At 39.4% G+C, this 58,802-nt stretch overlaps 1 protein-coding gene across 1 annotated transcript; it reads right to left on the bottom strand.

The window, feature by feature from the left end:
• Positions 1-15,922: 15,922 nt before the first annotated feature.
• Positions 15,923-43,431, bottom strand: LOC104842076 (chromosome unknown open reading frame, human C14orf39; the record flags this gene model as incomplete). The annotated part of the gene is made up of 15 exons (XM_010584167.1): positions 15,923-16,369; positions 17,617-17,674; positions 19,186-19,321; positions 19,855-20,012; positions 21,698-21,765; positions 22,887-22,951; positions 23,047-23,132; positions 25,229-25,308; positions 25,764-25,903; positions 30,766-30,860; positions 32,077-32,197; positions 32,613-32,655; positions 33,137-33,324; positions 37,825-37,914; positions 43,313-43,431. Coding segments are annotated over 15 exons (1,650 nt in total), but the record flags the coding sequence as incomplete, so codon positions are not given.
• Positions 43,432-58,802: the final 15,371 nt, after the last annotated feature.

The raw sequence follows: 58,802 nt of genomic DNA, 5'->3' as shown, positions 1-58,802 counted from the left end.
GAAGAAGGAGGGGGTGGGGGGAAGGTGTTCTAAGATTTGGTTTTGCTTCTTATTACCCTTCTCTGGTCGATTGGTGATAAATTAAGTTAATTTTCCCCAAGTTGAATCTGGTTTTGCCCATGATAGTAATTAGTGAGTGATCTCTCCCTGTCCTTATCTCGACCCATGAGTCTTTTGTTATATTTTATCTCCCCTGTCCAGCGGGGTGGGGGAGTGACAGAGCAGCTTTGGTGGGCACCTGGCATCCAGCCAGGGTCAACCCACCACATGTGAATATTGAGTATTTGGTATTAGACAATTATTCACTGGATTAAACTGAACATACAGTGAATGTTTAATCATAAGTCATCATCCTTCACCATCAGTTCTGACCTCCCGGCATCCCTCTGCACTTGCAGCATGAATTCCTATGCAAGGAAATTTGAAATACAGTTTCTGGACACAGAGGAACTGGTACAGAGGACACATGCACGGCCTGAGACCAAACACAGGAGTCAGCCCTCAACCAAACAAACTCAGAGAGGGGCTGAAGTACAGCCATGTGAAATGTCGGCATTTATGGTGTCTCTTCACTGTATTCAGCACTGCTTGTATCACAGCAGACAAACAGTTCTGTGAAAGCATCCATGAACCAGAATAAACCAAGTGTTTGCCAGGTGCCTGTGAGGCACTCACTCTCCATTCTTGTAATGTTCAACCACAGACTGAAGAATAAAAGCCTCCAGGTGAGCCTACATCACACACCTCCTGTGTTCAATGGCTTGTACTGACATTGTTTCTTCAGGGACATTTTTTGTTTATATTACAGTGAAAGCCTAACTCATTTATGAAGTATTCAATGTCTTTTAAAGGCTTTTAGAAGCAAGATGTGTGATTTAAGTTAATTCTGTCCTTGGCTCTGTAGTAATCCCAGAAATGAGAACCATTTCCATAGCTATCTACCAGTCATTTCAAGCACTATTTTCGAGTGGACACTGAAGTGACTGAGAAGTCTGTAACACCTGGGTATCCCTTGGTAGATGCAGCATTCAGAGCCCAAAGGATTGACAACCAACCTTTCAACAAAAATCCAAATTTATTTATCTTCGTCAAAGTGATTATTGATTGGCTTAAGGCAAAGCCAGTAACTAACCATATGGGGATGTCTGTTATACGATTGGATTAGTGCTTCCATCTAACTGCACTCCATCTCTATCTTTAGGATCAATAGAAGATGATAAAGAATGATTAGCCTTGCAGCTTCATTGTATGTTGTAATTCTTCAGCCATACAGCAAAAAAATCGAGAAACTAATCAGGAGATTTAGAAAAATGACTATTATCTCTAAAACATGCCATTCCATTGTTTCCTAAACTGAGGGAATATTTAGCAGTAATCAGCAACACAGGAATATGAAATGTAGATTCTTATTTAGTTCAACTTCCTTTTCCAGGAGATGCCTCTACTGCCTAGAATATGCAAAATCTTAAACACTTTGGCTGTAACTTTGCCTGTAAAAATTGTCAGAGAATTAGATCAAAGTAATTTCTTTCTTAAAGGATGGAGATGCATGGATTTCACTCAAAACCACAAATTCACTAAGACATTATGAAGTTTTCTCTCCATTCTTTCAAAAATATACTACCTTCTCTTTATTCTACTTTTAGAATATAGCACAAGGCTTTTCTTTTCTGCTTTGACATGAATGTGGAAAAATAGATTTTAGTACAAAAGAACCCCCTACCTTCTAATATTAGAGACTGCTTGGGTTACTAATCTAGGAGCAGATGCTGATTGTCCTATTAATCAAAGCAAATCATTAGGCATTAATTACACTTAGTAACAGAATAATTGCTTGGTTTACCTAAACTGTGGTAGGAATGTTTTTTTCCTTCTGAGTAGGATAAGCTTATTTAAATTATGTCACGTGCACACTCACAAAACATAATGAAAGTAGATCAAAATCTGGTTTGTTTTGCACATGTATGAGGTGAGCTGATCTTGGAAACGATGTCAACGCATTGGTGTACACAGTCTATGAAAAGATCAGTCTCAGAGATGTTCTGGCAGAAGGGAAGATTGTTGTGGTATAGGAGGAAACAGTCAATAAATCTGGTATCTTAATTGGTGGAAGTACTGGCAACTGAGTTTTTTTCTGCTTCCCCTGGTTGAGGTTTGAATGCTGGGTGATCAGCCCTTCCACTGCACTATAGAAAGGTGAGTCAGTCAAATACACCCTCGGTGTTAGTGGAATACCCTCTCTGATCAAATAAAGCAGTAAATAAAGACACAGAGGTACAATCTAACAGCACATTGTCATACTTAATGTATTCTATATATAAGAGTTTCTTTAATTTTGTTAGGGAGAGAGGGGACACTTTCTGTCAGTCTGGCACTAGAAAGAAAGGCTGATGTGACCAGGATCATACCCGCAGTACACACAGCAGTTCCAAATGCACAGGAGAGGTTAGGGCTCCAGTGTGACTACACACCTTTGGTGAAACATCCAACTGAACAGTGTTGGCTTTTTCTGCCAAGAGCTTTAGAAAGACCATGTCTTTCCCTGCGAAAGAAAGATTATGCTCCTGGTGAATAAAAAACCCCCAAATTTTCTCAACCAAAGCTTAGAATCGCTTTCACCAGGTTTCCACTTGAAGTTCTTGGAGCTAAAAGCTCAGCACAGCTTTGCTGTTTTTTTTCCCAATAAATGTCCTATGAATGTTTGTGATGTTTCAGGTATGGAAAAATCTATCTTTTCAGCCCTGTAACAAGACAGTTACACAACCTAGGTGTAGCAACCCAATACTGGCAATAAGAAGCATTTGTTGTCATAAATAAGTTAAAAATGTCCTACACTGACAGAGATCTGCATTTCCCCAGCCCAGAATAGCTGTTCCTCTGCTACCTCTGCAGCACATACTCAGCCATGGTCAGAGGACACTGTTCCTCTCCTGGAGAGCAAATGAGAGCAGCACCCAGAGCAGACAGCTCAGAGCAAGCTTCATGCTGGCCTAACAGTACATATCCTTCTGACAAATCTCAGTTCCGGTAAGAAATCTAAATATTTCTCAGAATGCTTTGCAGGAAAAGCTGATCAGCAAGATATGAATACAGTCAACATCAGCTGGAGTATTTTGTTTTCCATCAACACTGAAAGGTTTACCAGATCTGGCCAGAGTCACAGAACATAGTTTTCAGATTGTCATTTCAGCTTTTATATTCTGTACACTGTAAAGAAATCTAGTTTTTAAGTACTTGAAATAAAAATGTTTCAACTGACCCCACACATCCATAAATGATTTTCCTCAGAAAACCACTTCTCTCCTGCAACACAGAAAAAAGTAAGTATTTCACAATGTCAAAACCTGTCATAAAACCTTCCGCCTCCTGCACAGCTTTAATCATAGGCTTAGGCGGCAGCACCACAGTCACTGCCCTTGGTGCTCCCCTCCAGTGTTACAACCCCGGACTTTTTCACCTTCAAGTCAGTTTGGACAATCCTTGTAGACAGCACTGCAGCACAGCAGATATTAGTCATGGGTAGAGATGATGTTTTCAGATGAGACCTTGAAAAGAAAAGTGCAGAGGCATTTACAAAGTCCCTCCCTTTTGCTAGACACAGGAATCAGTTTTGCAAATTACATGTTCAGCCTTTATGAAGGAGTGGGAGAAGCTGCCAATGTATGAAAAGAGGGAACAGGAAAAGAAAGAGGCAAAGTCAATGAGACAGGCTGGACGCATTGGTGGAGAAGCAGGGCGGTGGTGTATAGGTCTGTTTTCGCTGGCAATCCTGGGATGAGTCATGCTTATGTATTACTAAGATCATAATTTAGCTTTATCAGAATCATGACTGCATGTTCAGAGACTAAAACCTTTGTGTAAGAGGCACTCGGCTCACTCCCAGGAAGAGATTAATCATGCCCAGTTCAATTTGCAGTCTAACCAACCAAAAGATGCACCATCACAAGTGAAGCTAAGTCAAATGAAGAGTTAGCTGGTTTCTCACTTGTTCAGTCCAATGAAAGACATTATCTCTTCTTAAAGACCTTGTAGCACATAAAAATAACAATGATGATGACAAAGCCATTATTAACATGTTAATTTTTACCCATTGAGAACAGAGATACAGGAAGACTAGTGACTTGCCCAGGGACAGACCCAGCTCTCCAGAGGCTAAATAAAACAAAGAGATTTGGAGCTTGGCCATTGACCTTAATAAAGTAAGACTGGCCCCGTAAATGGTGACATGGCATTTACAGTTGTTCTAATTAGAAATTTATTTAATGGCACTAATACACAAGGATGTTAGTGGCTTTACATTCATTCAGCAGTTAATTTACACTCCACACTACTACCTTACCTTCCTATATCCACATGTGCTTCGGAAATTGAGAGGTTGACAACTGAAGCACATGTGGAACAGGGACTGTGCTGCTATCCGGTGGTGTGCATGCGCCTCTGCTTGCACTTATTCACTTTATGGAGATAATGTTCTTGCTGATCGTGAACATGTGAACAGCCAGACCTGCCAGCCATAGGAGTGTGTGAGTGGTGCTTATACCACGCTCCAAGTACTGGCAAGAGGAACAAAGCTGAAAAGCAACATGCACTTTGTCCTTGCTCTACTTTCCAAGGCTCTGAGAAAGTCTCAGGAATGTAACCACACTCAGTTAACTCTTGGCTTCTTACTAAACAAACTCATCATATGAAACAAATTTATCATCTTGGATAACTCTGCCAACAAACTCATTTGTTGAAATCAGCTGGTACCTCCAGCTGTCACAAGGAGACGGAGAAGAAAGTGAGCTCTGAGTTCAGGGGATCGGCTCCATCCACCACAAAAATCCCACCCCAGTGACACAGGCATCCTCCATCCGTGATGCTCTACGTGTCCTTGCATCCCTGACAGTGTATCCAAGAAGCTGGCCAGACACGAGCCCTGTTCTAGCAGCGTGCAAGCAGCTCAGATGCAGAAATCAACTTTAGCAGAGCCTGTCAGGCTGGAGCAGTGCCTAGATGAAGTACAGCCTACACCACAAATGAAGAATGACGGCTTTGGCCTGTTCAGGTCAACACTGCAGAACAATGAGGCACGTTGTAAGCAAACACCAACTGAAAAGATACTTTGTGCCGTGATCAAACCAGGCCGGTGTGGCAGCACCGAGTGCCAGGGCTGGCACTTCGTACAACAGTGGAGTTACGTAAGTGGAAGCACACAGAGGCTTAGGCATTTCCACAACAGGATTTCCAAATTTCTTTGCTACTATCCATCTCAGCAATGGTTTTACTAGCTATGTCTTTGCTTCAGCATCTCCTCAGATCACTGCCCATCTAAGTTGATGTAATCGGCCATTGAGGTCCTAACAATACGCTACAAAAGTGGCAAGAAAGCAGAGGTCCCTGCCTAGCAGTAGTTGGCCACGTCCTCAGAGCAGTGCCCAGCACTCTCTGGAGCCAAGGCACAGCAGGGAGGAGACACTGAGGAGATAAAGCATTTGGGTCAAAGAAAAGTGACTCAGCTGGAATTAACAGGATCCATTTGGGGATCTATTTTCCCACCCAGTGTTCCTTCTTCACGCTTCATGATTCTGTTCTTTTTCTGATATCCTGCTTCTTGCTTATTTTCCGTTTTCCCACTTGTCGTCCCCTGCTTCAACCTCTGTTTAAATGGCCTCCCTTTCACCGTGTTTCTGTGTCTGTCGTTCTGCTCCAGATCTTACGACACATGCAGTAACTGACTTTGCATTTGGCCAAGTGATACTCTCAGCATCTTGAGAGTTGACCGGCAGTGAGACTGGAGGCAGCATAACTAAGTTGAGTGAATCACATCTACTTCCCCAAAATTTATTTTCTCTCACAGGGGATGGAAAAAATGAAATTGGTGGCCTGAAACAGTGGCCCAAGCCCGCCTGTCTGCAGGTCCACTCTGCCTTCCGTCTCACTGTTGCAGGAGAGCGGGTGAGAGCAGCATATGACCCTGCATTTTTCACAGTATACTGTGCACATCTGTGACGCTCTGTGTATAATATAATACAAACAGAATTGCCAGGGATTAAGGTTTTGTTTCTGCTCCTACTAATAAATGCCAAAATCCCCACTGACTTTGCTGGAATAGAATCGGGCCTTAAATGACCCACCATTGACATTTGTAAGAATCTTCCCAAACATAAGACACCTTTGATGCGATACGCAGTGCCATATGGATGGCCGCCTTTTCACCTCCCACAACAGCTGCCAGAAGCTGTAATGCTGACTGTAGTAATGACAATAAAACAGAGATGATATTTATTACAGGAAAAATAAGGCCAGCTTCACAGGCTACTTACCTGGCATATGGCTGTTGACTGCAGTATCCTTATGCTGACTGACACTGGCCTGCACATGGAGTACTGCTGCACCGCTGTGATATAATGAAACATGCTAAACGCTGGGCAATGTACACCTGTGCTGCAGATCTACCTTACTCTGCCTGAATCCAGCTCTGAAAGCACTGGAGCATGCAGACACTGATTAATGTTACCTCTAGTCTTACTGCAACCTGGGTGTAAGAAGGAATAAATGTGTTGTATCTCTGGCAGTAATTGTCAGTCTGTCTTTTTCTCTGTAACTTATTCCTTCTTGCTATTCGCCTCTCTTTCCCTCATCAGATTTGCTCTTTCATCATCTTTCTAGACTGACATGCACTTGAAAGGATATTCAACACTTTGAAATCTGCTGTTTTTCAGATTTTATAAATTTCTCCCAGCTTAAGTTCTTGATGACAACTCTGCTCAGAGCACGGCTTGTCAGTAACATTGATCTAGTGGAAATGGCCCAGTTTGAATTTGGTGCACGATGCCTTCCCGAGACATCCTAACAGAACCTGGCCAACAAGAGAATTCTGTTTTATTTCCAACTATCACATTTTCCAAATTCCTAGTATTTATTTTAAGGCTTTTTCCTCTCTGTAAATGCTATGAAACTAGTGGGAATTTTTTATTCTTTATTATTTTAGTTGATATTTTCTTTTTAATGAGTCCTACAGGCTTGAGGGAGAAGGCTGACTGGTACTGAGAGGTGCCAAGCAACCTTAACTCCCATTGGCTTCACTGGAAACCAAACGTGCTCAGCACTTGTGGGAAGCACTCAGTATTTATGATCCAGCCCATCATTGTCTGCCCAGCCTTTTTAAATTGTAAAACGTTTAAGGCTTGGACTCTCTCTCATTGTGCATAACACAATGCAATCCTAAATGAAGCTCTACCCTGTGGGCACTCCTGTAATATAAATGATAATTGCTATATAGGTCTCCCAGCTATAACTACAAAGTAATTCAGACAGAGGCTTGCTTTCACTGATGAAGGGAGAATAGGAAGGACTGCTCCCAAATCAATCTTTTGAGTTGTAACAGCAGCAATATTTTCCTAACTAGGAATATTTACACAAAGTTTATCCTGTTCTTACATAAAGTGAACAAGAAAGTCAACCTATTTTTTATTTAGAAGCAGCTGATTGTGTAAAACTCAGTTTTATTAGTTTATTATTACACAGTTCCTGAAATCTCAGCCATATTTATCAAAATGATTTAGCAGTGATTATTGTTTTCTTTTGCCAGTACCATAGTCACACTGGTTATACTTTACAACTCCACATATTTACATTGGAATTACAGCATAATGCAGCTATATGCCTTGATACTTAATCATCATTTAGTCATATGAGTGAAGAGTTAATTATGATGTCAATATTTAAACTTTGCTGTTCTCACTGTTGTTCTTTCTAATATCCTGGTACCTTATTTAAACTGTATTCATATTACAATCCTCAATGACAGAACTTTCTAATTATAAGGACTAGTGCTTCAGCTAGGGAAATGTAACGTATAGTTAAATGTTACCTGTGTAGATCATTAGGTTATAAAGCTAAAATAGCATTAAAGACACTGTACTGTAATACATGACAAAACCAGCTAATAGAAGCACACATTTACTCTAATAATAACTTCCACTCAGGAACTTGCAGAGATCTAATTATTTCCAAAACACTACAAGTTTTCAAGAGACATGGTCAGCATAGTATTTTTATCTTCCCTGCTTTATTACAGAAAAAAAACCCTATTCTCTGAAGTTGTTCTGCACAAGCACCAAGAGTTTTACTAAGTCTGAATATAAGTACATGACAAATAATCCTATGGAATTAACTTTATAAAAGCAGAGAGATGCATTTGCTGCTCCTAACTTCATTTTGTAATTTACAAAGACAATATATAAGAACTGACCACCAACTGTCAGTCCTGATACGATGATAATAACAGATAACTTAACTATTTCTGAAGTTCTGGAAGAAATCACTAACCCAGCAGCACTCCCTTGTCAAAAACATCACCATAACTGACAATGTAAGCCACAAAAGACAGAAAACAGAAATTCAAATCATTATTTTACTTAATGCCAGTACTTGCAAATGATAAAAGCACTCTGCCCAGCCTTTGACAATCTACTTTATTCCAGTAGTGTCAGCTCAGATAAAACTCAACAATGGAAACTGAAATACATACAGTATCCACTGGAGCATCTTTCTTTTTTTTCTTTTTGTGATGTAAAATGTTCTGTGTTAAAATATTGACACTGCAATATGTGAGCTAGCTGCGATAAACATGCAAAGCAGCATATGCTGCTGCCAGCCTTATGCTGCTGTGAATGTGTAATTTACATACTGAAAAAGACATGCCTCAGCCCTTTGCTTTTGCTGTGTATCACAGAGATGCCCAAGGTAACACTAAAGCAATTTTGGCAACACAGGAATTCTTCTGGTTTAGATCATCTGTGCCTTCCTCCTTCTCCAAAATCAGCACAGGGACATGAGCAGATGGTATGTGTGGATCTGCCGTACCCCAGCAAACCCCAGTTATCGTATGACACAGGTAGCACATAGACTTTGAGCCAAACCCACATACAAAGGGAGCTGATCTGTATCTCATCATTCTGATGCAATATGTCTGATTCTTCAGAAAAGAAACTCTCATGGTCCCTCGATGCTAGCAGAAAAAACTCTTCTACCATTAATATTTTTAATTATTTTATGTGAATGTGTAGCTGTTGGAAATATTGACAGCCATGGAGATTAATGTCCTTTACATATATGGTATATACCCATATATGGTCCAGCGGTTCAGGCAGTAGCAACAGTTCCAGAAGATCTGAGCTAATATTCTTGCCTGTGATCCTGCTTGTAGACCTGTGGGAAGTCTACAACAATTCAATGTCCCTCAACAATCTGACCCTAAACTCAGTTCCTCATTATGTTACTGGGGATTGTGAGATGCTCAATGACTGCGATAACGTGGCAATATAATCACCTAAAGCATATCTATAGTTTCAATGCCACAAGTAATCCAAGTGTCCTATTGATAAGCACCAAGAATACCTCAGGACTATTTAAAAGAGCAATCTGGACAATTAATCTCTTTTGTCCATCAAATCATTGGCTTTTTAAAAAATTCTTCAAAAAATTGTCACTACAATTGGTCATTTTGATACAACTCTGTCTACCATGCGTGGCACCACGCACTCAGCAGATTATAATTTTTAGTCACTTCTATACTATATTAATTTGTAATTGGCAAACAAGAATTATAAGCTTATACAGCGACAACATCAACCCCCCCAAACCCCACAGTGCAGAGCCTCTCTCACCGCTCTCAGGTCAGTGAAGTTAGCCTAAAGCAGAAAATTCTATCCAACAGTTATTGCACTGGTTTTGTGATCAGAATGCTTCTCCTGTGCTAGCAAATACCCTGTCTATTTTTTTTGAAACCTGGTAAAAGCACAATGCAAGGTAAAGTGGAGGTTTACATGAAATCATGACCTACTTCAAAGAACCAGCTTCTTTTAAGTGCTCTGGATGGATGGCCAATGTGGGTTTAAAAGCACCTCTGAAGTTCAGTGTTGGTTTCCACATAATCTGTGATTTACATCTTTATCAGAATTCTACTGCTCTCTGGCCTCCGATGATGAGTCACAAGTACTAGTTCAAGATTGGGGAAAAAAATTTAAAAAAAAAATCTAGGAAGGCATGTTCTGCCATCACTCTTCTTACAACAAAACAACAGCAGTGGCAAGCAATGGGTCTGCAATGAGCACAGGTGGTCAGGGCCTTAGTTTAACATCTCGCCTATAAGATCGCATTGGTAATAACTGGCATATTTCTGAGAGCCTCTTCCAACTGTGAGGGAGAAAAAGAAATAAGCAGCTGCATATTATCCTTCAATATATGTAGCACTGAGAAACATGACTCGTCAAGTATTTGGGGCAAGATTCCCATGGCAAAAAATCACCTTGAAGTATGTATTGTATCTGGTGACATTTGCCAGCCCATGTGGCATGATTTGAAATTGTGGTGCACACCAGTCCTGCTTGGGTAAGGGCTAGAGTGCTTCAAAGGCATGGCACCTCCCTGAAATATAATGGAAACATTGCTTACAAAGGACTTTGTGGATAATTGTTAAGAAACATTTTTAATCACTTCTGATACCCACCACTTCTGGACATGAGCCCTTTGCAGCTGTGGCAGTAAGCAACATCACTGATCACAGCATCATGCATTTTCTGGAAATAGTAAAACTAGCCAAACACATGCCTCAAGAAAAAGGAAAAGGCAGCAAGAGGCCACGCTTAGCTCAAGGCAGTCCTGCTCCAGCAGAAGGGAGCAGATAAGAACTGCAAGCTCCAAACTGAGTTTCAGTATGGACTGTCAACTACCAAGCTTCCCACCAGTCATAACAGCTGGTTCCCCACTAGCGAGAACTTTCGTTACTTCGCCCTGTACTTCTTTCCCTGTTTTTCCCCAACCCAAGCCACACAGGATTATGGAGTAAGTCCTGTGCTGTGTGAAATAATTTTGTGGCTGCGTTGTGGATTGTGGTACAATACAGAAAAATCAGTTCCTGTTATTAAAACATTTGACATTATTTCTCCTGGGGAATAACAACAGTCCAAGTGTTTGCCTTTTGCATATGTTTAAACATTCTATTAACATGGAAATGTCCCTGTTTTAATATTTTCTTTTATACACTTTTGGCAGCATCTTTTCATGTGAATGAAACCAAATACAAGCAACATATTATTGCTGAATTCAAGTGATTACTGAAAAGAAGAAAATCTGGGCTGTAGCAAGGGGCGGGGGGGGGGGATTTACCTTTCCAAAGGTAACATGTTGCAAGTGCTAAAAAGAGCATCATCTTCACATCAAATCAAGCAAGGTACAGGATTCAAGAAACAACGTGCCAAGAGGCAATTTCTCAGCAAGATGTTAGCATCAGAACACAAAGTGATGTGTCTGGAAGCAGAACTGCTGAGCTGCAAACAACCTGGGTGTGAGTCAGAGAATATTAGGACAGTGCCTGTCCACCAGGAATATAGACTTGATTGCATGTGACTTGTGTCAACTCTGGAGACATCAAGAGCAGAACATAAAACCAAGGCAACAGAGATATTTCTAAATGAGCCATTCAGCCTCCAAGGCAACAAATCTGGCAATAACTCAAGTTCCGAGAGAAAAAGTCAACATTCCAGGTTTGTGTTCCATAGTCATATCCTTCATTCATTTTTTTCAGGAAAAAGGTCACAGAAACATCATGTTTTAAATCATTAAAAGACAGAATGATCTCCTTTTAAACTAGCCCATAACTTTGAAACCAGAATCCAATTGCCTGTTCAGGCTCATTAGTGTCTTTGGATCCTAATGACCCACTCAGTCGCAGTAAATGAAAAACTAATCCTTGTTTTATGCCATTGGCCAAAAAGGATTAGCCAACTCTTGCTACCCATGCAATCAGCCTTGCACTGGGGAGATTACTACCATCTAATACTGTAAGTCTACACATTCCAATCTGTTACAATAAGTAGCACTTAAAGCTTATTTCCTTGAAATGCTTAAGCGTATTAATGCTATAGTGTAAGATTGTTTTCTTACGATGCAATGATTCTTCTACCCCTGCCACCAAAGTTTGCATTTACCCACATACATGCAGTGATGCCCCTTTACTTCGAACATTAAGTTTTAATTATGTTCATAGTCTTGAAATGAAAAATGAAATAGAAATTTTTTCTTTGTGTAGGGCCCAAACCTGGCAGGCAAACACGTACAGAATTTCAATGGGGTTCAGTGCAGTAATTTTCTTGAATTGTGGGGAAAGACTGCAACTCAGACTGTAAACAGATGCAACTGAAACCAGGGTTTTAATTAATAGTTTGATGTTTAAAGATCCAGGTGACATTTTTTGCACCCTACTATTAATCTTAACAGGTAGCTAGAAAGAGAGCCACTACTTACATTCAATATTCTCTAATCAACACTGCGGGTTGTAACTCAGTTTTGTACCACTTGTATCACTGCAATTTTCCAACCCAGAATTCTAGTTGCTCTTGCTATATTACACAGAAAGTAAGTAACCAATTATATGAGTCTACAGTGTGATGCTATATACATTATATATATACATTTTTTTCCCCCTCAAAGTATTCACACAATGTTATCATTAAAAATTTAAGATGGTAAAGAAACAATTTTAACAATATTATATGCCTCATTCATACTTGAACACTGAACAGTTTTTCTGATACCAAATTAAGGAACTCTTGTGGTTTTATCACCTTAAGCATTATATAAAACAGCACAATGAAATTTGTCCTGAAGAATGTTATGCTGTGCATATATGCTTTATATTGGTAGACTTAGACTGAAGTTACAGAAAATTAATAAATTGCTTTTAACTGGAAACCTGATTTTTGAGTAGGAATAGTTTGATGAATGTCTAATTTTCTATGAATGGTGGTGTGTGAAGCCATAAAACAGCATTATATTAAAATAAATGCTATATCCCACAACTGCTGGAAGTCATTCCATTAGTCTATACCTCCTAGTTTCTAAGTTAATTTTTTAGCCTCAAACCTGTCCAGCTGTTGCTTATTTGTTAGCCAGATATCCCAGACTGTTTATAAGCATATTTTACATTTATGCATCAGTAAAATTAACAGTAAATAGTAGATGGGGCTCCAGTCAGTATTATATCACCTTACTAATTATAATTAAATTTTTTTACTGGAAGACCACTTTGCACAACAAGGCAAATGTGGAGAAATGCTCTTTGTGTTATTTCTGATCAGAAAAATGACATCTCCACATAGGTATTATTTCTGTCAGAGAAAGAAAACTGAGGCATCAGTAGGTAAGAGTGTAAATTTCATTCTTCACTCTTCAAAAATTTTACTCAACAAAAAAATGATTTATTCAAACATTGTGATATTTCCTACCATTTTGGTGACATAAAGTATTGTCGTGGTTTAACCCCAGCCAGCAACTAAGCTGTACCGTACCAGCTACTAGGAAGACAGTTAACTCTATCCCAGCTGAAACCAGGACAAGTATTTAACCAGAAGTCTCCTAATGCTGGTTGGTACAGCAGCTTTTACAAGGAAATTTCAAGTTAAATAGTTTTCTGTCAAAAACAACATTAAAAACTTAAATGGAACAGTAAAGACATCAGGGCCCTAAATAAACATTTGCCTTCTGGTTAGGATACTCATACAAGATTCAAAGTCAAATCCCTGCTCTGCTTATTTAAGAGAGGTTTTTCATTGTTATTACCTTAGGGCTCAGTTGTGAACCTGAACTCTTTTACTAGGTGCAACACAAGGATAGAACAAAAAGGCAACCCCCACCTCCAAGGATTCACAGTAGAAGTACACAGTATAACCATATTACCACTTTGCAGACAGCTGCACTGCTTTTAAAAGATTACAGCTCCCAGCTGCCATTGCTACCCTGCTGCTGGAGGTTACTGGTCTCTAGTTAAGTTGTAGTCATGTGTGTAATACCTGTTCCTCATCTACTGGAGTAGAGTCAGACAAGTTAGCTTTCCACACTTCCAATAATACAAATTAAACTTGCTGACTCCACACTGAGGACTGAGGAACAAGTGCACAGTCCATTTACTGTATCTGCATGACAGGTACAATAACTGCAAATAACAAGTGGTAATGAACAAATAGCACCTTGCTCTCAAGCAGCCCCTGCTACGTTGACAAGAGGATCTCTGTCTACACTTTCAGACCAGAGATGGATGTAGTCGGGTGTGTATGTAGAGGACAAAACAAATTTACATTGGTCAGTGTAATACATGCTAGTCTCAGCAATCCAGCAACGTGACTGCTATTGATTTTATGGGCATAATAACAAGGAATCATTTTTAGGCAGAATTTGACAGATACTAATGAAAAAAATCTCAGTGCATGTTTATAAGCAGTTCACGCTCTCAGATCTCAGAAAAGTATGCCAAATACCTAGTGGTTGCCTTTTCTGAAGTAGCTTTCTCTTTTATGTTATTAATCAGCCTATCCAATTTGTGTAGCGTAAACATCCAGCAGGACCTAGAACTACGGTTTCTCCCACTTCAGCCAGCAGCCTTGACTACCATACTGTAATGTCAGAGACATGGATGACAGAATTCATCAGAAGACAGGAAAGCAAGCTTCAGTTATGGAATAACTGAGCAAAAAACCCTGTACTTTCTGGCTTTCTAAATTATCTCAGAACACCTGCCAGTAGCGTACACTAAAACACTACCCGAGATAATGTAGACAGGCTCTCAAACTTGCCTCTAGCTTATGTTTTTCTGATTGCGAGGTATGCAGTAGATCAGAAAAGCTGTTTAAAATAGATTAACATGGAAACCCACATTTGGAGAGCATAAAGTCCACCAAATCCATGTGTCTCACTTATTAGCTGGATCTTAGCAGCACTTCACTAAAAATTCCTGAATCCCTCTCCAGTAAAGAAAAATCCAACTTTCACAAATCTCTAGGCACGAGTACTTAAGGAGAAGCTAGGCTGCACAAAAATAATCCCAAGGCATTTATGAGTTTGGCAGAACAGAAGTAGTGGCATAGATAACTGAGGTTTTTGTCATTTAGGGCTTTGCAGGTCAGCAGAGGAAAGGGGACTCTACTCCCCTTTGGACTTTGTTGACATTTTATTGGCAGACTGTGCAGACTATACTGGCAGGATGCTTTTTGTCAACTTGTTCCACTCAGTCCATGTGCCCCTCTGACTAGTTGGTGCATTTGCAATGTCTTCTGTGAAGTTTGCTGAATGATGTGGTCTGCCCTTTATTTGCTTTGATTCCATTTCAGCATTTTGATTGCCTGCTATCAGGCAGGTTTTTTTACTTCATAGTAAATGAGTGAGAAACCCAGTTTCCCTTACGAATTCATAAGGGGGTTCAAAAATTAGTAACCTAGGTTTCACATGTAACAGAAAAAAATAACTCAAAAGTGATCTGGTATTTCCTTCAAAGGCCATAAATGTGAAACTGCTGGTCCTAGAGAAAATGGTTCCAAGGGATTCACAGGGCACAGTGCTGTGGTGGCTCAGAAGAGTCAGCGTTCCTTGCTGACTAACCCTGATATTGTCTTCACAGCCAGCCATTCCATAACAAAAGCCATTTGTGGAGAGCTGGTGGATATACTTGTACTGACCATAGTTAGACTTTGGGAACTGTCTGCTTTTGTATCTTTTCTTGAAAGATACTAGATAAAGAAAAAGGAACTTGCTTTCAGTGTTTCAAGTTAGAAAGACAGAAGTTGAAATGTTAAGTATTATAATTGCAACATATTTCACTTCAGATATTAAGAAATACCTACAAAACTACAAAAAATTAACAGAAATGTTTATTTCAAAGTTTTATAAATATTCTGTGTATAACAGCTAATTTAAGAACATTGTCTTTAACTCAAATTCAGCTTTTACTGCTACAATAAACAGGTACTTCTACTAACACAGGTTATTTAGTTTATATCAGAAGCTGAAAGTACTTATCTAGAAGTTTAGATGCTCTCTCACAGATATTGAATTAACTTGACACACTACTGTAAAATGATATTTCTGCTGCTTATAAGTACCAATTTAGTGAGAGTGTATCATAATATTTTATGAAAACAACATATCTAGAAAATGAATAAGAAAAATAAAAGCTGCATCTCAAAGCATGTGTGCCTGATGAACATACACATGCTCTTGCAGCAATTGCAATAATGTATTCTTACATGAAATGAAAGGAGAAGATGAAATGCTTTGTACTTTAACTTAAGAAACTGAAAACATTTGTCAAGGCTAAGTAGGAAAAGAATTTAAAAGGATGTCAAAGGTATTCAAAAGAATGTAAATGGCTTTGTATTTTGTAAGGAAGAATGAAAACCTTTCACAGAAGGAGAGCGTGATGATCTCTGATCCTGTCCAAATGCAAATGGAAAATTAAAGTCATCTTTTCCATCTTCAAATGCATGAGAAGTCGATTCCGAGGGGAAGGGAAAGGCAAATGCATCCTCACTTTCTGATTTCCCAAATAAGCTTCCTATGTGGAATACATATTATATTAATTATTAGATTAAATCTTACTGAAAGAATACTGCACTCAGCATAATATGCTTCTTTAATAATACTATACTCCCAACATCCTGCTGAATGTCAGCGTACAGTTGTGTGTTTATTTCTGCACTAGAAACGGTACTTCTAGGATGGCATTATTAGAATCTACATAGAATGAAGTGTGAAGTACTTGAATGATTTAGAACAACAAAACACTTCTGCATGATATACTGGGTGAAACGTTTTGAATACTAAGCAACTGAGGAGATCTTTGTAAACTGATACATTTTTGCAGATTCTTTCTTCTCTAGAGAACAATGCAATCAATCTTTGAGATACTGGAGAAACAAAGCTACAGAGAGAAAAACACCTGAAATTTCTATTTAGTAACACAAAATTCACACACTTTTCTCTACAACAGTTACATAAGCATACAACCTTATATTCATCCATTATTATTCAAAAAAGTAGCTTTGCACTCGCAGCACCTCAAAAAAAAAAAGAGTAGTTCCCTTCAGAGAAGCATGTGATCAAGAGTAAGCTTTCATCTTATTCATATCACAAAAAATTGGCCTTTCATTTCAGTAAAGCCAGGATTTCACATCAGAATGTGTAAATGTGTGTGGCTCACTTACTATGAGTGGCAGATACTGTAAGTCTGATTCTCCTCTCTCTCACTTGTGCTATTTTTACATTGTGTACCTCCAATGGTTTAAACTGATGGAAGTCGGTTTACTATCAAGATTTCTTCAATGAAATGGAAACTTTATTTTCATTTTAGTTGAGGGAGGAAAAAACCCAATGGATGTACTCTTTCCAACACTAAGCCGGTAGCCTTAATTTAAAAAGTAGTATTTACCAAGTACTATAGCTTTTTGCATTAAAAGAACTGTTCCTTTTATCAGTGAAAAAGCTTTGACACTTGAATTTTTCTTCTCCTTTGCAGCTCCTCTCAGTTTGCTTCAAACCCACCTAACACTATCCCTATTTCTTTCTTTCTCATACCTCTTTTTTCATGACGTCTCATACATTTGAAGCCAAACATGCAGGGAAAGATTTAAGCTAGTCAAAACACAAATGAACACAATAAACCACTGAACTATAATATCAAAACTGAACATCCTTTTAGACAACCAAAGCTGCCTTGTGGAGCAGGATCACGAGCTTGTCAATCACACAAGTACAAGTAGAAGACAGCTGGTATACACAAGTATCTCTGAGTTTCAGACTTACCAATATCTTTGTGTGGGGACAGAGGGTTCAAGTTTCCCACAGAGTAACTTTCCTCTGTCTGAAATGTAAACAGCCATTTTATTTAACACATGAGAAAGACAAAAGATAAGCTCTAATGCTGATATGTAATAATGTCATTTGCTTTTGGTAAGACACTGTTCCAGTGAATGTTAGCAGCCTTCACAAAATCTGCTTTTAAATGTATATATCAGTCCCTAAAGTTGCAACATGAACTCTTTGATGAAATAAGCAAATACCATGAAACCTATGTCTGCAAACACACCCCCCTCCATTCTTCTGGAAAAAACATCAGATTGAGAACAGACCAAAATCTGATCTGGTCTACTGCTGTTTTTTAAATGGAAAAGATTAAAAATTATTTAATTCTGTGACATTTTAGAAAACCTCTAAGCAACAGCATAATTACTGCCTACTGAGTAGGACCTGATGTTGCCAAGAAAGAGTAGCAGAATAACCACTTGTCACTCCTGAGAAGAGTTCTTACGCTAGATTTATAATAGATACTTAAGTCCTTCAAAACTCCCATCTAACTTCAGAGAATCACACATGACTGCTATAGGCTAGTAAATTCTTGGTTTCTGCCACTGAGCAGGCACAAAATTACATGGGTTCTGACAGTACTAGGTGGTGACTTAATACCTACCTCATTCCTAAACAATTCACAAGCTACTCACTGGTGTATTCTCTCCTACACACAGCTGATGCTAGGAGATACCAACAACACATATCTTGCCAAGCACAAAATAAAACAGTGTTTTCCCTCTTCCCTCCTTCAGCTTTTATCTATTAACCTCAAGACTGAGCACACCCACTAAAATAGGAGATACCTGGGTTCAGATCCCTTATTTGCATAATGTGGTTTGAATCTACTTTGCCAGCAGTGATACCTAATCACTGCACTATGCACTGACACACATCTATCCTGAATACCCAATTATCTACCTATTAGCCCAGGAGAGTAAAAATTACTCTAGAGCACTGTAGTTAGGGAACCTGCAAAGGAAAAGGAACACCTGGATTTCACTCCGGGTTCCAATTAGTTGCTTATCTGTCTCCACCATTTAAGTATAGCTAATCCATATTTGCTCTTCAATATTCCTGATAGTCCTTTCTTCCTTTTCTCAGCGTTCTGCATTTTGTGAAAAACAGGGGGTGGGGGGGATGTAAGTACCTGATTCCCCACTTCAGCAAGACAAAACAACACAGGATAGGCATGCGAGTTGTGAATTCTGTTAGGCTACCTAAAGTTTTGCATTGCAACGCTGAACCAGAAGCCTTCTTATGAATCTAGTCACCTGTATATTTGCACAAGATCCAATTTTGCCCATATTGGAAAGATTCATACTTGATCAGAAGTCATCACAGGGGGATCACCAGGAAAGGAGATAAGCATTTTCAAAGGATATCAAATGTAAAATTAAGCAATCTAGTAAAACAATTACTTGCTACAAAGATAACCAGTCTGAAAAACCTCATTCACTGTCAATGCTGTTTTCTTAGCATATTTTGCTTTGTGGAAGTTTAATATTCTCAAGTACTCATTTTTACCTCATCAGATGAATGTTCTGCCCCAAACACAGAAGAATCAAATAAATTAAAGCCAGGTGACTTCTGGGAGAAGTTCATGAGAGAAAAGAAAGCAGGAGATTTTGATGTTCCTTCTTCACAACCTAAATTGTGAGTGCTGTAAAGACAGAAAGGAAGAAACTACATTAATAGTTTTAAAAAGTAGCATAGATGGCTTTTTTGTTCTATTTTTTCTTTTTCTGTTTTGTCACTTTTTTAGATTTCCAAAGCTTCTATCAATAATTGCTCCTTGCAACACAGTACAGGTCACACAACTCTTTAAAGGAAAGTGAGGTGGTGTTCTTACCAATTGCTTACTCTTTTACCAGAAAAACTGTTTAAAGATAGAAATTGGTGTAACAAATATTACTGCAGGAAAAGGGAACTGCTTTAGCAAAGGAGCTACAAAGAACCTGTGTCATATATTTCTAAGCAGAGTTTCCCTCTTTCAAAACAGCTTCAAGTGGAAATGATACTGTAAGAAGAAAATCTAATAAATTACCTAGCATAACTCAGCGAAAAAATTGAATATTTTCAGAAGAGATTTCCAGAGAACTCTTACTATAGTATCTTTCAAAAACAGCAGAAATGCTCTTACAATAAACATCAATACAACTTTGCTCAAAATCAAAATAAAAGCTGATATCATACAAGTCAAATGAAGGTGTTTTAGGGAACTGGGTTTTCTTCCCCTTTGCGTTAGGTGTTCCTACAAACTCAGGTGTTTCAGGTGCTCTTAAAAAATCTTCCGCACTTTCTTCTGCTGTGTCAGGATTATCTTCATTTGACGTAAAATATGTGTGTATGTCCTATTAAAAAGAAATATACAATAATGTTTGTGGCATATAAAATTTCCCCAAATATCATTAGTCCGTTTAGCTATAAATATATTCATTATATGTTTTATGCTTAGTTATTTATATTCTCGTGAAAAATGAAAGGATTTTAATTAAATGCTCACAGTGACATATTTACCATACTTAAAACTGTAACCTTAATTTATCTTATTTAAAATGGACTCCTTGTCAATGAAACTATGTGTGACAATTTTCATCTAAAAAATAAAGAAACTCGTGAACTGAAAACACTGATTTTGAATAAAAGAACTATTTCACTCTAAAGTAGTTCTTAGCGTAATGTTTAAAGTCACACTGGAATCCTCTTGATACTCCCTAGTGAAATAAAGGAACACCACCATCAAAATGTATTTCAGTTGACTGAGATAATTCCTCTTCCTCAGAAAATGCTAAATGAGAATGTAGCTCCTGGATTTGGTGGAGCAATTTCCACCAGACTCAATATTGTTTTAAAGACATTCTTCTCCACCAGTTGCCTGCAGGCATCAGCCTGTAGTGAGCCAACCAGAAGATAAGAAGTATCTTAAACTCGATCTTGTGTACTGGTTTTGGCTGAGAGTTCATAGCTTATATGGTGCTATATTTTGGATTTGTGATGAAAACAGCGTTGATAACACAGGGATGTTTTGGTTATTGCTGAACAGTGCTCACACGGTGTCAAGGCCTTTTCTGCTTCTCATGCTGCCCTCCCTGCCAGTGCGTAGGTTAGAGGTGCACAAGAAATTGGGAGGGGACACAGCAGGGACAGCTGATCTCAACTGACCAAAGGGGTATTCCACACCATATGATGTCACGCTCAGCAATAAAAGGTGCGGGGAAGAAGGAGGAAGGGAGGGATGTTTGGAGTTATGGAATCTACCTTCCCAAGTAACCCTTACATGGGATGAAGCCCTACATTCCTGGAAATGGCTAAACAACTGCCTGTAGATGAGATATAGTGAATGAATTCCTTATTTTGTTTTGCTAGTGTGCACAGCTTTTGCTATGCCTATTAAACTGTCTTTATCTCAACCCACAAGTTTTTGCACTTTTACCCTTCTGATTCTCTTCCCCATCCCACTGTGGGGGGAAGTGAGCAAGTGGCTGTGTGGTGCTCAGCTGCTGGCCAGTGTTAAACCACATCTTCATATCACTTGTATATGCAAGCTGTACACACAACTGGCTTGAATATTGTGGCACGGTGAGCTTGATCTCACATTCAGGCACAGCTAGTAAAAGCAGTACCAATGGAGCCATACAAATGCTGTAGCCAGCACAGAGCCTATTTACTATAGTTCTGTGGGAGAAACAAGTTTCAAATGGAAACATTTTTTTTAAAACATTTCATCAGCTCACACTGAAGAAAATTATATGCACCAATTTATACAAAAACTACCATGTACATAGGATAGTCATCCTAAATAGCCTACTGCTAAGGTAGCATAAAAACCCACAGAACACTAACATGATCAAGAGCAATGATCACTATATTAGTAATCAGAAGGCATTGATTGGCTTCTCACCTGTTGGGTGCCTTATAATGAGTCACTTTGCCAATTTCTGGGACTTACCTCTTGCCAATAGATTAAAATATGTCAAGATACTTTGACTATTCTAAATAAAATAATTACTTATTACATATGAAATGCTTTGCTTACTTGAGGTATATACAAAGAATCCTTTGGCTCATCTTCTGCTTTATCACCACATTTGGCCTCTTGGTTTGCTATACAAAAAGACAGCACTGCTTTTATTATAACAGCATTTTAAATGGATAAATAAAAATTACATTGTGGGAAAGAATCCTTGAGAAAGGTTCACTAACTTGGCATTGCTATTGGTAAGGAAGTGTTCTGACTGTAGTTTTCATAATAACCCACTTTGTGGCTATGTCCATGATAGTTACCTCTCATTCTGCTGCTTACTCCCTACCGTTAAAGCAGTGCTCAGGCTGCTTCATATGGTTTGGTATGTTCTTTAAACCTAGCTATTGTTCCCCGAGGTGCTATGTTTGTCTAATCCAGCTATTGCCCTCTGAGAGTGCCAATACCAGTCAATAGAAACCACGTGGAAACAATATAAAAAGCACATCCATATGACACTAATGAAGTGTATCTTAAGGAACTGGGCAAAAGCCAGGATGAGAAATGAGAAGAATGTTATCAGACTTCATGCTCTAAGCTTCAGACTGGGCAGCCTTTCAGGCACTGTGGGTTAAGATCCTGTGTTTCAGGACACGATTAGGATCCTATTTATAAAAAAAATAGACTATAATTTTTTACATGCATCTAAATTGGCAGTATAATTAGAAAAAAAATATTTAAATTGAAACTCAGTGCCTTGTACTTTCAAAAACTATAGGTGTATTTGTAACTACCCTGTTTTGTTTCTGTAAGCATTCTGTATGTATTTCTCAAGTTAATTTTCATCTTTAATAATCTTAATCTGATGCTTCAAGATTCCTAAATTACTGAGTTTATTATATCCTTTTCTCTGCATTTTCTAGTGCCTTCGGGGCAGATTTTCAGACTGGATTTCTTTTTACCCAAGTAATTTGAGACCAGAGCATGGATTTACAAGAGATGCTGGAAGATTCCTTTCATTAGCAATGGTCAATGCAGAATGAATCCCACATTACAGAGCAGTTAAATCAATTAAATTAGGACACTGCCTGTCTGCTATACTCAAAGTTTGAACTAAATAATCAAGGTGGAAAAGGAATACAAATGGTGGCCCACTTAATACCAGAATGAAAATTTAGCCCCTAGAATTTTCCCTATTATAATTATGTGATCCAGCATACAGTAACAGCACAACCTATCAAAAAAAATGACAGCAGTACTGTACCTATTACTGCATTTTCACTCTCAAACTGTTGATTGGAAGTCATCTGCTTTGGAGGAATTACCAGTCTAAAAGACAAAAATTACTGTTTGTCAAAATATGGATTATTTCCATAAACCTCAATCTCAAGAATGAAAACTACTTCATATTAAAGAAAACTTACCTGAACTGCATTTGGTTTTGTAAGCTTGCCATTGATGGAACTTGGGCAATTTGTGGGTTATTAGTCCCTGCAGTGTCAATAACCATCTAAAACATAGCAAAAAATTCAAATGAGGCAGCATATGAAATTGTCATTTCAACAATATCACTCTGATTTCTCCTTAGACTGTGGTAATCCCTTCTTTTAACCACTCTTTAGGGGTCAGGTGACAAAAACTTTTTTGCCTATCTTTGCTTTACCTACATTTTAACAGCATGATACCCAAAACCACTTCTATCATTTTTTATAAAGTCTCATTCACAGCACTGACAACTAGATGTGAATAATTAACTTTTCTGTTGCACAAATAACATAACATAATTTACAAACTTTATCCAGGTTTTCTACTACTGCAGCCAGATTGCTCCTGCCTGACAACACAGAAAGGGCTGGAGCCAGGCCTGTCTCCACCACCAAAGCCAAAGTGAGTATGCACATCAGTAAGCGTCTCCTCTGTGGATTGAAAAACTGCAGAGAACATGGAAATACTCCTGCCTCACAGATTTTCATCAGATCAGAAGCCCTAACTCTTATATGTAGCATGTATTTATGTCTTAAGGGCAGAATGGCCCTAGGAATCTATGCCTCAGCATCAGATAACACATTATTTCACAGGGAGCTGCTAGTTCTAGTTTGGTTTTAATTTGCAAAAAGTATCAAATTTAATTCAATTCGGGGTGGGGGACAAAAGGGCTAGTTATGCAGCTCTGTCTGCCACTCAACTCCTGTAGTTTATAGCACGCCTTTTCTGAAGCACAGCAACCTTCTTTCTTCCAATCTTTTTATTTTACCTCAGACTCCATCTTCTTTTCCTTGTTGCCATCACCCTTTCTTAAAGTTCCCTTAACCTTGACTCACTGCTTCCCACTATTCTCTAAGTGCAATCCTAGGTCCCAGGTTCTCATCTTCATCTCTGGATTACCCTGACAACAGCCCTTCCATCATCCTCATCATGTCCAACTCCCTCAGCCAGTCGCAAATCAGAATTGCTTGAAATTTCTCCTGGTCTTGTTCCACTCAGTCTAGCCATTGCCCTTCAAGTTGCCTTATCTTATGAAGGCTTCTTCTTCTACCACAGGCTCCACTCTAAACCATTTAGTGATTCACTCACTTCATCCTTCAGTTCCCTTGAAATTCTTAAGAAAATCACAACTGGTTCTGTTAATTTTTTACTTTATGATTTTTGTTGTTCATTAAAATTTGGTTTTAAATAGACCCAGTGAGATGTCCCTTATAAAGAAAGGTTTTGGTATAGAAACTTCCCCGAGCTTCTGCACAGCAAACACAGTTGCAAACAACCTATTTTATCTCCTATGGCCTTACCTTATCTGAGTACTCCTTTTATACTTTAACAATCTACTGGTCCTATGAACGTTCTTGCACTTAATGAGATTTTATTACTGGTTTTCTTAACTGTGCAAGTTGTTCCTCCAACTTGTTTCTGGATTGGTTTATTGTGTTTTTATATTTAAGATATTAGGCTGCAATACACTCCACCTTTTCAAAAAAACTGCCATAGGATCTATTTGTTTATGGGTGAGAGATGGAAAATGTAGTTGTGGACTCCTCAAATGTACAAAGCAATACTTCTCGTGGTTTTATTCCTCTCAGCCCAGATTTTTGATTCTAGTTAAGCCTCAGAACTGAGCTGTTAACAGTAGGCAGTCCTCTATAGCACCCTGCACATTTAGTCTTTTATGAAACCCTTCATTATGGAGTAGATGGCTGACAATTAATAAGTAATAGGAGATTATGTTCGTCCTTTGGAATTAAAAAAAAATTGCTACATACAGCCAAGTGAATCTACAAAGATTATTCTAAATTTAAAAAACTATTATACAAAATTAATTGGATAGATGGTCCACCTCAAGTTTGGCATTAGAATGCTTACTATAACTACTCCCAGTTGCACTTTGTAAGAACATACATATTTTCAGTTGAATTAGAAATGGCACCAAAGAAAGATTTTTATTATGATTACCAAGTAATAGCAGATTACCAAGATTAGCGTACTGGTTGCAGTGTTAACAAGTTTTATGTAAAATATAAGAGCACTAGGTATATTTGAAGTGTTTTAAATTTAAACAACCACATAAACCAGATTACATAATCTCATGTTTTTACCAGTGGGAGAGCTGCATACCTGTGATGAATTTTCTGCAAGGCTGGAGGAACTGCTAGTGGCCACTTTAAGTTCCACAGGCTTTTCTCTTTCTTCTCTCCCTAAATTACAAATATTACTTAATACTGTTAATAGGATTAAGTATCCAAAGCATGGCATTGTTAAACTGAACTTGCAAGCAAAGCTTACAGGTTTTCCTGTTAATAGAGAGCTAAAAGAAAATTATCACAAAATATGAAAGTATCAATCCATTTACTGCAAATACTTGGTTAATATTTACTGTATTTATGCAAACAGTGCTAAAGGTATGTTTCAGATTTTTTTTGATACTATGCATGAGGTATACCTGTCATGTTACTTTACTCATTGCACAGAAAAGAGAGGAATTGGACATAGAAGATTTTCAGAACATAAAGACAAGTACCCAACTTCCATTGAAAGCCTGGCTTCAACTATCACATTAGGAGCAGCTCACTAAATTTGTTATCATGGTTTCCATTCATTTACACAAAAATAATCCAAAATTCTCACAGAAAGATCATTAAACACACTGCACCTGTTTCTGTTTGTTGCATTGAGAATCTAATACTCTGTACAGACTGGACTAATTTCTGAGGAATGCATGGGACATGTAATGGTTTATACAGTTGATGTTTCTCATTTAGCAAAGATGGATGTTCGCTCTCTTGAAATATCCTAAAAAAAAAAAAAAATTAAGTTAACAATTGCAAAAGAAAGGAAATCATAAAATATAACTGCTTCAGGTAAGTGGAGTTTTCAAGGGAGATGCATACTGCCAGGGAGGTTCTACCCCTTTCAGCCCCAGCAGCTGAAAAAAATTGAAGTTTTCTTTAAATAATATCAGACAGAGAATACCACTGAAAGAAGAAGACATAAAGTAGTAATAAGCCAATCATAAGAACAATGCTGACTTAAATTTTGTCAGTATCAAAGAAAAGTATTAGTAGCTTGGCATTTTACACCTTAGTTAAAGTACTTCATTACTGTAGTTCTGAAATCACATTTTCACATCTAAAAAACACTTGTTCTCTCTCTGAGATTGTCTGGAATACTCACACTACACGTACACAAAAGAGAAAACTGCAGCAAGTGTTTTCACTTGTGGTGTAATTATTTGTGTAGGGTAAATAGCCTTTTACAGTGTAGAAAGACAAAGGTTAGCAGAACAATGAAGGGTAAGATGGCTATTTGGCACAGGAACATTTACCATTTTTTAAAATAATGAGTTATATTTTTTTTCTCTCTGGCATTCCTGCTTAGTGCCTCTGTGCTTCTAGCTAAAACATCTGGTTTATAGCTGACTAAACAATGTTATTCAAAACAAATGAAGAATCGAGTCAGTTTTTTGTTCTTCTTGAAATGTTCCATAAATAAAAATAAGATTAAATGTAGGATGCACTTTGTAAGGTAGTGTGGAGTAAAATTAGCACTAAAAAACATCCAGCTAGAAGCACTGGTTAAGATATATGGATGTAACAACACATTAAACTAATATACGTGCAGAACTGTGATCACATAAAACCAGGAATGCACCTCAATCAAAAAACTCTGATAGAAAGGACTATCTTCACCTGTAAAGTTACATATACCCCTAGTGCTATGCTGAACTGAGCCCTAACAACCTATATAAACCATATACCACCTAATACATCAATCAAAAAACCTAGGAATAATAAAGGATTAAAAAAAACCAACTGTATTTCTTGCAGTTACAGTAATTATAGTTATTACTTTTGTCACGATTGAGTACTACAGGAAATAAGATGTGTATATGGCTGGTGTATCTTTACATTCAGATGCAGAGAGCGCAAAAACAAGGAGAAATAAAAACAGAACTAAAGCACAGAAACCTGTCTAAAACTGCTTCACTTTGTTCAAAATGGCTTATTTGGCCACTTTACCACAATCATCATTCAAAAATGAATTGAACAAGGCGGCTGCTGCTGCTGCTGCTGCTGCTGCTGAGGTCATGAATCAGATCACCATAAACCATTTTTTTTACAGAACTTAGGATGCCAAATTGTGTTTTTAAAAGTTCCTGGAGTCAGTTTCCATGTGCTTCTGTAGAGAGTAGCAGACAGCTCTTTATATCTAGAAATTCACTCTCCCTGAAATGAAGCATTCTTTTACAGTGCATATCTATTCAGAAAAATGTATTGATGGCAAAGTTACAAAGAGGACTCAGAAGCTCTTAAGATATGTATTTTTTAAGTAACAAAACCTTCCAAAAGAGCCTGCAGTTAAACTATGTGTATGCAATACACCTGCTCCCTTCCTTCCCCAAAAACAGTTGAAAAAACACGCACATCTTCTCTAACATAATTAATAAGCATTGAAAGAAAAATCAAACTGCATACTGAAGCTCAAAATAGTCCAAATTGCAGTAACAACAAGAAAAATAATTTGTCTCCTTTCTCTACTTCATTGTTTGCAGACATCTGAGTAGATAAAAAAATCTTTATCTGGATCCATACTGCAAAATAGATAACATTTTTTTTACTAAAGTGCAAAGAAAAAATTAGATATTCTTAAGTCAAAATAAAATCTCATTTCCTTAGCAGTAGTTTCTTCTTTGTAGCATAATGAAGCCCAAAGATTAATATGACTTTATCTTCACTATAGGAATTAAGTGTGTTTGATTATACATAAGAAGAATCACACTTCCTACTGTGGTATTTACCAGGACTCTCTACTGAAGCCACGTTCAGTATTCTAATCAGGCACATGCCAGCAAGTCCTTTTGGAAGCAGGACTTTTAATAACTGGCTGCCATAATAACTAGTAACTGATAACTGCCTATGAGGTTGTGGTCAGCACAAGGGTTGACTCTTCATGTATGTTTACATTTAGAAGTCCAGAAACAGCTTTCTAATTTTTCCAAGAATTATATTACAAAGTTTTTTTTTTGATCAATACAAGCTAATCACTTGTAATGCAAAGATACTGAAAGAACTGCAATAATCTGCCATGGGATATCCTTTACAAGAAGCTTTAGCAAAAATCTCTCACTTGGAACATAAGATATTTTAGGTATTCAGAGGTGGAATTAATACATAATCAAATTGGGAAAAAAAAAACCAGAATTACAGAATAATGGAATTAAAGTACTCTCAAATATTTTACAAAAGCAGAGAGAATGAACATGATATATGCCAAAGCACAGTTCAAGATGTCAGCCTTTCTATGTAATAAATATAATCTCTAATTGAGAAATGAAGACCAGGGCTTCAAAAGAGTTGAGTCCTATTTGGTCATTGATGAGAACTCTTGATTTGGAAATTTTAACTATGATACTTGTCTGTGTAACTGGTGAACTATGAAAGCCAACTAATCAGAGAAAAGAGCTGGTATACGAAGAGGAATCTGTGTTTTGCAGTCAGCCTGATCAACGACTAGCTGGCCAGCAATAAGTGATTCAAACTAAAATCTTCCAAGCCTTTTAAAAGAACAGTTACCACTGCCATCCTCCTACCCAAAGGAGAACACATATATCAGCACCTATTAATTAACTTGCAAGCTGGTTTCTTGTCTTGTAGCTTTCTAAAGCATTTCATGGGTATTAATTTGTACATTGTTCTGCTCAGTGCTTTCATTGCTCTGTTTAGTTCTTTCCCTTGATGCTGCTGGTTTCTCTTCACACTGGTCTGCATCAGTTCATGGAGACTCACAGTACAACTCTTTTTTTTCTTCTTCTTTTGTGGCAGAAGATGAAGATATCTCCTTTTTCTTCAAAAAGTTCTCTTTGCTCAGAGTAACCTTGTAGTGACTGCAGAACAGCTCACAAGAGACTACTGGCTTTGGTACCCACATTTTGCTGTTATATTTTTGTACGTTACCTTGAGTCTGCAAAGGTTTTCATTCATATGTCTCATTATCTTAGCATATTTTCTGTTTCTGTTTTTTTCACAGTGTTTATAATCACAGATTCATAATACACCTGTTTTTTACATAAGTAGTTACTTAATCAGACACTTGAATGCTTTCTAGTGATGACTTCTTTTTTAATACACTAATGCCAAATAGGGATTTTTTTAAAACTATTTTTATGCCATTTTCTACAAGCCTTTATGTTACGGATATCTTTGACATAAATAAGCTTTAAAATTTACTCTAGGAAAAACTTATTAATTAATAATCAGGTTATGGTCTGATACCATATGCTGTATCACGTAAATGCATACATGGAGGTTAAAAGGCAGTGTGAGTTAGGATAGTGTAAAGTGTTTACAACATCTTATAATCATTATGCAAGCCATGGAATTATTGCTTCAGTAAGAGCACCAAAAAGATCTACTTGTATGCAATCAAGACACAACTTCAGGTGAAGGTACAAACACCTGAAGACTCCATGACACATAGGTAAACATGCAAATGGCAGGTCTAGCAATGCACCCTATGAATTTCTTTCCATGAGGAGCCTGAGTGCTTCCTATGCCTCCATGTGCAGAGCATAGGTCTCTGCCTTTTATAATATGTCCTTAATTGGCATTTTGCTTTCTGCAGACTGAATATACATGGGTTTCTTTGAAAATTCAAAGGGAGTGCTTCCCATCTCTCTTTTTACCTAGTCTTAAAACTAAGTGGATTTCTTGCTTCCCTATGTTTCTGAGGTCTTGCCAATTACAAAAAGCTTACATAAGAAGGTAGAACAGGTGTAAAGGCTTAAACCACAAAAAAAAAATCATCTGAATAATGCATAGGTCTGTAAGAAGATATTGAAGACATAAAATGCCCCTGTGGAAAGGATCTTAGGGATTATTAAAATGACATATCTCTATAGACATAGTCCACTAAATCCCTATTTAAAGCCTTAAAAATCTTCTTTTTCAAGCCCACCATAATGTAAAATCACTTGGACAAAGTCTTTTGGACATATTCTCAGTCTAAAATGGATTTTGGTCTAAAAGGGTCAGCTCTGAGGGTGATGTTTCAACATTCACAAGGACTCCAGTTAAGTGCAAGATAGTCCTGATGGTGATTTTCAATCATTGCAATTGAGGTCAAATTAAAGTGAGTCACAGTTGTAAATGACCACTGACTAATTTACTAAGCCATTAATCCTGTCTATGAAACTTTCACTCATGCTTGTTTTTAAGAACTAAGTTAAGAGTTAAATTTCTTAAGTAGTTCAGAGCTGAAGGCAAATGACATGTGGAACCCTGACTCTTTTTCCACAAGTATGCATTTAGAGTTAATGTATTTTACCTCTGACTGCATAGTCACTGTAGTTGTATTCAAAACTTGTAAAACTATTCACATAGATCTATCAGCAGTAGCTGTGAGGAGCAAAGGTTTCTACAAAACAATTTTGAATAGTACATTTCCAGATACATTTAGTTTCCCAGAATCACAATTTGCCACCATCTTAACCCCAAGAAATAAAAAACTTTCAAAATTACATAATTAAATCATATGACCAGGGTTAGAGAAGATTGCCAGTCATTATTTAGCAACAGTTTGTGTTTTGTGGTCTTTGCGTAAATGCTGAGATAGTACTCTGGATGAAAGCAAGGGAAAGAAATAATCTTTAAGTGTACCTTTCTTTAAACTCCTTTGGCTTCTCTAGACTTTTCTGATTTTTTCCTTCAATCACTTTGGGATTATTTTCATCTTCTGTAGTCTCTTCAAATGTCTTAAAAGATAAAGAACAAATAAAAATTGGATAAAATTGAAAAATTATAGCTATATGTTGCAAATATTTTCTAAATGTTTTCTACACCAGTGCACAGTAGTAGAGTTTTTGTAGCCAAGACTGTCTGAAGAAATAAGCAGAACAAAGTTAAAGAGAGGCAATTATTTTTTGTTGGACCAACTGTAACAACTGGAATAAACATGGAAGTTTTTAAGCACAGGCTCTACATATCTATTCAGGACAAGGAGGTCCTTACATGGTCTCCTTCATAGTTATAAATAAATTCGCAACATCCCTTCTTACTGTATGTTTATACAGCACATACAACATCAGGAAATTCAATCTGTAACTATAAGTGTCAGACAGTACCACAAAATATAAATAGAAAACACCACCTGTACACAATATGCTTCTATCAGCATAAGGCAGGCTGAAGTGGACACTGCTAACACAGTAGTAAATGGAGTCCTTGATCATCTGATCCCGACACATAAAAGTGTCCAGATGCCATAGTGTAAAAACTTACCAAAATCTTTACAAGATTGGTCTACTGGCCTATTTCAAGCTTAGGAGAGACCTTTTACTTCCTACCAGAGGAGTGGTTCAAAATGCTGTTCTGACAAAGTCCTTTTTTTGGAAGACCATCAGTTTGGAGTCAGTGCTGCTTCTACTCAGTGGAACTATACTGATCTCCTGCCTAAAATCGGCCAGTTTTACCTCCGAGTATTATTTACCCACACATTTATTTTGGGGGGGGTGGGGGTGGGGGGTGGAATTAAACGATTCTTATTGTAAAGCATATTTAGTTAAACACATTCTTATTAACAAAACCTTAAAAACCAGTAGGACCTGTGAAAGCTGTATACTCAAGCTCTGGGCCTCACTAAGGAATGGCCCTGCTACATTTTGAAGTGTATTCTCTGGCCCTCTTGAGCTAGCACAGAAGTCACCATGACACAGTGACTTTATGGAAATTATGGTATAAAATGAGGTCAATAAAAAGCAAGCTTTAAAAGCCTTTACATTCATGGACCCCTCTTCTCTGAGAAAACATATGTGATGCTGTAGAAACATAATTACTAATACTGGAATTATCCCGTTGGTCTGTGTGCTTGAAAATACACTACTTGTTATATGTTCCAGAAAATATAATGGTGGTATATATAACTACATATATAAAGTGTATTTATATGAAATAAAATTAAAATACAGTTACCTTTTTTAAATAATTAATTTTCATTTCTAATTCCTCTGCTTCTTTTTGTAGTTCAATGGATTCTTGCACAGCAACTGCAGCAAGCTTTAACATTTCCTGTGTTTTTTGCCTTGAAGAAGCACTTTCATGTTATGGAATATAGATTGCAACATCACTTTTTTCAAGCAAGGGATGCTATCAGATCCCTGACCCCTCCATGCCATAAGCGGAAATGCTGGAGGTGCAGAAAGTTCTGACAAGTCTACATTTCCTAGACAAATCTTCAAACCTGATTTCAACTAGGCCTCTCCTCCTTAATGAAGCATTTTGACGGATATGTCATTAAGTTAAATTCTATTCTCTTTCCTCAAAATGTTCCCATAAATTTAAACTGAAGAGTATTATTTGACCTTCAATTTTCTTACAGAGAAATGCTAATGCTGCCACTCTAAACATAAATATATAAATAATTACTATACTTTCTAATAGAAAGTTGTAAAAGGCAAATATAAACTTTCTTCCCTGTCAACTGCATAAACACTACAAATCAAGGATACATCTGTAAAGCCCAGTCATTTAGGGATTTAAAAGGAACAGGCTCTGCAGAAATAAAATTTCATTTCAGATCATTAATTCACAGATATAATTTTCTTTACAAATACAAGATAATTTAATAGATCAGAAGCACTTATCTTTACTTAGTATACATAACAGAAATAGCAGTATAACAGAGAGTAATGCCATTAAAAACAGCACTAAAAAATATATGAAAAACAAATTTAAAATTTTGAGAGGCTAGTTCTAAAGTAATTTTAGGCTTTTTTTACCCCAAGAAGCCCAATGACAAACAGAGTTTACATTCATGTGTTGGAGGAAGGAATAATAGTATGCATACTCTAAATTCTTGTTCAAAGTTCCAGCTTGCTACAGATTCTTTTCCTAAAAATGGTGTAACAAAAAGACCTGTTTATTAGCTTAAGTGAAAGTGTGGAAAATTAATTAGAGGATTTCTATACAGCACTTTTAATGTGCAGTGCACTACCACTAAGCTCTACTGTAAAAGCATCGATAGTAGTAGTACCCATAATATCCATGCAAGCATCTTCTTTCAGTTTATATTTTTCAGACTGTTTCAACACTCTGTTTCGGATTTCTTCAAGTTCTTTCTTTTTTTTGTAATACTCCTGTGCAAGACCAGTTTCTGCATATTTTTCACGGTGTTGCTTCAAAATCTCTTTATACTGGGTTATGTAATCCTGATACATTTTCCTATAAAAATACACGTAATTTAATTTTTTTCACATGAAGCCATTGTTTATATGGAAAAAAACCCTATTAATTTATGGCATCAGCTCAATTAGTCTTGCTGCTGTCCTGGAAAAAAGTTGAATTATATTTAATATGCCACTAATTGGCTCTATTTTTTATCTTCTAGCTATTCTTGAGGAAGACTATGCTGTATGTAACAACAAATACACTCATGATGCAAAAAATGGTCATACCTCATTGTTCTGAAAGGAATGTAGACCATACCATATTCAAAGGCAGCCTGGCAGATGACAAATGTTTTTTCCTTATGTAATTATCAAGAAACTCAGTGCAGGCCAAATTCTCTGTTTGTGTATATTGGCACAACTCCACAGGTTTCAGTGGAGCTGTATCAAACTTACAGTAAAAGAGAACCGGCCTAGCATCCCGTATTTAGGGCAGCCTGATGCATCACTGAACTAAGAGCTGCCTCCAAGGAGATGCTGAGTAATCTGTGTCTGACTTGGTGAAGCCTTAAACACACACATTAGTCACACTAAAACAATAAGACTATTCATGCTTAAGGTTAAGCAAACACTTAAATGTTTAACTGGCAAAGAGCCAGAATGCTCAGCTTCTTGCAGGACTGCCCTCTGAATTAATGTTACACTAACATAATTTCACTGACATCATGTGAGTACATAACTACAAATTATTATAGTAGGTAGCATCAATTAATGTTCATGACATTTTAAAAACTTTAAATCAGCCTTTGAAAAAATTGTACTATAAAAACAAATAAATACCATAAGAAGTAATAGGATGTAACTCATCACATAAACCTGAAAATTGATCAATATATATTTGGAAAGAAGAGAAAGAAAAGTGCGGTTGCACAGAACAGCCATCTGCTTGTGTTAAATCAATGACAGTGACTACATTGGAAAAGACTTTTTTTCCCAGGTTTTCTCACTCAGGCAAAGAATTTAACAGATAGTTTGCTAATGACAGATCAAACAGTCAAGTATCTCATTGGGATGAGTCTTTTATTACATCTATAATGCTGCTAGGCATAACTTCTATTACAGGTAATTTCCAGTACAAAAGTAGTATCTTTTGGGAAAGCTGAATAATTAACAATGCCATCAAGGAACTGGTTCTGGTTCTTAATGTCACAGGTAATCTAAGTATAGACCTGCAGGAAGTCTGTATTTCCTACACAGACAAGAGTTAACTATGGATAGTTTTTAAAATTATGAATAATAACAACCAGTGCCCAGTAACTATTTTTCTCTCTGCATTTGAAAGCAAAAGCTTAATAACTACTTCAAATGAAATTAAAATGTCATTTTTTTTGAATGTTGATATTCTATGCTTCTTATTCCTGAAAAAAGATACATTTAGGCATATGCAAAATACAGAAGAGTTGGATGGTGAGCGTTATGCAGATGGCACATATTTATAAAGAGATATCACAGCTACAGACACCCAGCATGTACCACAAACACAGAACAGTCATTTAACTGAGAAAGAAATATTACACAAAGTTGCTTGATATTAGAATATGCCAATATAAAACCACAGAAGGTGAAGGAAATGTCATCCTCTAGGAAAAGGTTATATGAACAACAGAGAGGCAAATTTTAAAATATTAAGTTATTAGTACACCTGTAGATTAGCCAGAAATTCCTTTATGAAACAAATGGTGCATAACAGCAACTAAAGCCAGAGACCCAGTTGTTTACCTGCACCATGAATAAAGCCTACATTAAGGAACAGCTCTCACTACTTGTGAAGCATACAGTATTCCATTTTATCTCAAACTGCCATTAATTGTTTAAATGCAGCATGACTGAAAGGCAGACGCTCCTGGCTACCCGCTGGCTAGCCCAGGCAATGGAAGAGAGAAAAATTTGTGTCCAAATTCAATAGTAGAACCTTCTGCTCCTACAAAAGGAAAACAAAAGTCACAGGAAAAAAAAAAGTAAGATCTTAATTTTCAAATAAAACTACAGTCCAGGCACTAGTTTCTGTTAAATTGACTGAAGTTCAATACACCTGTTTAGGGGAAAGAAATTGTAGATCAACACTGTGAAACCAAGGAACTGACACTTCCCAAACTTCATGTAGAAAATTACATTAATCTATTTGTTTTTCTTCAGGGGTGGTCTTGGGAATATAAGTTTCTTGATTTACTTAATATTTGTGTATACTGTACAAAATTTCCCAATTATGAAAGATGGAAAATACTCAGTTCTATTTAATTTAATAGATGCTACAAACAATAACTGAGCAACAAAGAAACTTGCTGATATACAATTAAGAATGCATTAAAAATAAATTTTAAAAATATAAATAAGTACAGTAAAGTGTTGTAGCAGGTACATTTCAAGCTTCTGAAAATAATCCTCAAACTTTATATTCTTTTCCCAAAATGTATTTTCCACAGATCAATATTTATGACCTAGTAGAGTACAGTACAGTACAGTATAGTAGTCTTGAGAAATTGTCACTGTTTTTAATATTTTTCGTAAGTAATTCACATCCTCCAGTTCATGTTGTTAAACATAGGCTATTTAGAATTCAGCACTGTTCACATTAAAGTCATTAGAAAAAGATTTAATCTAATGACAATGGGGAAAGGACAGCATCCACAAAACCCCTGAACATTATGTGGATAGCTATTTATTCCTCTTTCCTTCTTCATATCGCTTATTTTCAGGATGAACTTCCAGTTCGTATAAGCGTTCTTCTATGTTCTTGAAACCAATAATAACAAAAAAATGTGGCATGTTTTTCAAACCTCCATAGTAAGTGCCTAATTAAACAGAAACTGATCTGCCCATCTTTTTAAAACATCTTCCCATCTAAACCAATATGTCCTCAGTGTCCCCAAATGCCAGGCTAAAAAGCACATTCAGCACATAAAATTCTAAATGTACTTGGTTTTCTTCCTAATTTAAATATTTAGAATTTGCAGAAAGCACATCTTGCTGATTTTAATATATCATCAAATGCTTCAGTACAGACAGACTATATCCAAGAAACCACTTTTGTAAAATACATTAATTAAATTTATTTTATGATTTATAGTCATGATGTCTTATAATTAAGCTCAGGAAAACAGATCAAACACTTTCATGTTGGAATTGAAACTAGCAATTTAAAAGTAATGCTTCTTTGGCTTGTCAGCTCAAATTAGTGAAAGCCAAAATGGCTTAATCATATACTCACAGAAAGCCAATTTAGCCTTATTTTTCACCAAATATAGAGCTCTGAACAGGAAGAAGAAAGATAAGCTACTGAGTTAATTAAAGGCTATCAGGCATGCTATTTCTGTTGTCTTGGACAACTGGCAAAAAGAACACTTGCAAAAGAATCAAAGCCAACATTTTAAATTACCTAAAGTTACACCTCTGAATTGGTATTTAGATATCTAGATGGGTCTGCCATGATTTTTTCACCATAGGGCCAACCAACCTCTTCCCCTTCACCAGCAGATCCATAAAGGTGAGCAACCTCTCTAAAATGAAGATCAGTTTTACCTGAGTGTTAAATAGAACTTCATAGGATTAACTTGGCACACCACTTTTTGAACATTTCAGTGAAAATCTTCAGGGACTGTTCTTTATTCCATTGACTGTAGGCAGCTACATTGCACAACTAATAGTATCTTTAAAATGCAGAATCTAATTAATGAAGAGGAAACAACTGAAATGCCACTTACTGAACAGAATTGAATTTGCAACTAATACTGACTAGAATCTTACCCACAACTGGTCTTAAAATGGTTTTAGACCAGGCTTTCCTGAGCCACTCACCCTATTTTTCGGGATCTAATATTGAATTTGCATGCTTTGTAGTTATCTTGAAGAATATACAGCAGTATAAAGAAACTTGATTTGTATATTCTAGTAATCATTGGAATTCATATGCACAAATAAAGAAAAGCATAAAATTATCTGAATGCTTCTAACTGTTATCTTACTTAGTACATATATGAATTTAAAAATTTAGGTTCAGTTAAATGATGCTTCTGAAAAAAAACATAAAACCTGTGTATTTTCAAAGAAGTCTTCCCAAACCTGAATATCTGAAACTACTGAAATCACAGTATACATGAAGACATGTCATAATAATGGCAAAAAAATCGTTCATAGATAAAACTTATGTATGCTTTTGTAAATATGCTCTGATATTTCATATTTCTACCAAAGCTGAAACATTCATTGCCTTTATTTCTTGGGCTTTTCTTGAAATTGTAGGGAACTGAACAACGTTCTGAAAAAAAGGGAAGCAACTGAATCTGAAGAAGCCATATTTTATCCTATTTCATCGGTAACTACAAAATAACATATGACCTCATAATAATGTAGACAAAAATTCTTTTAATTACTCAGTCACTTACATTATCCTGAAAAGTTTACAACAACTTTTTGACACAGACTATCTTTGTTGATCAGTTTAGACAAGTTAGTAAGTACTACTGCTAGAAACCTCCTCTCACATGATCATAGATACCTCTCTTTTTCTGTATCTTCTTTTAAAACTTCAAGTTCATTTTTCAAATATTCTTCATGCTTGCTAAGTATTACATAGGTGGGCTTCCAGCTGTGGAGAAAGTAAAAAAATAGAAAGCATATAAGTGGTCTTTCCTAATAAAAAGCCATTCAGAAATGAAGATACCAAGTTACTTTAGCTAGCTTACTGGAACAAATAATTTACTTAATGTTTTGAAAGTCAAACATAAACAGGTTTAGTACAGAAAGCTTTTACATGTGTACATTATTTTCTTAAGATTTTAAAGCTGCAAATTCAAGAATATACATATGAGATTAACAAAGATTATAAAGCACTTTTTAAGGAATAAATAAAGTGATCTTCACAAATTTTTGGAGACTACTGCTAGGCAATTAGGCATCTAAATCCACGTATTAGGTACTCAGAACAGCGCCATCAGTAAATCATTTAGATATGTACGATCTTCTCATTGGAGGTGTACACAGCTTCATTCTCACCAGTATCACCAGCACCTATCTCATACCTAAATGCAAGCAGCAGCCACAAACTCAGAATTTCCTCCATTTGCTAAGCAAGTCCTGCTCAGAAAACAGTCAGAAAGAGATGCTGTCTTTCAGTACAATAGCCCAGACACTGGGAGCACTGACCTGGCAGTTTGGAGTCACAGGTCTACATACCACCTCTTACTGACTTGATTTGAACTCAAATTCTGCCCCTACAGGAAAACACACCAGCTAACAGTTAATAATAAATCAATGGCAGACAAGAACTGAGCTTCAGTTGCTGTCAAGTAAGATTCTGTTCTACCTCTAAGTCATCATCCACATATATTTTCATATTTCATGCAGTTGGTATCTGGCTATATAGTATGTCTACATTGTTAAATGCAGCCATTCCAGAAACCTGTCTCCAGACAAGAGGTGCTGAGTGGCTTATACACAGCTCATAACTGGATTCCTCTAGAGCAAACTGATGGGTCCACATTCTGTAATGCTTAGCCAGGATCTCCTCTCATGGGGCTTCCCTATGGCCCTGAAACACAACTAATCAATTTTTTGTTGTTCTTCTCATTTCAGGAGCCTCCTATAATAGAAGAGCTGTGATGCAGCCCGCCAAAGTGATTTTCTCACAGTAGTATGCTGTAGATTGTACTGAAAACACAGCAACTTCAGGGAATACATAAAGGACTTAGGACTAGTAAACTAATAGTACTTTCTCAACATCCAGGTATTAGAGATGCCTCTTCCTTGAATGTGGGAACTCTAGAAAAACAGATAGATAAACTTTCTGATTCAAGTGAAATTCAGATGTGATCTTTAGGAAAGGCATACAATGGGTATTTATTTCTTTAAAAAGAAAGCATCCTGCCTGAAAAAAGATGGTGTAAGGAGCATAAGCTATCCACACCTAGATGTCCCCTACCCTCCCAGCTGAGGTGACAGCTATCAGAAAAGACATTTTCCGAGAAAGTTGTAACTGAACAAATGGCCAGGATGTTGCTCAGTTAAAGTTAAGAAACAAATTCAGAAACCTCTGGTGCATGGAGCCTCCAAACACTGAGTAATGCCTTAATAAGACTTAACAGACACCAAAGTGTTGTAAGGTGAGGGAAAGAGCAGAAAAATTACTTCAGTCTACTGAGCGTATGTGCTACTGACAAACACACTGCTCATTCTGAGAGAATAACCTCTGTAATGACAGGTTGTCAACAGGCAAATTCTGAGATGCTGGGAGCTGAGAATCCGATGACTGCCAAATCATCCGAATAGACTGGGCTACAGTAGGACAGAGATACTACTTCCAATGAAAAAAAAAATCACATGCTCCCTCCAGAGGAACCTTCTACAGAAAAAATTAGCACACCCTCTCCCTAGTCGGGGCTTAAAGTGACCTATGAATTCAGCTTTTGTCCAGAACACAAGCTACCCAAAGGCAATACAAACACCTTCAATGTTTGTCTGAGTGGAACTATCTGTCTTAGGGGATGTACGCAGAAAACCCAATTGTAGGAACATGTACATAGATACTATCAAAGCTAAACACTGAAGAAATAGAAGAAGGAAAAATCCATAAGGACTGAAGAGACTAAGTGAATCTGGAACAGCAGAGATACAGTTACATTTAAAGAGTTACACCAACAAGGAGGAGGGGAGATTTAGCAATACAGAACAAGGTTGCAATTGAACAAAGCAAATAGTTCATTACTGGACAGGTGGGAGCAACTGAGGACATATGGTTCACTTTGCACAGCATATTCATGAGTAGGGTAAGCAAAGGGCATTTTTGGATGTCAGTATGCCCTATGGTTCAAAACTAGAGTGTAGCATGCAATCACACAAAGTATGAATGTGCATTTGGACAATCACTCCAAAGGTGGAATAAAAGAGAGGCTTCAGTAACAGCTAACTTAATGCAATTTCCATCAAGGAAATAAAGAACAAAGACCTGACAATTAATTTGCTGAAGTGAAGTCCAATAACCTTGAACAAAAGATAACGTACTCCAGGGGGTGAGACAACACAACATATAATCAACATTTATAACAGCAGTAAAGTTTGTCAACAAAAAAGCTGAATGAGAAATTGCAGCATCCATTCAGGAAATTCAGCACTATTGGTACAAATTGTTTGACACCACTGAGGACTGAAAATGTAATTACAAAATATTACTTCACCATATCTACTGCAAATTCAGCAGAAAGCTGAATTTTTAAAGGGTCAAATTTTTAAAAAAGTAGAAACCAACATACTTGGATACTTATATAAAAATGTACTGGCACACAAACACTGTGATCTTCTTTTACTCAGAAAACTCCATGCCTTTCTTTGGAGGAAAAAAACCCCAAGCAATGAAAAAGTCATAGAGCTTTTGTTAATCAAAGTACAAACCCTGTTGTGCATTATATTTTGTGTTCATATCTATTCTCCGGACAGTCAAAAAACACATAATACAAGAACACTGTTTTGTAAACACAACAAGGTATACAGGACTCAAGTAGCTCATCTACTAGTTTGCTAAATGCATCACTGTTTCACAGAGGTTCTTGGTAGCTATCACATTTATTTGTCCTTCCTTTCATCAGCTAGTGTATAAAAAAAAATCTTTATTCACACTAATCTGAAAGCAATAAAAATATCCTGTCATTTAGCTAGTGGGACAAGACAACAATTTATTTTCCAAATTAGCAACATTCTGAGTTCATCTGGCTTTTTTTATTTCCATGAAGTCTCACCATCCTTGAACCCAAATTTAAAAAATAGAAGAGAAACAAAATTGGAATAGCTTCCATCAGCAGTATTTCATCATTTCTTATTCTTCTGGGATCAACATTTCTAGTTTGAATCATTCAAGAAACTAAATATTAGAAAAATGTCATCACTTGTCTAAAAATAGATATTTCATTTAGGTAATTTTGTGCCTTCAGTTCTTTGTTATGTAGACAGAAAACACAGTAGTATCCCAATACATCTGTCTCATATATCATTTTTCTGTAGGCTTATTGAATATAAGAATCCCATATTTTGTTCAAAGTCTTAAAACATGCTTCGATATACTTACAATGTCTAGTAATCCGGACAAAAAGTTGTTTCTTTGAGAGCTCTGTTGAGCATTACTGGCAATTAATAGACTATGAGGGTGATTGTGACTCCAAAACAATACTTGGATTTACAAAATCAACATTAGAATCATGTCCAGTATACATAGAGTATCAACTAGAATAAATTTTAGAAGTTTAAGATGATTCTACCACGTAAGTGCTCTAATTGTCTGATCTTATAGCTAGGGCTTGTTTATCGCTGTTTTCAGTATGTCGTTAAATGACACTTTCAATAATTTAAGACACAGAGTCTCTACTCTTCTGCAAGCATTGTCCTTCTATGAATACATGTATTCATTAATGAGTCACTTCTCATTTTCAGTCTCTTTACACTAATGCCATTAATTATTTTTTGTAGGACCTGAGCCAAAACCCATTGAATTCAATGATTATAATTTAGATCAGTTCCTTAGTTCTACCCTTAAGTTTTTATTTCTTTATTTGCATCTCTTAACAGTTTGTGATTTGCAAACAGATTTGCAACTTCAAAAGATATCTAAGAAAATAGTGAATAGTTTCAGGAACTTACAGAAGTGTTCATTTTATACTGCATCGGAGGCAAGAATTTAATGTAAAGGAAAAGTGGAGTTTTCTTGTCAAGGTCAAATATTTTCCTAACTCTTTTTATGGTAAAGCTACAAATCAGTATGGTGAGGCAGTTGATTCAAACAGCCAGCCACTACACCCACTTCATTCACTAATGATTCCATTCTTTCTTCCGTTTTCAGATAGTTCAAAATAAACCTGGAAAGGACCCTGATGCTATCTTTACTTCTCTTTTTATTCTTAAAAACACCCACATTTTCTATTCACATCCTAAAAAAATATTTCAAATATATGTTATAGACATTTTTATTCAAGTACTTATCTTTAGGTATAGAATTGCAAGGAAAAGAAACGTATAGAATTTGCTAACAAATCACTTCAACTGGCAAGGAACTAGACAGATTGTGGAGAGATGAACGCTGCAATGAAAAGACAGGATTATATCATCCGGGTCAAACTCTCTGTATTGTCAAATACAGATTTGCCTTTTCAGCTACCCTTGCAAACACCTGAGATTTTAATTTTTAAAAATTAGACATTCCATGAAAAAACTCCTTGTAGCCAAATTCTTGCTTGAGAAACTTTTAATTACTAAGACTCAAAAGTGATCTGCATTCAAAACTTCCACTAATAATCTGATAGAAAAATTTCTGTGAAGAAAACTATGAACTGCAGCCCATTGCATTCATCAAAACAGAGTGCCTAGAACAATTTTGCAGTCTGCAGTAAAAATTATACCAAAATCTGCTAGTAGAACTACTATGTAGAGGCAGTTATGAGACACCTTAGGAGAGAATACATATAGAACAAAAAGTAATGCAAAACACATTGTGAACAAAGAGTAGGCAGATGCTTCAATTTCAGGAAGCCAAATTCAGAATTAAACAAAGAAGAACATAACAGAGACTTATTATCACTGATAGTTACTAACTTTTTTTAGTTAAAAAAAAGTTAACTTTTTTTGAACAGTGTTCTTAATACTTTTCAAATTTGACAGAACTCACATGCATCCAAATAAAGAAAAATTCTGTTTCTATTACCTTACTGCTTGAGTATTTAGCATGCTGCAAACAGTACCTGTGATCTCTGAAAACCATTGATTCTAATAAAAAACTAAAACAAACTTAAATGTAGTCTTTTTTTCTATAATTTACTTTTTCAAGGGGTGGATAATACTGCAACTTTTGTACCTGATGATTTGCAGCTTGAAAAAAACAGAAGAGTACTAAAGTTTTCTTTAACATCACTCCTGTCTGAACACACACTTACATATTTTTACACTACTTCATCACTGAGTTTCTTAATGCCATCTGTAACTAAAAGTTCAGGCTATATTATACTTACGCATTACAGCTCTTCTTACTACTCTCATTTTGCTTGTGCAAATCAGCTATTGCATCATTGCTGTTATTTATATTTTCCTGCAACCTGGCAATTTCATTCTTTTTTTCTGTGATTTTTACAGTATACACTGAAATTAAAAATAAAAAAGTAAGCATATGTATTTTCAACATTTCCATGAAATAAAAAGTCTACATTCAGAATGATTCAAGTTTTCTTCCAAAATACTTAATCTCGATAGTGCCAGATGAGTGGACAGCCTGCAGCTAAGCAAAGCAACAACAAAGTGAGTGAAAAACTCAAGAAGTTTCAGCTGTGTGGTGAGTACCTTGATTATCATCTAATATTGTGAGACTGACTTTGGAAGAAAAAAATTATTTGCACCATTTGTGCATCCCAGTCTATATAATACTGAAGTAGCTATTAGTGGTAGAAAGCAAAGCACTCTTAATAGTTAGAGCTGACCCTTCTTTTTTGCAGTCCACAGTGTCTGCAGATAATGGAAGTAGTATGCAGGGAAACCAGAGTGTAAGCCACTTTGCCCTCAATAATGCTTGTAACTGGGGAGACTGATTGAAGTACAAAAGTTGCTTGAGATAAATGTCTTTTTCAAACATTTGTTTTCTTTTACAGAAGTCCAGAAAGACAAATGTTTTGAATGGGAAAGTTGACTACAACAAGGGAAAAATAAAAACATCACTAAAGGCATATAATCAAATTATTACTAGAAACAGAAACAGAAATTAAAATAAAAAGGGAATTTACTCAAGGTGGGAATGTGTAATGTATGATAATACAAGAGGCAGTGGTTAATTAATGAAAAAATGCATTATAACCACAAATACTAAAGCTCTATGATATTTGCAGAGATTCTTAAGGCAGATTCTTAATTCTGCCTTTTCTAACAGCAGACAGCAGATAACATTTTCTGAATGAGTGGTTAGCAGAGAATCCACACTGTTGGTCATGATCACTGTCCTCTTTCACAAATAAAAGCTGTGAGAGCTATCACGCATGCTCATGCTGCAATGCAATGAGCACAACTAGGTGCATTTTTTTTTTCTGTGCTGTTTATTTCTTATTTTTTCATACAAGGTTTCAGACTTATTAGTTTCAAATCACACCTCGCCATCACTGCTGCCCTGATGTGCTATATGCCAAAGTTGGTGGCCGTAAACAGAAGTGAATCACAGACATCCTGTCCTTCTCATCTACTTAACCAGGAAGAGCATCTTAGTTGTGCCACAGGTTTCTTGAGTTGTTTGAATTACCACTCTAGAACTTCAGGTCATCCTGAAGTTTGGGTCTGGTTTTGCAGCACTTGCTATATATTCACTTTCAATGCCAGCTGCATCTATACCAGAAAAAAACCACATCTCAGAGAGAAACATCAGTCAGTGAAAGCAAAAGATCCTCAATGTATTTTATTATCTTGAGTTATCCTGAATATCTTCAGTATCTTAATATTTTCAATAGTTTAAGTCAGTAACTTGCCGTTACTTAGCATGAAGCATAAATATTGGACAACTGATGTATGCTTCATTTCTGTTAAAAAACAGGTGTATTTGGAAGTATCCTGCAGATGACAGTTTGAGATTTACCAAGATATAACATAACTGTCTTAACAAAATATCTGTTACATAAGCAAAGCTATACACTTAACATTTCATTCAGTATTTTCTGTAGATGAGCACTTCTGTGACAAGTGTGAGTTGTTCTACTCACCCTTTGCTTTCGCAAGCACTTTGTGGATGAGATCCATCTCACCCAACTTTACAATGCAGGCACCTAATTCAGAACTAGACACCCATGGCTACAGCTACACTCAGCGGCGACAAGTGGACATTTTTTAAAGCTTACTTTATCCAACCTACTTTAAACTCTTTCTTCAGGATAAGACAAATCACACCCTAAAAGTGCCTATTTCCCTCCACTAGTTATAAAGGGACTTTAGCCAAAAAAGCCTGATGAATCTCACACTAAAAGTCCGAGGCTGAATGCTACAGCTGTTCCTATGCCAAGTAATACTCACACAGAGACGAAATTAAAACAGTGGAACTATTTCTGGGTAAGTTTCTGAAAGATTTAACCCAAATTTTTACAAGTGTGTGTGTTGGTTGTGAGTTCACACATAGTTAGATATCTCTGAACTGAACATGCAAATAGCTATGCCATGTTACTACACAGCCTTTGGATTTTCCCTAAAAGCATGCTCATTTACCATAAGCTTGCATAAATGTTAAGAAAAACCTCAACTCTAAGGTTCAGTTATGTGACTGAAGAGTTAAAACGGAATTCTAGGTGCCCCAGATTTAGTTACAGATGTTTAATGATTAAGATGGTTCAATTTAATAATCCTCTTAATGAGTAAGTACTTGCTTGGACATATCAGTCAAGATTATTAGATATGTTGCTATCAAGAGGAACAGCAATTAGACCAGAATTCTCTCTTGTTCTTTTTCCTGAAGGTTATGAGCTTCAATATCTACCTGTGAAGTACCAGTGATGAGCACAGATGTCCTCAGATTGTCTAAAGAATAGTTCACCACAACAATTCTCATGAGATAGTGATTCCACGTAGTAGCATGGTAAAAAAAAAAATTCAGTCCAGACCTAAGTCCATAATATTATGCTATCTGTAAGTCCTGGGGGGAAAGAATTTGATGTGGAGCAAGACTTTCTCATTGGGTTTACTGTTTTGAATTTCAAATAAGATTACCAGCTGCTTGATTGCAAAAGAGAAGAACAAGGCTTGAGTAGGTAGTAGCAACTGAGAGAACTTTCATTATTTTAAGAAAACAGAAAGAGAGAAGCAGTGAGGCAGAGGTCCAAATCTGGAAAGAACAAAAAACATGAAGAAAGAAAGGGAGGCAAGTGGCAGATGTATTGAGCAAGCACAGCTGAATCAAAGAACTGCCAGTTACTGTGAGGAGCTACAGAGTAAGAGCAGGAAATGGCGCAGCATGAAACTGGCTGTCCATGAGACAGCTGAACAGCATTAGCTAAAAGTCGCAAGCAAAAGCAAAGTCTGCTAGGGAGAATGAGCAAGTATTGATGGCAAAAGATGAGGTAGGGTGAGAGTAGGACACGGGACAGCTTTCATTATTAGGCTTGCTTCCGCCCCTGAAACACAGAACATGTACCAGGACTAATGAAACAAAAGCAGTGTGTTCAATGTCTAATAAAATGATAATTTATCACTACTCACAATTTATCTGTTGAGTCACATGTTCCTTAGCATAAGAAGCTTGTTCTAGCTGGAAAACTAAGAAGAAAATAAACACTTTTTCATATATACACACACACACGCACACATATATATATGAGTTGAGCTGTTGAACAAATGTATGTTGTGCAGCATTAATTGCACAAACACTGATTAACAGATATTTTAACAAAATACCTAAATAACAATTTTACTATTAAATAGCTGTTAGTACCCCTCTCCATAACATCACAGCTAACAAAACTTTATGTAGGCAAACATCAAAACCTTAATATTATAAATTTATTTTAAGTTAATATAACTGCTTAAAGCAGAAAACATCACTGTATGTAGTGCATTAGTAATTATTAATTAAAAAATATAGGATATAATGACCTACCAAACTCGAGCAGAAGTTTGTCTAAGTTGCTCAAAAGCCTGTCACTCATTGTGTAAACTACAAAAGAAAAATGCAGTTCAAGGATTTACACAGTCAAAAGCTTTACTGATACAATAAACAAGTCAAAATTGCAAGACAATACCATACATTTTAAGGTAAAGGGGAGAAAAACAAAGTTTTAACTGCATTTTAATTAGTATCTAAACCACTTTAGTGGAACCAAATTTCTCACTGATAGTGGAAAGTCTAAACCACAGTTAGGAAAAAAGGAGGTATACCATTTAGGTAAAGCTTTGTTCCTGGAGCAGTTCTATCTTTGAGAGGCTTAATGTTCTTAGAAGGCATGAAGAATGCAGGAAAAGGTGCTTGTGTACAATATGTATAGTCTTTACTCCGACTGGTTTAGTAAGCCTATCGACTGCAATGCTGGTAATGGAAAAGCTACTTATCCATTCTGTACACTCCTCCCGTAGTAATTGCAAAGTACATTTTAATCAGAAGTTATATGCGTAAGTGTGATTAAAGGCAAAACTCATATACAATGGAAAGCAGATCATTACAAATTAATTCTTCTGTTTGTATAGTGCTGCTATGTGCAAAAATTCAGGTATGGGTTTTTAAACAGTTTGGGAGTCATGTAGTCTTCTAAAAAGGAGGCGATCACCATTTTATCAGAACATACTGAATACAGCTAGTTAGCTCAGATATACTTAACATTAAGTAAAGTTACCTGATACTTAATTGTCCCACAATGGCTTCCCCATATCCTTAGTACTGTGTAAGAAGTAAAGCCACAACAAATTGGTGATGAGGATGAGATCCTAATCCAGGATAAAGTGGAATAGAAAACAACTGCAGAATTTAACTAAAGTGGCATTAAGGCTACATAGTGTAGCACTGAGACGTTGAAACGGGAGGGCGGTGGAGCATTTAAAATGCTGGATGTTTGACAGAAATGAATTTGCCTAATAGTTAAGTGAGGATCAGAACACCTAATCCAAGTGACTGGATTAGTATAGGCTGTGATAAAAACTCTGAGAAAGAGATAACAGTTTTACCAAATGTATTAAAAGCTTGTAACCCTAGTTCCTACTGCCTGGAAACATTTAAGACAGCAAACAAAACATTTTCTGAAAATACTAAGAAAAATCTAAGAACTGCTACCTCAAGCCACAGGTCAACGCAGAATATTTTTGCTTTTACACGATGTGAAAGAAAATCCTAAGTAATTCCTTTGGATGCAAAAATTAGTTTGGATCACATATTAAAAATCTGTTCTCTAGAAACAGTTTAACGATGTTTGTTAGCTAACAGTTCCCATGAAAACTGCAAGACATTGGGGCATACACAGAAGGTACACAGATGGATGCAAAATAAAAAGCACAAACATTATTTTAAACAGCAAAGAATTTCTATTCATTCTATTCTATTCAAATCACAACACAAAGTTCACCAATAGAGCAGACTGTACAGCTGTATTATTAAGATACATACTATTCTATTGTCTAGTCACTAAGACAGTTACGATTGATTTTATCTTTTGAATACTTTTGTAGAAGAGAGAAACAGAACTGAAGTGAGTGTTTAATTTTTTTTCCTGTAATTTTGCAATACAATTTATGTAAAAGGTAGAGTTGCAGAAAACGGCAGTGCTTCTGAAAGCATGCATATGTAAAATATCTGCTATTCTGGATATTGTTAAAATGAAGTAACATAACTGCAAATGGCAAATGCTATTCTGTGTTGTGAATTAATCGGCTACATGTGTCACTAGTAGAAAGGGCTGAGAGATTCAATTACACTGGTAATCTACAGGATGTTTGTAGATTTTAAAAACAGTAGTTAATACCAGCCTGAAACAAAAGACATCTAGATTTTGGACAATGGATAACTTCCAGGATATGACAGTAGTAAAGCCTGATTCTTCGTCCTGCTGGAGAAAAGTAGCATAAAACCATTAGCCAACTCTGGATGACAAATTCAGAGGATGTTCTCATATGGGGCTGTTATTTTGGTTAAAGAGAAATATGTAATACACAGCAATGGGTAAACCACGTTCAAACTCCAAATATTATTTCTAATGGTGCTATTCGGAATGCTGCCAGAAGAAAAATATTACTATGCATCTTGCATTTTTGTACCTCATTAATGTAATTATATGGAATTCAATTGTGGCAATAGAGTTGCATATATTACAAGATTGCATTGAGTGCAGAAACTTCAAACAAACTGCCTGATGGAGTCTCTAGCCATTATCATAACACTAACATTAATGCCACTTCTCAGCAGAGTTACAGTAGTTTCATATCCCATCTGACAACAGCCATTCCTCAGTTCTTCATTAAAAGGTGAAAAATACCCATAATCTATGAGGCAAATTTCTTCCTTAAAATCAAATGCTCAATTCTACCCATTGTCAGCTGTGCAACAGTACTAATTTCTGTTGGCTTTATATAAATAATTTTCATTCCAGCAGGGCTCTTTTGAGAGCAAGCCGTATTTCTCCTATGCTATTCAATACTGTTTAAGACTCTCTTAAGTGGTTATTTGAGTCTTCTTGAAATTTAGTAGAGTTCACATGTCTAGACTAAGTTTTTATCTCTGTTAAAAAAAAAAAAAAATGTGCCTCTCATCGTGCTGTTTATGTTCCTCTCCCCTCTTCTGCAACACCGTTTTAGGGACCCTGTGAGGAGACTAGAACCCTGCATTCAAGGTGAGGACAGGCAATCTTTTTTGAAACCCACTGCTGTTTTCAGTGTTTCTGACATCATCATAGCCCTTTCCTGACTGGTGATAATTCCAGTGAACGCAATTGTAAGGCTTTTCACTTATTAAGTCCCTGTTTCTAACACTTATGTTTTAAAGCTCCTTGCCACCATGCATTATGTACTGTGCTTTTATTGCTAGCTACCAACGTGTCTGTCAAGCCCTCAGAAAGTCAAACATCTACTGGATTGCCCCATTTTATTTAGTCAGGCGCATACCAAACAGAAGGATATTGCTGCAGATTATTCCCCAAATTCCTGGAATTTAAAAATTAAACCGATTTTTGTCAAAATGGTGGTGGGGGTAAACTCATCCTGTGGGATACCACAGGGGCTTCGCCTAAGCGCCACAAAATGGCGGCGCAAGAAAAGGGGAGCGAGACCCTCGCGGCGGAGAGGGGCGATGGGGTCGGGGCGGCCGCGTAGCCCCTCTGCATTTTGGGTGGCCATCAGCACTGGGAAAGCGACCAGGACATGGTGGCCCTGCACCGCCAGAAGGAGAAGGGCGAGGAGAGCCATGACAGCCGTCCAGTGCCTCACCCAGGGCCATCAGGCGGAGGGGGCCGGAGCACGGCCACCGCCCCGCTCCCTCAGCTTCGTCCCCGCCGTCCTGGAGGGGAACAGGGGCGGCCCAGAGCCGCCGCCAGCCTACGCCGGGAGGAGCTCCGCACCCCGGCGAAGGGCCCGCTCCAGCCGCTGCGGGGGCCGGGCACCGCCTCGTCGCTCTCCCTCACCGCCGGCCGCGACCCGCGCCTCCCGCCGCAGTGAGGCGGGAAAATGGCGGGGCAGCCCCCCGCGCCCCGGTGCGGGCCGAGGGGAGAGGCGGCGGGGAGCCGGCAGGAGAGTGCGGAACGGGGCAGGAGGGGCTGGAGCAGCGGCCTCCTGCGTGGCGGAACGGGCAGCTCAGCCCCGTCAAATGGTGCGGAGAGGGCGGCAGGTGTCACCTCCCCGCCGCCGCCTCGCCGCCCTCCCTCCCGGCTGTGGTGGGGGGGGCGAGGGTGGCAGCTGCCGGCGGTCGGGCTTTCCGCTCGGAAACCTGGAGCAGCTTCACCTGCCGGGAGAAGGGGCTGAGGCCATTTTGCGAGGAGGTCAACAAGCAGAGCCCGGCGGGGCCCGCCGCCCATCGCCAGGAGCCGCAGCCCTCCGCTCCCCCGGGGGCACATCAGCGGGGTGCGTGTCCCCTCAAAACCCACCCGTTTGCCTTAACAGTGAGAGTTATAAGGGAAAGATCAACATTTCCGAGGGCTTCGGGGCGGAGGGCCGAGCCAGCGGCGCCGACCGTGGGTGAAAAGCGATGAGGATGCTCCATCTACCGGGGAGAGGGCGCAGGCGGGCGGGAGCCGGGCGGCCGCCGGGGAGAGGAGGGAGGCAGGGCCGCCGAAATGGGGCATCTCCGGGGAACGCGCCGGCGGCTTCAACACACACCCACGCCCCGGGATGTAACACACACACACACAAAAATAGAGGCTGCAGCGTGTAGACTTGCTTTATCCACCCTCCGGGTCCCACGCGTGTTGCTGACCCAGCCGGGGGTGGGGGGCAGGTGTAGCGACTGTATAAAGCCTTCCTCCCGCCATACCTCACGCCTAAAGGTGCGGCCCAGCCCTCTGACAGTTTATAAACGCATTAAAGTATCACACTTCACATCCTGGAACAGTGCTTTACATTGAAGACGGTGGGGAGTGTCACCAGCCCCGGCAGCTCTGGTGCGCATGGCAGCCTCAGCACAAGTTGCGCTAACAAAATCGTGTGCGTTTATTTATTTATTGATGTGCGGCATTACCAGGCAAAAATACATAGGCCGGGCACGGAAGAAACTAGAACATGATACTTCCCTCCAAACTGCGGTAGCAACGGGGTTGTTTTTTCCTCCCTGTTGAGATTACTGAGGCGGAGGATGGATTTAAGTATATCAATAAGCAAAGGAAAATAAATGAGATGGGGGGCACAGGGTGGAACGGGAAAAAAAAGACATCGGCATGGCTGACGAAAGAAGAAAGGACAGGGAAAACAGAAACAGGACGGAAGAGACAAACGGAAAACTATTTCTGCCACCCGCAGCACAGGTGTCGGTCAGATACGATGCTGCTTTCAGAAGAGTCAATTGAACCAACAAGAAATGCAGCTTCAAAGAGAAATAGCTGACCTACCTGACTTCAGGTCAGAGATGAAGGAGGGGAAAAAAAGAGAGAGAGACAAGTGGAAAACGGCATGTTCTTTTGGAAACCACACGTCTGCGGCCTCTGCTCTGTGCACCCCGCTGGTGGCGAGGCCCCGTCCTCTCCCACAGCAGATCCGTGGTGCTCCCACTGCCCACCTTATCTCCCTGCCTGTCCCGGAGGGCGAAAGCCGCCTCCCTGCCCAGCTCCTCAGGGACAGTTTAATTCCTAGATGTCCCTAAAGCCTCCGCAATTGCTGGTTGGCAACCCCTCTTCCCGAATCATTAAATAAAACCCAAGGAGAAATGGCTTCAGAGCTTTGTCCTGTCTTAAGCGACACTCTTAAAGACCCTACAAACTTCTAGAAGTAGGAATTTAATAGCAAAGTAGCAGATAACTTCAACGATGCTCATTAACACCTCCCGGTGTCCCGGTAATTTAAGCAGCGGTGTCAAGGGAGACTGAGGTTCCCACAGATCCAGGGACCCGAGCTCACCCGGAAGGTTGTCAGTCATTTCAACAGGCTTTGCATAAAGCCAGCGGGGACTTCCCGGTTAATTCCCTGTAAGGACTGTCAAGAGCTGGTCCCCACTGGGGCTTTTCAGGCCCCGGGAGCTCCTTTAACCCATTTATTTATTACAAGGACTCCCCACCCGAGGTTATCGCTCCCACAAAAAGCGGTTTCTGAAGCTGCAGAAAGGAGGGCTTTGTGTCCCGCTGGTTCCGCCTTGTTTGTTTTGCCTTACTTCCCAACAGCATTCCTCTAAAAAAAAAAAAAAAAACAAAAAACAAAACCCCAAAACCAAAACCAACCCCAAAGTCATAAACAACTACTTTCATTACCGGCCGACAAGCAGAAAGGACTCTCTGTTGGTATCATCTCTAATCAATGATGAAGGCGTTGCGTTCCTCTGCAAAGAGATACGGTCAATCCGGGACTCAGAAAGGGCTCCCAAACCCGCTCCCCCCTCCCCGCTGGCAGCCCCCCGGGCCCGTCACTCCGTTAGCGGAGAGCCCCGGCGCTGCCTCTCGGTGGGCTCCGCTTTCCCCGCTCCCCTCTCCTCTGGTTTTGGCGGGGTCCCCTCAGCCCCCCGCTCGCCGCCTCCCCCAGCTGATGGAGGGGGGAAAGAAACCCGGGACCTTCCCCCCCCCAGAGAGGACAGAGCGCCTTGTGCCCCTAGTGCCCCCAGCAACACCTATGATAGAGTTTGGGAGGGTCTCTAGGGACACCCCCGCCAACCCCCCCCCAGAAAGCAGGGAAGCGTCGTTGCCTTTTGCTCCTTGAGCCTCCCCCGGCTGTCCTCCCGCAGACGGACAGTGGCCGGTGCCTAAAGTCGCACAGGGGTGTAATGACCGGAGGGAAACGGGGTCCCTGCAGTGTTTTGGAGACACGGAGGGGGGAAGCGATCACCGCTGGAGAGCGACAGGGACAGGGTAAACGTGTCCCAAACAAGTGCTTTTCTTCTCAACCTGAATAACTAGCTCAGAAAGGCAATGAGCAGGTAACGCGGAGAGGCTGAAGCACTGGCCCTTAAAACTCGGCAAGGTTCAGGGACCTGTTATCCTTCGCCAAAAAAAAAAAAAAAAGAGACAAATTCGAGGGGACGATCCCCGTCCTCATGCGGCTGCTCTGGGATAAACTCGCTCCTTGAAGCAGCACCCTGAATGCCGGAGCCCAGGCAGATGCCCACCTTCAGCGGTGGCCCCAATCCTGTTTCCAAGCCCCGGTGTGGTGCCAGGGAGCTGGACCAGGAGCTGGACTGGCCTGGGCGTGATGCTGCTGACTCCCACAGGGCACCCAAAGCTGCGCAGGAGCTCACTCCCAAGAAAAGAGGGACCCCGATTCCCGAGCAGCCTTCCTCCGGAGAGAGCAACCTCCGGTAAGGGCTGGAGTCCAGCTCAGCGCCAGTGCCCAGACCAGCCGTGACACAGTATTTGTCCCGGACTCAGCCCCATACATTCAGCCCCAGAAGCATTTAGACACTACACTATCTCAGGGTATCTAATCCTGGTCCTTCACCCTCCCCCAAACACGCGAATTGTCCCCATTTCTGCTTTCCGCTAAATCAGTGTTTTTGTGACAGCCCTCGTCCCCCTCCTGGGAGAAGATGTAATATTTGAAAGACTTTTTTTTTTTTTTTTTCATTTCCATAGACACGAAATAGTTATCCATACGATTCCTGCTCTCAGTTCCCTGTCTCCCACGGGAAGGGAGCTGCAAATGCCTTCTTTTCCCAAAGGACCATTTCCCATGGGGAAAAAAGGGGGGGGGGGGGGGAGGACTTACTGGGGAAAAAAACCACCTGAATGGTCAAAACCTTCTAAACTTAGTTGAATACTTTGGAGCTTTGTTTGATTGCTTTTGTTGGAATTTTCAGTGAAAACCCTGATGAAACTGGGGATTTTAAACAGAGTGAAGATTTTATGTGAACACACCTCAGTCAAAAAGGAGATTTGGTGGTGTGTGTATTTACCTGCAGGCAAAGGCAGCAGCCAAACAGGTTGCGATGGATCGGGGACTTTAAAACCAGGCCCACAGCTACACCCTAAAGAAAATTAAAGATAAATCTAGGGCTGTAGGTTATTTCTGCCTGCAGCCCTGCCCTTCACCAGGGCCCTGTACAAGGAAGGAGGTCTTTCCTTACCAGTATAAAAATAATAGGGTTTTTGAGTTTTCAGTGTTTCTTTATTCTAACATCAAATATACCAGCCATGGTCTGATACTTCGTATTACAGGTAATCTAAATAAGATGCCGAAGGACAAAGATTTAATGAATGCATGGTCTGAGAGTCGAAAGTGAGTGAACATCTCTGTCGTCCGACAGCGTTTTAGGGACTCTTCCCTGCTTTGGACGGTTTTCAGTAATTTAAGTGAGGATCCAGCCTGCACACTCTCCCTAATATTAAGCAGATTACAGCTTTAAAGATAACTCTTTTTAGGAAGAAATGGGGCGATTGATAGCTGCTATTTCAACAATTATGGCACCCTTAAAAATAAAAAAGGCAAGCACGGAAACACATCGAAACACAGGTCGGTTCCCTACCAGGCATCCCCCACCACATCATCCTGAGCTTGAGGTCCTGCCTCCACCAAATTTCCCGAGTGGCTCGGTGGGAAACGGTCCCGAAAACCCCGGTCCCCGGAGGGGCTGACATTTTCAGTAACCTTTTCTATAAGCCACAGCGGGCACTCTCCTCCGCCTGAGCATCCCTCCTCCTCCGGCGGCACGGGAGGAGCTGGGGGAGCCGGGGTGAGGGCAGGCAGCCGCGCCGCTCCCCGGTGCCCGCTCCAGCCCTGCCCGACCCGGAGCGCTGCCCGGCACCAGGCCGAGTCCTGCCGGTACCGAGCCAAGGCCCAAAACTCCCGGCTGATCTCCCAGGTTGCCGCCCGAGGGACTGCCCGCACTCCGGCTCTCTCAGCCAGTGCTGCCGACTCGGTTAGCATCGCTTAATGAACATCTCCGCCAATCCTGCCGAGACCTTTAAAGTGGGGCTTCTCCTTTTTTTAATGCAATACTTAAGGCCAATCAAAGGTTTAAAAAATATATTTCCACCTCTGCTGCGGTTGGAAACTCCGCCTAGATAAATAATCCCCAGGGACTGCGATTCGGGGACCCGGGATAGCTGATGACTGCTGATATGAAAGTGTATAGGGACGTTGCTCAGCTTATTTTTGCTTTAAGGCTCGGGCGGGGTGCAGGGGGTGGATGTGCTGTCCGTAGGCCAGAGAGCACAGCGTGGCGGTGCAGGCCGTTGGGATGATATGTATTGCCGGCAGAATTTTTGATAAATATTTTTTTCACGTACAGTTTTATTCCAGTGGGTTCGTCTCTGCAGGGACAACCCCTCACTCTACCTGTAGCAGGGGTCAGAGCCGTGATCTAAATTAAGGTAGTTATCATTGCCGGCTGTTAATGTCACGAGTAGTGTCCTTATTATACGGGGGGGGGGAGGAAAAAGAAGAAAAAGGGGGGAAAAAAAGCAGAAAGGGAGCGGACACGCCCGAGTGCACACCCAGGCTCGCAGGCAGCTCTAATGAGGCGCGGGGGCTGAGCCAGGAGCCCGGGCACCCCAGGACCCTGTGCTTTCCCGGGGAGCCTCTCCTGGACCCGGCATCGGGTCCCACGGGGGTGGGGGTCGATCCTGGGGGCCCCGGTCTCTCTGCGGAGGCAAAGCCCAGCCCGGTCCGGCGGTAAAGCTCCGGACTCCGGAGCGACGGGGCGGGGGGAAACCTGCCGGGGTCCCGGCCACGGATAAAACAACCGAGGGGGTGGGAAAAGGACGGAGGGGCCCCCTTGGAGCTGATCTCTCTCTCTCGGCGCTGGTAGCACAGAGCAAGGAGCCCCCAGGTCCTTCCCCAGACATGGACAAGCCGGTTCCCCCCGGACTGTGCCACTTCCCAAACACAGAGCCCAGCGTTCACAGCCGGAGAGGACGCAGAGCTGCTGGCGCTGGGCTGATTCCCCCCCCCCCCCGCCCCTCGGGTCACCCTTTAAAGGGTTAACACAGGGTTCCTGGGTCCATTTCGGTGTTGCCTTTTCTTTCTCTTCCTCTCCCCTCCCAGCAGAGCTGCCAGCATCTCCCCATCCGGGCCGGTTTCTGGGGAACAAAGGCTGGGGACCTGGGGGACAACCGCTCGCCCCTGCGAGCTGCTCTCGCTGCTCTTAATGAGGATTCATTTCTTTCGCCTACAGTCCTTGCTTTCATTATGGAGCCTGTCTCTCTCTGTTCATGGTCATTAGGCTGCAGCCCAGTAACTCCCTCGCTAGATCATGTGCACGCTTTTAACAAAAAAAAAAGAAAAAGCAAGACCTTCAATAATATTAGTAATCATCATTATCATCATCATCATCATATGGCCAGTCTAAATTAACTACCCATTAACACAGGCTTTCCACCCTTCCACCTCCCTCAAAGCAGAGGTCTTTCTCCATCAGCCCCTTCCCGGGATGTGTTCGGGGGCTGCTGGCCGCCCCCCGAGCGGGGGCCCCGGCGGGGCAGGCAGGTCCCCTGCCCGCTGGGACGCGCCCGGCGCCGCGGAGGTCGCCGCCTTCTCACCCGCTCTCTAGGGAAGCCCGATGCTCATACCGAGGAGGTCTGGGTTTTGGTTGGGGTTTTTTTTGTTTTGTTTTGGGTTTTGGTTTTGTTGGGGTTTTGTTTTTGTTTTTGTTTTGTTTTGTTTTATCCCTGTCCGAAGTGGTTATTTGGGATCTTTCATTGAGCTGCTCAAATCACTGTTTTTCCCTGGCGGAAAGGACAGAGATGGATTGGAAGGAGAGTCTTCCTCAGCAACATTTATAGATGATTCTTTCCTCTTCTCTGATTTTTTTTCCTCTCCCTTTTTCCCCCTAAGCAGATCGGCAAATCAAACCTGGGTCTGTAAAGTGAAGCCGAAGAGTCTCCCCTTTTATTTTTTAAGTTTCTGTGGAGTGTCTCTGAACTCGTGAGTTTTGTCTGTGCTTTTATGTCTCCCCAGCTCTGTCGGGTTTTATGAAAATGAGCAGTATTGAAAGCTTTTCCATCCCGCTAGCTGTGAGCCTCACATAAATGATGTAAATGGCTCGAAGGGTTTTTTTCAAGTGAACTGTGTAGATCTGTGAAAATAATATCAGGGTTTTCCGTCAGAATGAGCTTAGCACTGTACTGAGGCGTACCATAATCTGACCCGACACCTCCGACCATCTGCGCTATCTATCTGCCTTCTGATTTACCAAATCTTCACAAGCAAAAGACAAATTGTACTTGATACTAAAGAAAAGACGGCGAGCCCCAGTCCAGCTCCATTTCTGCGGAGAAATGATTGGAGAAAATGTAAATCTGTTTAATTTCGGTCTACGGGCAACTAGCAAAGGAGCTTTCTTAAAGAAGGGAAGAAAGGAAAACAAACAAAAAAAAACAATGAGAAAAAAACAAAGAAGAAAAGGGAAGGGGAAAGAGACAATAACAAGATATCAAATTAAGAAGGGATTTCTTTGACAAGCATTCTGGAAAAAAATGCATTGCAAAGAGCAGAGGAGAGAACATATTGAGCTTAATTCAAAATATATGCTGCCTTTCGGAGCATGGTCCCTAACGTTCCCGGGAAGAAATTGCCACTGAGCAGCTATATGTAGAATAAAGATTGGCTTCTTGATTCCCCCCCCCCCCCCCTTCTCTCCAGAAAACAAATCGTATCCTCACAGCTCCGAAAGTGATTTCATCCCTGCCCCAAGACGGCTGGAGGTTGCCTCGCTCCTCCGAAGGGCCGGCCGGGCTCTCACCTCGCCCCCAGCCCCGCGGTCACTCGCTCGGGAGCTGGGGGGGTGGGAGGTGGAAAACCCTCGGGGAGTGATTACTACTAGGTGATCAATATTTCAAAAGATTCCTGAAATCTGCTTTAAGTCGCTGTCCTGACCTACAAATGACTTCTCACTCCCTGCGACTATTCTCGGCGTCTATTCAGCCGAAAACAATACGGGTTTAAATGTTAAAAAAAAATAAAATAAATAAAAATTAAATTATAACGTTTCAGTTGTACGGAGAAGGGCGCTGGGCTCTTTGCAGGTAATTCCTCGTTTTAACGGAGGTGGGAAGTCACCTATAGGGGGAAGGGGGAGAGTTTTCCCCTAAATCTCGGCTCTTCTTGCGGTCCTGCCGCTGCATCCATTGTCACTGACACTCACTCCCAGCACCGCTGTCCCTGTTACGCAGCCGGTTTTTTATCTGATTTCTCAGCTCCTGCCTCATCCCCCTCTCCGACCCCGGGTGCATCGAGCCCCGGGACCGAACCCCACAGCTTTACCGGGGAGGCTGTAGGGGGGTCCCGGCCATCCATCCCATGGCGGCGGCCGCTCCCTCCAACTTTCCGGCAGCCAAACCTCAGCGGGTCCCCCCCCTCCTCCTTCTCCGCCTTGCAGCCCGCTGCCCCCTGAGCTGCTCTGCCCCTGCCCGGAGCGGAGGGACAGGGCGGAGGGGTCGCGGTCCC

The sequence above is a fragment of the Haliaeetus leucocephalus genome, unplaced genomic scaffold (assembly GCF_000737465.1).
Source record: "Haliaeetus leucocephalus isolate CR32 unplaced genomic scaffold, Haliaeetus_leucocephalus-4.0 Scaffold944, whole genome shotgun sequence".
In the NCBI taxonomy this organism is placed as follows: Eukaryota; Metazoa; Chordata; class Aves; order Accipitriformes; family Accipitridae; genus Haliaeetus; species Haliaeetus leucocephalus.
This window is presented reverse-complemented; position numbering and strand designations above follow the sequence as displayed.